The 72089-nt window shown below is 47.0% G+C and overlaps 1 protein-coding gene across 1 annotated transcript; it reads left to right on the forward strand.

The window, feature by feature from the left end:
• Positions 1-253: 253 nt before the first annotated feature.
• LOC119975620 (heterogeneous nuclear ribonucleoprotein D0-like) lies at positions 254-31806 on the forward strand. Its single transcript, XM_038815410.1, has 3 exons — positions 254-317; positions 19310-19774; positions 31766-31806. Exons 1-3 carry the CDS (start codon positions 254-256, stop codon positions 31804-31806), a joined length of 570 nt encoding a protein of 189 aa, XP_038671338.1.
• Positions 31807-72089: the final 40283 nt, after the last annotated feature.

Raw genomic sequence — 72089 nt, forward strand, 5'->3', positions numbered from 1 at the left:
AGTGATGGAAGTGTCATCAACAGTGCTATCAAGCGGCACTTAGCAATAAGCTGCTCATGGAGGCTCAGTTTGGGTTTCGCCAGGGTCAGTCAGCTCCTGACCTCATTACAGCCTTGGACAAGAGAACTGAATGCCAGAGGTGAGCTGAGTGTGACTGCCCTTGACATCAAGTATGGCATCAAGGAGCTCTCGCTAAACTGGAGTCAATAGGATTCAGGGGGAAAACTCTCCGCTGGTTGGAGCACAAAAGAAGATGGCTGTAGTGGTTGGAAGTTCATCATCTCAGCTCCAGGACGTCACTGCAGTAGTTCTTCAAGGTAGTGTCCTAGGCCTACCCATCTTCAGCTGCTTCTTCAATAACCTCCCTTCCATCATAAAGTCACTTACCATCCTGACTTGGAAATATAGTACCATTCCTTCACTGTCGCTGGGACAACACCCTGGAACTCCCTCCCTAACAGCACTGTAGGTATACCTACACCTCAAGGATTGCAGTAGTTCAAGGATGCTCATCACCACCTTCTGAAGGGCAACTAGGAATGGTCAATAATGCTGGTCTAACCAGTAATGCCCATATTCTAGAAAATTAATTTTAAAAAGAAGTATGGTTGTAATAAAAGAGAATTTGCAACAATAAGCAATTTTTCACTGAAATTGGTATCCTTAAACTCTGCTAGCATCTCTTTCAGAAACCTAACTACAGAAGGACACCCTTTCAAATATTTTGTTTTTCAAAGCTTATTCAATTCTCAAATTGTTAAACATGCTGCTCTTACGGTAAATATTAAGTTAAATTAAATTAAAATCCACCATAAAATTGTTGATTGCAATGCTCAATCTAATGCACTACATAATTAGTATGGAACTACCCCTGTGTACGGAAATACTATGTCATAAATTGACAGTTTTGATCTGATTATTTTAAGTCAAAGGAGGAGAAATGGAATTCAGAAATAGATCAGTCATGATTGAATTGAATGGCAACGCAGTTGCGTGCAGTATGATGACCTACCCTGTTCTTAACATTCCCAATGCTGCAGGGTATTGATAATGCAATGACGATCGCTTTAGTAATGTAGTCATTTGCTGAGAAGTCACAACAAATTGAATTCTCACTGACAGGCTATTGACAAAGTCAGACTGAGTTTCATATAACTGACAATTGTCTGTAATAAAAACAAATTTTATTCTGAGGCTGTGGATAGGTGTTCTTTTTAATTTTGTTGAGATTAGTTTACTTTCATCTTTAACTGATGTTTCCAATTGTCATATCACCGGTTGTTGTTCAAAGAAGCACTTCTTTGTCCTGGGTTGACAAAGCCATCAATATCTAATATGTTATATTGTCATCTGGTTAGTCAGATTTGAATAGGATATCTGATCTTGGAGAGCACCGAAATGCTGTATCACTGACTTTACATAATGCAATCAATGAGGTACATAACATAGTTCATTGACATAACTAGGCTGAGTTTAGGGATTGCAAGACTGCCACTGCACTTCCCCCTTTACCAGGTAGACTGTTTTCATTTGGATTTGCCACTACACAAATCTCACCAACTCAATTTTGATCTTCCACCACTTTCCTGAATGCAGTGACCTTCACCTATACATTTTCTTTCATAAAGCCACCATTTCAATTCCCTTCTTATTTGGTGCTCTTTTATTGGGTTTACATTAATGGATGTCTGTTTGGTTGCTTTTCCCAGTCAAACATCTATATGAAAAATATCCGAATTAGCATAGTCACAGAATGTTGCCAGCATCGTAAACCAACTAGTGTCCACAGTTTTAGCCTTTTGGTAGTGCAGCAAGGCACATGGGAAAAGCAGAGCATTTAAAAGCAATGTATGAACTAGGTAGCACAGCAGTGCAGTAAAGCAAAGGCCAAGATAGTGGAGGAAGCACATTCAAGAAGTGATGGCATACCTAAATCAACACAAAAAGAGAAGCAGCAGAATCGGACGGTCTTAGCACAAGTATATAGGCTAAGTTACTACATATACTATTGTTACAGACTGGGAGGGTGCGCAGGGGAGTGGAATCCATTCAAACAGTATTACATTTTACCCTTACCAGCACGTCCAACAGAAAGGTGCATTGAATTGTTTCTCTTTAATAAGTGGTGAAGTATTTCCCAGCCCCTTGTTTTTTTTTCTGTGAACTCATTTCTATTGATAACCCCACAAACTGAGGCAGGATGAACTCAGAGGGTTAGTTTAATGCAGACATTTAAAATGCAAAAAGGTGGGTTTGCACCTAGATATTTAAATAGAGGCAGTTATTTATACCATCTTAGCATTGCGTTCAACTAAATATGTCAAAAAAGAAAAAGAAAATTACAATATGTTCCAGGGTGCCACGTTCAATTCCGGCCTCGGGTGACTGTCAATGTGGTTTGCATTTTCTCTCCGTTCTCCGTTCTCTCCGGGTGCTCCGGTTTCCTCCCACAGTCCAAAGATGTGCAGGTTTGGTGGATTAGCCATGCTAAATTGTCCCTTAGTGTCCAAAAGGTTAGGTGGGGTTACTGGTGTAGACTCGATGGACCGAATGGTCTCCTTCTGCACTGTAAATTATATGATCTTATGATTCTAATAAACTAAAAGGAAGATCTTGTTATCATCCCCATGGAGGCAAACAAACAAAATGAATTAAATTTACCGAATAACTCCAATGAGAAAATTAATGGATAAGATTTCACTTTTTAAAATTTCGACTTAATCAAATCAAAATCTGCATAAACATGAATTAACAGGTGAACTTCAGTCAATTTAACCAAAAATTACATTTAAATTGCGAACACTACAAAGAATTCTCACAGATTTACTAGGCTGTCCCCTCGACATATATGCCAATTACAGCCATAAAATCCTTCAAAGCCTTCAACTTCCTCAGGTGAAATTGAAGCTCCCTTTCCTTGAGGATTTAACCATTGAGTCTCATCCAACAGCAGTTCCCAGAGTTCCACCAGCACGACCTTCACCACAATGGCTCACTTTTCCAGAACCTCCTCAGTCCTGCTCATGACAACCCTGATGGCATGGATCAACCAGTAGCACCCTGATCTCAACCCTATGCACCGTATGGCTGGTGCTGGCAAATCAGTTCCTTTAAAGTAACTGAAGCAATGGCAGTAACCTTTTTGTTTTTCCTTTGTCTCCATTCCTGAATCCAGCATTCTACTTCATCTTTTTGCAATCTTAAGTTACCGTTACCGTTTCAGTTTTATTTTTCATTTTAGTTTCCTAGAAACATAAAGCTTTTGCTTCTCTTTCAGCTAGGGTGTGATCCAAAAAAACCCCACAAGCTTTGAAACCATGGATTCGATCATAATATACAATATTAAACAAATCTAGACTAACAAATGGCAGAGCAGGTCATGTAGACAATGGAATTTTGTGGATAATGAAATTGTACCATGTGAACAAATCTGCACCCTGATCATCTCTCCAGCTCAGAGTCCTTGTGCTCCAGTGTGAATTAGAAACTCTGACATACACTGAAGGGAGAACAGTATCTGGACAGTTTGCTCCAGAGCTCAATCACATATCATGGAAAGGTTTAGTTTCTGGATGGGGTTGATGTGTCGAACAAGAAGAACCCAGTTGAGTTAAAGAATGAGGACTCACAGAAATCTACCTTATTCAACAGGTAAGACATACTGGTTATCTGTGAGGTATGCGGGCATAATGTGGGCCCTTGGAGTGGGTATATACCAAAAAAGGTAATGTGTACAAATGTAATGTGGTAGTTGTGGGGAATTCAATAATTACTTGACCTCACACTTACATTTCTACCAATGCTGCCAGACTTATATGTACTTCTCACTGCCTCCGCATGGACTCTGAACTGGTGGCATCAAATTGGAGATATATACTGCAGATGTGTTCCCATGGTACAATCCAACTAATTGGTATGGCAGACACACCACCAAACTAACAATCCAACAATCTAACTAACAATCACTGGCACTCTGGGCTCCTTCTTGTACAATGGACAATGTGGCACACGGTAGAAGGGTGCAGAAAAGGTTCAGTAAGGACAAGATACCGAGGTTTCAAGTGCCGACATCTCCTGAATTCCACAGTGAAATAGCTCTTAGCATCGTAGGGCTGATTGCATTGGAACCCGTGGCATCCAGTGTCATTGGGAATGTTGAGGATGAGGAATCTGTATATTATGCTCATTCTCAACTCCTAGTTCACCCACATTCTCTTAACTATACTGTGGTAGACTATGGACCTCTTGCTTTCCACCAAACCCCTTCCCTCACACCAACATTCACTTTCTAATTTCCTTTCTTTGAGACCCAACAACTGCAGCAGCTATAACCACCATCCTGACTTGGAAACATATCACTGTTCCTTCGTTGATGTTGGGTTAACATTCTGGAATTTCCTTCCTAAGAGCATTAAGGGTGTACCCACACCAGATGGACCACAGCAAAGGCTCACCATTACCTCCAACAGCAATTAGAGATGAGAACCTAATGGCCTTTCCAGCAATGATCACATCCCATGAAAGAATAAAAAAGAAAGATAGCACAGCACCGATAAAGATATCCTGTCACTTTTACTGCCAATTGCATTCATCAACTCAGATATTGGCACTGCACTTACTTTGGAGGCAAATATTGAATTGCAATCAGTGCATGGTGAGGTATTTGGTACAACTGGGCAGCAGCAATGCCCAAGGGGTAAAGCACAGTTCCTTTGCAAGCTCCTCAGAAGGCTCAATGGGCTAGATTTTTGCAGCATCAAGGAGACCCCATGGACCATTAAAAACAAAAGGCAGGACACGATTCTGAATTCCTATCCCCATTCCCTGCACCCCCCAATTTTCACCAGCATGGGATACGAATGCAGGCTTGTTGAGTCAGGCCAACTTTTCAAGGGGTTGTATTAAAGGCCCCTTAGAGGTATCATGTACCATAATTTGAATGAGGGAATCTTCTGAAATTTAAATTCAAAAGGTCTTAACTATGCCCCCTTGCTAATCCCCCATGCTGGACCTATGGCACTTCCATATACATTCACCCGGTATACACTTTGTACAGAACCACTGACCCATTAAGTCACAATAGCATGTGGCAAATGTCTTTTAACAAAACATTTGTTTCATTCATAAAATTTGCTTTTACTACAGCCCTGTTAAAATGTCAATACTCAAACCTTTTAAAGTATCAATAACAGACACTGGAAAGAGGCAGAATGAGGCTTGGCTGGGAGCCCAGGCATCCATTACACTGTTGAAAAAGCTGCGTCCCAGCGAAAACATTGCTTGAATGACAGCTCTTTTTCTCCGATTTATTCTACCAATTGTTTATTGACACAAGATACAGAGGTTTCAAGTGCTTGAAATTTCTGTTGTTGATATTTTAAAGATGAAAATTCAGCTCAATATGCCTGGTACTTCTTTGGTATCTTCTCCAAGTGACCCTTCTTCCTGTCTGACTCTGGATAGGTAGGCTATTGAGCCATAGAAGGAGGGCATTACAGCTAACAACAATTATGCTCTCAACTAACATCTGAAGGGATACTTCAATAAGGAGTCAATTAATAACAATCAGAATATTAGAAAAAACTGATATTTCTAATTCTGTCTTTGGAAGCAATGCAGCCAAAACCTGTTCTATGAGGGCCCTAAAAACTCTCCGAGGTGGATGTTAACCGTCCCATGTACTATTTAAAGGATTGTTGGGAAGTTATCCCCGGTATCCTGGTCAAAATTTTGCTCCGCAATGAACAAAAAAAGATTATCTGGTCATTATCACATTGCTGTAAGTGGGATCTTGATATGCGCTGATTGGCTGCCACATTTCCTACCTTACAATAGTGACTAAACTTGCAATTGATTTTTGTCTGCAAAGCACTTTGGGAGGTCCTGATGTCATGTTAAGACACTATACAAATCTTTCTTTCAAACTCATTGTCATCCAATGATAGCTGTGGACACAGAACTAGGTGATTCTAGTAAATGGAGTGACTTGAGAAACAGAGTGAAGATGGGAACTTGGTCAGAGGCAATTCATGATAATATATTGGAGGGAATCTGCTAAAGCATTGATCAGTGTGCACAGAGCTGGGTTAATATGCTACCAGATTGGGTGTGTTTTAACTGATATTTAACCTAGATTTCTTAATTTTAAAATGTAAATCAGTAGCAGTTAATAGTCAATCTGTAGGAGAGTTCCTGACTAAGTATTTGTGTCTGGCATTAAACTGCCCGAATAAATTTATTGTGCTTACAAAAGTTATATAGTTGTAGGATATCTGTTCATGAACATGGCAAACAAAACTGGGCAAATCTATTAAACTAAACAAAGTGGCAATGGGAATTTGTTGCGAGTGGGAATTTGTTGTAGAGGGCAAAGGAGCTTCAAAGTATTTTAAATTAAGAGAGAACAGTAAATAAATAAGCAATCAGAGGAATTTCTTTGATTTACAAAGAAAGTTAACGTTATCCACGTAAAAGATACTGATATTAGAGGGATCTGAATTGCTTTCAATACAAATCTATTATACCCAAATAGTTTAATAATAAATAGGTGCAAGGGGATATACCGATATCTTACAATTCTTGTGCTGGTAACTCCAAGATACTTCAACCTGGATAATCATTGTATGAAGATGCGCTTCCAGTTACTTTGTGCTCAGGAATTCTAGCTTGTGGAGTGGTTAAAATTACTGTTGGGTATATGGAAGGCTGAAAATTTCCTGGGGGTAGAGATAGGCTCCCAATAATAATAGTAATAATAATCATCATCATCATCACTTATTGTCACAAGTAAGCTTTCAATGAAGTTACTGTGAAAAGCCCTAAGCAACCTTTACAACTTGGAAAGCCAAGGGTAGTAGATGCATGAAACACTCCACCTTCAAGTCATACACCATGCTAACTTGGAAACAAAATGTTGTTCCTTAATTGACACCAGGTTAAAATCCTGGAACTTTCTCCCCAACAACATTATGGAAGGACCTTCAGCACACAGGCTGCTGCGGCTTAAGAAGGCAATGCACCACCACCTTCTCAAGAGCGATTGTAGGCAGACAATACATGCTGACCTCGCCAGTGACTCCCACAAGCTGCGAATGAATAGAAAAGAGACTTTTCACTGCATCTCTTCACACTCCTAAAAGCTTTGTCACACATGAAAGCAAAACTTAAAATTAAAACACCAAAATCCAGTGGGAGTTGTTGCTGAGACTGACAAGGTTAAGAGCACCTTTGGAGGTTAATGGCCAGAATTGCCATGGCAATATTTGAACCACTGTATTTGCCAATAATGCTGTTATGATTTGAAAAGATAATCACGTTCCACCATTTTTCTTTCTCCTCAATCTCTGCGTGGTAGCGAGTTAGTGTTACATGACAAACCAGCTAAAGGAGCAGATTTTGGCTGTGCATCAAGTCAGCAATCCACTATAGAGAATGGTCATCAATTATGTGATTTCTAAAGAAATTTTGAGGCAATATTTCGGCCTTTGCAGTCACGGCTTTGGAACTATTGTTTAACTATTTCGGTACATAATGGATCGAATGTGGGTAAGTTTGAAACGTGCTAAAAATAAAGCTTGTTTTAAGATCACCGAGAAAGCAGGATGGGCAGATATGTGTACAGTTTAGAGTCACAACATAACATCCTGCAGCTAATAGAAGATGGTTTTACATTTGTATGACAGTTCACACTAATTGCTTCAGCAAAACAGGCTGGAGAACTCTGCTGCGGGGATTTGGGAGGAGATGGAGAGGCAGGCAGTAGTCAGTTTAGATTAAAAGCTGACAATCACAGTTAGCAAAAGGGAAGTTCGGATTCAAAATATGTGTCAGGTAACAAAGAAAGGAGGCTGCAGGAAGATAGTTTTTCTCCTGGGCTGTAGATCAGGTGGATGCATTGAATGTTGTTCAAGTCTCTGGCGGTGTAGTAGCATCCCATGATCTTCTTTTTACTGCGGTATGAATATATTTGTATCAATTAAACTAAGCTCTGATCTTACCTTTGCACTGAGTATATCACTTTTCTGTGTTCTCAGCAGTTTAATAATTCAAGTCAAGCTTCACCTTCTTAAACTTTCAGAAAGGCTGAGGAAATGTATTCGCAAAAGACATGGATATCAAGATCTGTCCACAAACGAGTTAGTTCTGTTGTTACTCCGCGGGCCTCATTGTCGCACATGGAGAACCCAGACAGAACCGAAACCAATAGCAATCCACATACTAATGAGCAATCCCCAGGAACAATTAGAAATATTGAAGCGATCGGGACCAAGATAGACTCCCCGGCGCCAGCGGGAGCCAGGACAAAGGAAGGCCAACGGACACATAGGAACCGCCCAGCGATCAGGAAACAGCACCAGTATTGGAGAAATTGATTGAAACGATCGGGACATGGTCCAATTAATTGGGACCAGGTCCGGGGACCGCCCACAAGGGCGCAAAATCCCTGGGGACTATAAAGTAGAGTCCCCAAGTTCAGTTCGCTCTCTTGGCAGTTCTCTCTTGGCAGTTCTCTCTTGGCAGCTCTCAAAGAACTCTTGACCGTGACTTTCAACAAGGAGAGACCTGCCTAGCAGCTGCATCAACCAAGTAAGTCTCCAGTCAACGCACGCTACGAGATAGATGCTCCTAGGTACTATTCCATACCAGCTTGAAGCCATCAGATTCAGAACCGGACAAAGGCCATTGTTCCTCTGACCTGGTGGGCCATTTGAAAGCTAAGTATAGGCTTTTAGTTGTAGTGATAGTCTAGTAAGTAGAGTTTTATGCATGAGTAGTGATTGACTGTGTGTATAATAAATGTGTTTTGATTTGAAACTTACTAACTGGTGTATTGAGTTATTGATCAGCTTTGAACCTCGTGGTGGTATCAGAAAGATACCTGGCGACTCTAGAGCAAAGGTTATTAAACAGAGCAATTAAATAAAAGCAACACCTAGCAACACCCCCAAGAAAAAACAATAAATCATCAACTTCAACATGGTTTCAGTTTTCTCATTTTCACCATCCTTTAAGAAATGCACACAGTAAATATACTTTTTTGCTTAAAAAAAACAAAACACGAAAACAGGTTCAATAATATAGTCCATTTTTGTTTATTTTCCTCCAACTGAAATCATTCCTGATTGACAGTCTCTTTGAAGAAGAAGGTACACCGTTTTGGATACTGTTGGGGGAGATGACTCATCAGGGGAAGGCAGTAGTAGTCAGGCTTATGGCACCGTGGCTAGCTCTGCTGCACAGAAAGGCGGGAAAAAGACTGGCAGGGCTATAGTCATAGGGGATTCAATCGTAAGGGGAGTAGACAGGCGTTTCTGTGGTCAAAAACGAGACTCCCGAATGGTATGTTGCCTCTCGTGTGTACGGGTCAGGGATGTCTCAGATTGGCTGCAGGACATACTGAAGGGAGAGGGTGAACAGCCAGTTGTCGTGGTGCATATAGGCACCAACGGCATTGGTAAAAAACGGGATGAGGTCCTACAATCAGAATTTAGGGAGTTAGGAGATAAGTTAAAAAATCTCAGGATTGCTACCAGTGCCACGATACAGTCAGAGTAGAAATTCAAGAATAGCCAGAATGAATACGTGGCTTGAGAGATGGTGCAGGAGGGAAGGATTCAGACTTTTGGGACATTGGAACTGGTTCTGGGGGCGGTGGGACAATTATAAATCGGATGGTCTACACCTGGGCAGACCTGGAACCAATGTCCTCGGGGGTGCTTTTGCTAACACTATTGGGGAGGTTTTAAACTAATGTGGCAGGGCAATGGAAACCAGATTAGGAAGTTAGAGGCCAGTAAAGAGGCAGCAACTAAAGCCAGTAAGGCACTAGATAATAAACTAATTGTGACTAAGGGGAAGAGTAGACAGGTAAGAGATGTTGAAGGCAAAGGGACAGGTGGTCTGAGGTGCATTTGTTTTAATGCGAGAAGTGTAGCAGGTAAGGTAGATGAACCTAGGGCTTGGATTAGTGCCTGGGAATATGATGTTATTGGTATTACTGAGACTTAATTGAGGGAAGGGCAAGATTGGCAACTAAATATCACAGGGTATAGATGCTTCAGGAGGGATAGAGAGGGAGGTAAAAGGGGTGGAGGAGTGCATTACTGGTTATAGATGATATCACAGCTATGATTAAGGAGGGCACTATGGAGGATTCGAGCACTGAGGCAATATGGGTAGAGCTAAGAAATAGGAAGGGTGCAGTAACATTGTAGAGACTTTACTACAGGCCTCCCAAAAGCGAGCATGAACTAGAGGTACAAATATGTAGACAGATTATCGAAAAATGTAGGAGCAATAGGGTGATTGTGAAGGCAGATTTTAACTTCCCCAACATTGAATGGGACTCATGTAGTATTGGAGGCGTAGATGGAGCAGAGTTTGTACGGAGTATCCAAGAGAGTTTTTTAGAGCAGTATGTAAATAGTCCAACTCGGGGTCATACTGGACCTGGTATTGGGGAATGATCCTGGCTAGGTGGTTGAAGTTTCAGTCAGTGATAACTTTGGGAATAGCGATCACAATTCCTTAAGTTTTAGAATACTGATGGACAAAGATGAGAGTGGTCCTAAAGGAAGAGTGCTAAATTGGGGAAAGAACATGTATAACAAAATTCGGTAGGAGCTAGGGAATGTGGATTGGGAGCAGCTGTTTAAGGGTAAATCCACATTTAAAATGTGGGAGTCTTTTAAGGAAAGGTTGATTAGAGTGCAGGACAGACATGTCCCTGTGAAAATGAAGGATAGAAATGGCAAGATGAGGGATCCATAGATGACGGGTGGAATTGTGAGACTAGCTAAGATGAAAAAGAAAGCATACAGAAGATCAAGGCGACTTAAAACTCATGAAGCTTTGGAGGAATATCGGGAAAGTAGGACAAATCTCAAACGCGCAATAAAGAGGGCTAAAAGAGGTCATGAAATATCTTTGGCTAACAGGGTTAAGGAAAATCCCAAAGCCTTTTATTCATATATAAGGAGCAAGAGGGTAACTAGAGAAAGGATTGGCCCACTCAAAGACAAAAGAGGGAATTTATGCGTGGGGTCAGAGGAAATGGGTGAGATTCTTAATGAGTACTTTGCATTGGTATTCACCAAGGAGAGGGACATGACGGATGTTGAGGTTAGGGATGGATGTTTGAATACTCTAGGTCATGTCGGCATAAGGGGGAAGTTTTGGGTTATCTAAAAGGCATTAAGGTAAACAAGTCCCCAGGTCCGGAAGGGATCTATCCCAGGTTACTGAGGGAAGCGAGGGACGAAATAGCAGGGGCCTTAACAGATATCTTTGCAGCATCCTTGAGCACGGGTGAGGTCCCGGAGGACTGGAAAATTGCTAATGTTGTCCCTTTGTTTAAGAAGGGTAGCAGGGATAATCCAGGGAATTATAGACCTGTGAGCTTGACGTCAGTGGTAGGCCAACTGTTGGAGAAGATACTGAGGGATAGGATCTATTCACATTTGGAAGAAAATAGACTTATCAGTGATAGGCAGCATGGTTTTGTCCAGGGAAGGTCATGTCTTACAAACCTAATAGAATTCTTTGAGGAAGTGACAAAGTTAATTGATGAGGGAAGGGCAGTCGATGTCATATACATGGACTTCAGTAAGGCGTTTGATAAAGTTTCCCATGGCAGGTTGCTGGAAAAAGTGAAGTTGCAAGTGAAGTTGCATGTCTACACTTCCCCTTAGCTAGATGGATAAAGAACTGGCTGGGCAACAGGAGACAGAGAGTAGTGGTGGTAGGGAGTGTCTCAAAATAGAGAAGGGTGACTAGTGGTGTTCCACAGGGATCCGTACTCGGACCACTGTTGTTTGTGATATACATAAATGATCTGGAGGAAGGTACAGGTGGTCTGATTAGCAAGTTTGCAGATGATACTAAGATTGGTGGAGTTGCAGATAGCGAGGGGGACTGTCGGAGAATACAGCAAAATATAGATAGATTGGAGAGTTGGGCAGAGAAATGGCAGATGGAGTTCAATCCAGGTAAATGCGAGGTGATGCATTTTTGAAGATCCAATTCAAGAGCGGACTATACGGTCAATGGAAGAGTCCTGGGGAAAATTGATGTACAGAGAGATCTGGGAGTTCAGGTCCATTGTACCTTGAAGGTGGTAACGCAGGTCGATAGAATGGTCAAGAAGGCATACAGCATGCTTGCCTTCATCGGACGGAGTATTGAGTACAAAAGTCGGCAGGTCATATTACAGCTGTATAGGACTTTGGTCAGGCCGCATTTGGAATACTGCATGCAGTTCTGGTCGCCACATTACCAGAAGGATGTGGATGCTTTAGAGAGGGTGCAGAGGAGGTTCGCCAGGATGTTGCCTGGTATGGAGGGTGCTAGCTATGAAGAAAGGTTGAGCAGATTAGGATTGTTTTCATTGGAAAGATGGAGGTTGAAGGGGGCCTTGATTGACGTCTACAAGATTATGAGAGGTATGGACAGGACGGATAACAACAACCTTTTTCCAAGAGTGGCGGTCTCAATTACAAGGGGTCACGATTTCAAGGTGAAAGGGGGAAAGTTTAAGGAAGATGTGCGTGGAAAGTTTTTTATGCGGGGGTGGTGGGTGCCTAGGATGCTTTGCCAGCGGAGGTGGTAGAGACGGGCATGATAGCATCATTTAAGATGGATCTAGACAGATATATGAACGGGTGGGGAACAGAGGGAAGTAGATCCTTGGAAAATAGGCGACAGGTTTAGATAAAGGATCTGGATCGGCGCAGGCTGGGAGGGCCGATTTGCTGTGTTCTTCTGTTTTGTCCTTTGAAGTTGATCAAATAACTCCATCAGATGTTTTACATGTTCTTTCCATATCTGGCTGAAAATTACCAGATCGTTGATGTATACCGCACAATTGGGTAATCCTGAAACGACTTTGTTAGTTAACCGTCGAAATGTGGCTGGGGCGTTTTGCCTGCCAAATGGCATAACCCTGAATTGGTATGTATTATCTGGAGTCACAAAAGCTGAAATATCTTTTGTCCTTTCGGATAAATGTACCTGCCAGTAACCTTTAAGTAAATCCAGTTTGGAAATAATAGCTGATCGTCCCACTTTCTCAATGCAATCCTGCAATCCTGCAAACGTGGGATAGGATAAGAGTCCTTCTTGTAACAGCATTAACCTTTCTATAGTCCACACACAACCGTTGGGTACCATCTGGTTTTGGTACCATCACTATGGGTGAACTCCATTGGCTGTAACACACTTCAATTATGCCTTTTTTAATCATAATCTCAATCTCTTTGTTAACCTGTGCCAATTTTAAAGGGTTAAGTCTAAATGGATGTTGTTTGATCGGAACAGCCTTTCCCACATCTACATCATGTGCAGCCATTTTAGTTCTTCCCAATTCATCACCACAAAATTGCCCATGTGATATGAATAACTTTCAGGTCAATCCTTTTTCCTCTGGAAGGTAACTCAACAACTTAGCCCAATTTTTAAGAACTCCTCGTTTTCCAATTTAATTTGAGGTATGTCAAATTCACAGTCATCTGGATTTGCTTTGTCACTTTGAGTTAGAATCATTAAAACCTCCTCTCTTTTTTGCTCCTTCTCTTTCAAAGTACATTTAAAGCATATTCACATGACACACTCAGTGAGTCTTCCTTCTATCTGGTGTTTTTACCACATAATTCACCTCACTTAATTTCTTTTCAATCTGACAAGGTCCACAAACCTTGCTTTTAAAGGTTCACCTACCACTGGTAACAATACTAAAACTTTATCTCCACTGGCAAAACTACAAACTTTAGATTTCTTGTCCACTACCTGTTTCACCACATTTTGCGCAACTTTTAAATGTTGTCTAGCCAATTCACCTGCTCTATTTAATTGTTCCCTAAAATTTGACACGTAATCCAATAATGTAATTTCCGATTTCTCACTCATCAATTTAAGTGGTCCTCTTACCTCATGACCAAAAATTAGTTCAAATGGACTAAATTTGGTTGACTCATTAGGAGCATCCCTAATTGCAAACAGTATGAATGGAATTCCTTTATCCCAATCCTCTGATAATAAGCCCTCAACATTTCCTTTAATGTCTGATGGAACCTTTCCAATGCTCCCTGTGATTCTAGATGGCATGCAGTTGATTTAAATTGTTTTATTCCTAAGCTATCCATAACTTCATTGAATAACCTTGAGGTAAAATTTGATTCTTGATCCGATTGTATTTCTGTGGGTAATCCACATCTAGTAAAGAACTTAATAATTCCTCCACAATCGTTTTAGCTGTAATATTACATACTGGAATGGCCTCTGGAAACCTGGTAGACACATCTATTATAGTTAAAAGATATTGATTCCCACTTTTTGTATTAGGAAGCGGTGCTACGCAATCAATTAGGACCCTTGTAAAAGGTTCTTCAAATGCTGGAATGAAATGAAATGAAAATGAAAATCGCTTTATTGTCACGAGTAGGCTTCAATGAAGTTACTGCGAAAAGCCCCTAGTCGCCACATTTTGGCGCCTGTCTGGGGAGGCTGGTACGGGAATGGGTATTAAAGGCGCTGGTTTTATCACTGCTTGAGCTTTCCCTATCACTTAACATGTGTGACATGATTGACAAAATGTAACTACATCTTTATGTAGTCCAGGCCAATAACATGTTTCTGGATTTTAGCTTGAGTTTTCCTTATTCCCAAATGACCTCCCACTGGTACCTCATGTGCAACTCGCAAAACCTTCTTTCTATACCCTACCGGCAATACTCCTTGATGAACTTCTGCCCACTTTTCATCCGCCTGCATATGTAAAGGTCCCCATTTTCTCATCAAGACATTACTTTTATGGTAATAACACTCTGGTATACACTCAGATTCCTCTTCCGTATATGCTTTCTGATACATCCGTTTTATGTTTACATCTTTCTGTTGTAACTCTGCCAATTTTCCTGAACTAAAAATATCCACCTCATCCTCCACCTGTTCTTGTTCTTTTTCAACCATCTGATCAAAAATCGTTTCTGATAATTGCACTTCATTGGGCAGCACGGTAGCATAGTGGTTCGCACAATTGCCTCACAGCTCCAGGGTCCCAGGTTCGATTCCTGGCTTGGGTCACTGTCTGTGCGGAGTCTGCACATTCTCCCCATGTGTGCGTGGGTTTCCTCTGGGTGCTCTGGTTTCCTCCCACAGTCTCTGTCCGTAAGGTACTGCATGTGACCGTCTCCATCCCCAAAAACGTCTGAGCCTCTGAAAGAGCCATTGTCCACAACACACTCCCTACTTAAACTAAAATGCTCCACCTGAAAAGCACCCACAATATGCTCACCCCTCACTGTCTTTAGGTTCACAAAGCCAATACAATAGATAGACTTTTATCCTGGACGAGCCCCGAATTTGTTATGTGCCAGGGATTAGAGAACCCCAAAGTGTATCATGGATTCACCTGACCCACAACTTTTAATAGGTTGTGGTATAGGGAGCACACAGCCCACTCTAGAGGTGTGGTACGGCAGAAATGGAAAAGTAGTTTTTAAAAGCAAAACAATGTTTCTTCTATGAACTCAAGTTAACCTTTTTAAAACATACAGTGAACATCTTAGCAACCATCAATTCAAATACAACCTCTAAAGACTACGACCAACCCTAAGAATCCATAATACACTTTGGGGTTCTCTAAACCCTGGCCCATAACAATATCAAAAATGATTTGATGTATTTACTGGTTGAAAAACACTAACTAAGTTTTTGAAAGACACAAGCAGCATCCCAGTGACTTCAAACAGCAGTTTCTAAGATGGCTGACCATTTATATGACCATGGCTGGATTCTCCGTCGCCTGCCGCTGGTAGCGGATTTGCCGATCCGGCAGAGCCGGGCGCCGAGGGCTGATCCCGTTCTGATGCTCCGGTCCCCAGCTGTGGCGCCAGTGAGCTGCACACCCCATGCCAGTGGAAGGATGCAAATGGGTCATTTGAACTCATTTGTATTTAATTAATTCTTCAGTTCCCTGTGATGCCCCAGTCCTCTCAGCTGAGATTCACGTAGGTATTTTCAGGCGTGGCCCTGCTTAATCTACCCTCCCACTATATAACTTGCATGGGTGTGTGTGTGTGTGAGAAAAACCTCCTCCTTCCGCATCTGCCACACAATTCCATGTAGATTTTTGCAACTTCAAACAACCATACAAAGGACATAATCCCAGTGGTCACACAAATGCCATCACCAATATGGCAACCGTGCAGTTTGCCCCAAAGGTGTACGCATGTACCATGGACACCATCTTGGAGCATGGGCAAACATAGCATTCATGTAATGAGCACAGTCAATCCAACTATTTCACACAGCTTTTAAAATATAGTCAACCATAATGTTCAGGTGTATTTTACTAATATAGACGAAAGCGAAAAAATAAATTACGAGATCCAGTAAAAGTGCATGCAGTCTTAATACTATTAACTGCAGTCATCTATGTTTGCCGTTATTTCTCCACTCTGAACTCTTTCCTGTCTGAAGCTCCCCAGGAAGTGATTATGGATCATTCTCATTCTTTGTTGTCTATCATATTAGTTAATGTAGCATGATGTCGTTCATGAAGAATAGTGGCGAAAATGCAGCATCTCTCCTTCTGGCTTTTCTGCATCTCTCCCACTCCTTTACTGATTTGCTCTTTGTCTTTCACAGCTCCCACACCTATTCATTCTCATCATTATTTCTTTGCCTCCAATGTTTCTTCTGTCAGTCTCTTCTTTCCTGTGCCTCAGTTATCTGCTGTTTATGTTTTTCACACATACTTGTATGCTGTTTTACTGTATCTGTCCCCTTTTTCCTGCATTGGCTAAGATGGTGCCAACATGTAGTAGGTCTGAAGTTGATTGTCAGATTGAACAGGCAGTGAGTGTAGGTTGGGTGGCTGAGACAGTCTTGGAGATCTGTAACGTGCATTGGTGAAATAGCCAATTAGTGCTGAAAGGGAGAGGGAGACACTGAAAAGCGATATATTCGATAATTAAAGATAAACTCAAGAGTACCGGCAATAATGAAAAGGGCATCCATCAATGACTTTTATTTTTTTCAAAAAGTTTTGGAAGAAGCAACATTAATAAATCAATAAATTAATTAAAAATGGCACATCAACTTATTCACCTTTGACTTTTCAATAAACTGGACTACTGATTGAATCCACCTGACTGGATTCTATTTATCTTACTGGAATTACATTATTTAATATTATTGTGCATTGGTCACAAATAGCGTTCTCTGTGATTATGATTGTGGTGCATTATCTCTTCTAATCCTCCTCAACCTCTCTGCCAGCTCCTCCATTATCTAGCTCGGTGGGACTTTCCTTGCTGCTTTCCACTCTTACCTATCTAATTGCATTTCATGCAAAGGTGTCCACAGCCAGTTCTTTGACCATGAGTATTTACAACGGAGCTGAACCTTTCTCCCATCTTCGGCGTTCTGGTTCCACCTGAGCACCTCTCCCTGGCATTTATACCCTCGCTAGATATTTTCATTGGGATATGCCAGTGTTCCAACAGACAAATCAATTTTCCTCTCCACTCACTGACTTTGACCTACCTCTCTCTGAACTTGCAGCTCTCCATTCTCTCAGGTCTGGCCTCAATAATATCATTGAACTACTGCTGTTGTTTCGTGAACAGAACCAATCTCTACCTTATGGGAATCAAATACTGAACCTCCAACACTTTTTCCTACTTTCCCCTGTGAGGTAGCCCGGCCCCTTTAAGGGAGTGGAATCTACGGACCATGTGACCTGCTTGGAGCCAATCATACGAGAGCATGTGAACCCCAGCCAATCAGGAGTTTGCGTGGTGCCCTGGGAACAGAAACCTGGGCAGTGTGGACTCTGGAGCCAAACTGTTAAGACTTGTTACATTGTGTCCTGTGCCTGTTAATTTACTAACCTTCCCTTTGTTCCATAAATCACTTTGTTAGCTTGTGGAAGCTATGTCTTGACCCACCACACCCTGGGATTCTGGGCGGCACAATAACACAGTGATTAGCACAGTTGCTTCACAACTCCAGGGTCCCAGGTTCGATTCCCGGCTTGCGTCTCTGTCTGTGTGGATTCTGTACGTTCTCCCCGTGTCTGCGTGGGTTTCCTCCGGGTGCTCCAGTTTCCTCCCACAGTCCAAAGATCTGCAGGTCACGCAAAATTGCCCTTACTGTCCAATACGGTTAGGTGGGGTTTCTGGGTTATGGGGATGGAGGTGTGAGCTTAAGTGGGGTGGTCTTTCCAAAGGCCGGTGCAGACTCGTTGGGTCGAATGGCCTTCTTCTGCACTGTAAATTCTATGATTTACATTCTATGATTCTGCACTAAACATAAAGACATTGCTTCTCAGATTGTCACTGACATCTTCTCCTTTAGAGATATTCTCTTCATCGCTTTAGACCTTAAAGAACCCCAAACCCTAACAGTTCACTTGTACCTCTGGTACCCAAGATCCACAAACATGGCTACCTTGATAGATCCATTGTTTCATCCTATACTTGCTCTATCGAACCTAGTTCTTCCAATCGTGGCTCAATTTTTTCTCCCTTGCCCAACCTCTTCTACATTTGTGACTTTTCCAGCACCATTCACCACTTCAACAGTTTCCTAGTCTTACCATCTCCTTTATTCGCCATGAGCGCCCAATCCTTCTAACTCTCTTCATCCCCCACCAGGATCTGAGGATCCTTTGCTTTCGCCTTTAGTGGAGGACCAACCAGCTCCTATTCACCCACCAATCTCTTCTACCTGTTTGAACTTATTCTCACATTGACTAACTTCTCATTTGTGTCCACTCACCTCTCTCTCAATTAAAAGCTTATGTTACAGGAATTCTTAAGGGCCTTAGCTATGTCTGCCTTTCTATGGGTTTTATTGGTACATTGATGACTATAGCAGTGCTATTTCCAGCTTCATTTCAAATTCCCATTCTTCTCTCACCTTCACATGTTACATCTTTGACTCTTCCCTTCTATCTCAATTTCTGGCAATAGGCAATTGAACAATATTCACTATAAACCCATTGACTCTTCCAATAATATTGACTACACTTCCCCTGAACGCATTTCTGAAAGGACTCAATCCTATGGATCATCCTCTGACATTCCCAACACCTTCAATGTCACTCCACTGCACTAGCATCACTATCAAACACAGGTTCCCCTCACCTTTCATTATTCCAAAGTGACCATTCTCTCTGCTGCACCCTGCTCCACTCATTAACCGCCCCCAACACCCTCTCCACTTCCCATGGCACATTCACATTCATGGGGAATCTCATAGAGACATATAACATTCTAACACGACTAGACAGGGTAGATACAGTGAGTACTGGACAGAGTACTGGAACTAAAGGAACACAAGTTAGATGGTAGAGTAGTGGATCCTAAAAGAGCAATTGCCATGAAGAAAGAACCTGTAAAGAAAATCTTTGTTGGAGGTCTTCATCCAGATACTCCAGAAGATAAGATCAGAGAGTACTTTGGAACCTTTGGTGAGGTGGAATCAATTGAACTTCCAATGGATAGCAAGACCAACAAAAGAAGAGGATTTTGTTTCATCTCTTTTAAAGAAGAAGAGACGGTGAAAAAGGTTTTGGAGAAGAAGTACCACGATGTTGGAAGTAGCAAGTGTGAAATTAAAGTGGCTCAGCCTAAAGAAGCTTACCAACAGCAACAGCAGTGGGGAGGCAGAGGAAGCTTGACAGGATGGGGTAGAGGTGGTGGCCGTGGAACTGGTCAAAGCCAGAACTGGAGACAAGGATACAGCAATAATTACTGGATTATTCCCGATGGTGCGTGGGTCCAGAACCAGGGGTCACAGTCTGAGGATTCAGGGGAACCATTTTAGACAGAGATGAGGAGACATTTCTTCACCCAAAGAGTGGTGAGCCTGTGGAATTCATTACCACAGTAAGTAGTTGATGCTAAAGCATTGAATATATTCAAGAGGTGGCTAGGTATATCACTTGGGTAGAAGGGAATCAAAGGTTATGGGGAGAAAGCAGTATTAGGCTATTGAGTTGGATGATCAGCCATGATCGTGATAAATAGTGGAGCAAGCTCGAAGGGCCAAAAGGCCTCCTCCTGCTCCTATCTTCTATGTATTTATCTATGTATCTATAAGTGCAGGAGATGAAACACCTACCATTTTATATCTGTCCTTCCTACCATCCAAGGCTTCAAACAATCTTTCCAGATGAAATTTGTACTTGTACTTCTTTCAATACAGTGTACTGAGTGTTCATTGTGCATGGAGAGGTGGCGGGGTAGTGGCATTGTCACTGGATTAGTAATCCAGAGACCCTCGGTAATGCTTTGGGGTCCTGGGTTGGAATCTCACCATAGCAGATAGTGATATTTGAATTCAATTAAACGTCACACCAACTTTGTCTAGTTTGAATGAAAGGTTATTGACGTGAAACATTGGGCGGGATTTTCTGGTCGTTCCCGCTGGCTGAGTCTTTCAGTCGTGCTGACAGGAAACCATGTCCCCCCTCCCCCGCCTCAACCCACACCGCATGCTCGTTGGTGGCGGAGGATGCGAATAACGGAAAACCCTGTTGACAGCGGCTTCTCCTTCTTGGCTGAGGAACTTAACGTTTGTTCAAGAGACATTTTGCCGAAGCTTGAAGAAGTGCCAGGGACTGCATGAGGGGTCGTTGCCGTGCATCCAGCACCAGCAGTTGCAGGTGGAGGAGTCCAATCGCATGCAGGAGCAGGAGGTTGACCATGTTGACCATGCGTGCCACCTATGCCAACATCGCATGTGTGGCGTCCGCATGAGGGCCTTGGGGGTAAAGGTTGCAGCAATGGAGCAGCATGTCCAAGGCCTGAGCATTCTGTGTAGGCATTGGCCGAGGCCGAGGACAGGGTTGCCGTCTCACAGGCGTCTAGGTGCCAGAATTTGCAGTAGCGCTCCTGAGCGTGGCCCAGTCACAGCAGACAATGGTTGGGAATATCGGCGGCATTGCCCAGGCACTGGTCGGCATGCCACACACACAGTGGCTCAGTCCCAGAGAGAGATGGTGCAGTCGCTGGCTGATGTAACACAGACCCAGAAAATGGTGGCACAGTCGCAGCATAATGTGGCGCAGTGCATGAGAGTGCTGAGCCACTCCCTATGCTCCATGACTGCGAGAAAGCAGACCCTGGTTGAGACTACAGAGGGCCAACAGGACTGGCAGCACCAATTGGGGGCCTCAGGGAATAGCCGGAGGCCATTGGCACCCCGAGGGAGGAGGAGGTGGTGGGTCCATGCCAGTGATTCCTGCAGTGGAGATGCTGGAACACTGCAGCACATTGGACACACCTCTCCAGCCCCCCCCCCCCCCCCCCCTGTACCTGGCGCATCTGGGGGCTGCGGGCAGAACAGAGTGGCACCACACCACCTGGGACACCCCTGGTCGTTGCGGTAGGTCTCGCCATCAGTCTGTGGCCTCCGGATAGGCGTCATCACCACGGCCACAGTGGTTAACTCCTGTCGCCCAGGTGCCAACCCCAACCAGGGGGGGGCATCTCGAACCTGCCAGGAATCGTCGAGTATGCCAGCATGAAGGCGTCGTGCACACAGACGTGAATGATGCGCATTTGATAGTCACATATCAGATGCACATTCTTCGAATGGAGCCCCTTTTGGTTTGTGTAGAGTGGCTTGTCATTTGCAGGTGCTCGTAGGGGGGCATGCCCCCTCGACCCGGGGCATGTCGGCAAAGGCAGCAAACCCCATTGCCCAGGCATCCTGGTGGGTTCGGTCCACATTGAAATAGATGTATTGTGCCAAATGGGCACACAGGGCCTCCATGATGGCATGGATGCACCCGTGTACCGAGGTCTGTGAGATACCAGACACGTCTCCACTCAGCGTCTGGAAGGACCCGCGGCGTAAATGTTCAGGGCAATGGTCACCTTGACGACCACCAGGCGCGGGTGTCCTCCACCATTCCTCCCACGATGCCATGATCTGGGAGATAATTCGCATTGTCTCCCTGCTCAGCCGGAGACTTCGATAGTATGCCCGTTCTGGCAGGTCCTCGAAGGACAGGGAAGGTCTCATCCACAGTGTCCTTTGCACCTCCTCCCCCTCGGCCTGTTAGGCAGCCAGTGGTCCATCCTGGGTGGCCACCTCCTGTTCTTCTGGGGCATGCTCACTGCTGCACGCTCCCCTGCTGCACGCTCCCCTGCTGCTCGCTCCCCTGCTTCACGCTCCCCTGCTGCACGCTCCCTCCCCTGCTGCACGCTCCCCCGCTGCACGCTCCCTCCCCTGCTGCACGCTCCCTCCCCTGCTGCACGCTCCCCTGCTGCACGCTCCCTCCCCTGCTGCACGCTCCCCTGCTGCATGCTCCTGTGCTGCACGCTCCCCCGCTGCACGCTCCCTCCCCTGCTGCACGCTCCCTCCCCTGCTGCACGCTCCCCTGCTGCACGCTCCCTCCCCTGCTGCACGCTCCCCTGCTGCACGCTCCCCTGCTGCACGCTCCGTCCTCTGCTGCACGCTCCCTCCCCTGCTGCACGCTCCCCTGCTGCACGCTCCCCTGCTGCACGCTCCCTCCCCTGCTGCACACTCCTGTGCTGCACGCTCCCCTGCTGCATGCTCCCTCCCCTGCTGCACGCTCCCTCCCCTGCTGCACGCTCCCTCCCCTGCTGCACGCTCCCTCCCCTGCTGCACGCTCCCTCCCCTGCTGCACGCTCCCCTGCTGCACGCTCCCCCGCTGCACGCTCCCCCGCTGCACGTTCCCCAGCTGCATGCTCCCCTGCTGCACGCTCCCCTGCTGCATGCTCCCCTGCTGCACGCTCCCTCCCCTGCTGCACGCTCCCCTGCTGCACGCTCCCCTGCTGCATGCTCCCCTGCTGCACGCTCCCTCCCCTGCTGCACGCTCCCTCCCCTGCTGCACGCTCCCCTGCTGCACGCTCCCACCCCTGCTGCACGCTCCCCCGCTGCACGTTCCCCAGCTGCATGCTCCCCTGCTGCACGCTCCCTCCCCTGCTGCACGCTCCCTCCCCTGCTGCACGCTCCCCTGCTGCACGCTCCCACCCCTGCTGCACGCTCCCCTGCTGCACGCTCCCTCCCCTGCTGCACGCTCCCTCCCCTGCTGCACGCTCCCCTGCTGCACGCTCCCACCCCTGCTGCACGCTCCCCTGCTGCACGCTCCCCCGCTGCACGCTCCCTCCCCTGCTGCACGCTCCCCTGCTGCAAGCTCCTGTGCTGCACGCTCCCCTGCTGCACGCTCCCCTGCTGCACTCTCCCTCCCCTGCTGCACGCTCCCCTGCTGCACGCTCCCCTGCTGCACTCTCCCTCCCCTGCTGCACGCTCCCCTGCTGCACGCTCCCCTGCTGCACGCTCCCTCCCCTGCTGCACGCTCCCCTGCTGCACGCTCCCTCCCCTGCTGCACGCTCCCCTGCTGCACGCTCCCTCCCCTGCTGCACGCTCCCCTGCTGCACGCTCCCCTGCTGCACGCTCCCTCCCCTGCTGCACGCTCCCCTGCTGCACGCTCCTGTGCTGCAGTTTCCTACTCGTAGTATATATAAATGATTTGGAGGAAAATGTAACTGGTCCGATTAGTAAGTTTGCTGACGTCACAAAGGTTGGTGGAATTGCGGATAGCGATAAGGACTGTCAGGCACCATGGGGAATCTGAGACCGATGCCATTCCTACTGCCAGGGGTATCGTCGGGTGGTGCTGCCCTTGCCAGCAGTATGCTCCGTGGCCCCTGTCCAGTACCACCGTAGGGGCTACTGTGGGTTTTGCCACATGATGCCCCGTTGGTGGGTGGCAGCCGTGGATGGGGAGGGTGGTATGGCAGAGGGTGGGGTGCGGTGTGATGGGGTGGGGCACACATACGGCCGGTGTCATTCTGCAGAACCAGGGACCAAGATGGGTGGTCAGTGGGGTGCGCAACAAAATGGCTGCATTGCATGAAACAGCAAAGGTGGTCCGTGCCTGGACACTACCCCAGTCTGTAGCCACCTGAGTTGGCCACTTCCCCACACAAAATGGAGAATCGCAAAGACAGCAGGGAAAAATGGACAGTCTAACAAAACAAGCAGTTTTGCAGAGTTCTTTAGTGTATTCGGTCTGCAGAAAGCAGACAGCACTGAAACCAGCAGCCATGCATATTGATGAGCGATCCCCGGGAACAATTAGCTGCAACAATTAGCTACATTTGAGACACTCAATAGCAAGTCAAACTCCTCGGCGCCAACGGGAGTCAGAAACAAAGGAGACAAACAAGCCAGAAAGAACCGCCCAGCGATCGAGAAACAGCCCCAGTATTGGGGAATTCAAACCAATCGATTGGTATGGGATCCAATCGATTGGAAATAAACTCGGGGTCCGCCCAAAAGGGCCGAAGCCCCTGGGACCTATAAAAGACAGATCCCAAGTTCAGTTTGCTCTCTTAGCCGGCCCTCCCAGCAGAACATCTTAGCAGCTCTCGAAGAACTTGACCGTAAGAAGGAGAGGCATGGCCAACTGCTACACCATCAAGTAAGTGTCTAGTCAACGCACGCTACGAGATAGATGCTCCTGACCCCTTAGTCCATACCAGCTGGAAGCCTGCAGAATCAGGATCGAGCAAGAGGCCATTGTTCCCTGAGCCAGCGGATTCCCTTATCCAGATAGGTATTGGCCTGTTAGTGGTAGGAATAGCCTAATCTTTTAGTATTGTATGCATGAGTAGCATGAGTAGCGATTAACTGTGTATTAATAAACGTGTTTTGATTTGAACCTTACTAATTGGTGTATTGTGTCATTGAACTTGAACTTCTTCACCAGAACGAGCAACATTTAGTGGCGACTACGCCGGGACTCAACTAGAAGTGGCACCCCCAACTCCGAGAGAACCCAGCAATTTGAAATTAGAAATCCAATTGGGAACAGAAACAATCACAAGTGTTCAAGCAGTTCTAATAAATCCTCATAATTCGGAAGTGTGTTTTTGCATGCGTAAACTGTTGGGAGTTTATATTCCGGAAAATAGCGAAAGCCGTACCCGTGTCTAGAGCACCGCCTTTGTACCCCTTATTCTAAATTTAAAGAGAGCACAGATAGGAAAGATGGCCATGCAGGCAATGGAACGCCTCATGAACCCTCAAGAGTTCGTGGTCACAGCGACCAGCAGCAGAGTAGGACAGTGTCCCGTTTGGGAAGTCGAGATCAGAAAGTACCTCAAAGGGAAGGGATGGCCCCTTTGGAGCGAACTCTGTTCAAATGAGGAAACAGGTCCCGGGAGTATAGGACATACTTGGTGGGAGAACCTGAGCGAAATACACAAGAAGAGTTTAGTGAAAGCTCATAAGCCGATGACAATCGTGTCCTGTTTGGCACAATTGCGAGGCACAGAGGAGGTTGTTCGGACGCTCCGTGCAGATTTAGAGGAAAGAAATAGGATGAGTAAGGTTGACGTCAGCGATGTAGAGAGAGAGAATATCGAATTGAGATGGAGACTTGCAGCAAAAGATGTAGAGGTGGATGATGCCAAGAGGGCACACCAGTCTTGTCTGGCGCACTTAAGCAGCTCCCAAACCCAGTATGAAAAGACCGATCAGGATATGCAACGCACAGTCTTGATAAGAGAAGAATCCGAGAAGCAGGTAGAGACATTGCAGAAGCAATGCAGCGACTTAAAGGCAGCCTTAAGAGCACTCCATGCTGCCACCACAGAGCAGAGGCAAAGCTGAGTGGACCACGCGAAATGCCGGAATCAGATTGCAGAACTGCAGTCTCTGCTTTCCGTACAAAATGGGTTCCAAAGCACCTTTTGGACTCAATTAGATGAGGAAAACGGCCCCGATTGGCAGAAATTAAATGAAACAGCACAGAGATACGTTCAGGGAACATGTGCGCAAGAGAAACCGCAGAAGAGGAAAGGACCCCTACCCACCACAGAGCAGATAGCACCAGCACCCATGAATCCAGTCACCACCCAACGCAAAGCATCCGCAGACGGCGCACCAGATTTCACTTATACCACCCCCTTAACCGTGACCTAATTACGGGACGCGTGCGACAAAATCACACCGTTCCTCCCCACCTCAGACTCCCACCAATTCTTCGCGAGAGTAAAGCAACAGGCGACCATGTACGGCCTGGATGAGCGAGAGCAGGTGAAGCTCACCGTTTTACGTTTAGACACTTCAGTAGTAGCAGCCCTTCCAGACCCACAGAACGTTGGAGGAGGCACCCTAGAAGAGATGCACACATCGATCCTCGATGCGATCGGATATAATAGAGGTGACCCCGTAGAAGGCCTCAACAAGTGCAGGCAAAAGAAAACCGAGCACCCCACAGCTTTTGCAGGAAGGCTGTGGATCCATTTCACAGCAGTGTTTGGAAACTTAGATCGCGCCCATTTGACCCCAGACAACATGGCCAAATGGACCCGTACCCTTATCTCCCATGCCACAGAGGCAGGACAGAAAGCGTGCGCGAATTATGACCCATAAGAAGACGCTCACAATGAGAAATGGGTACTAAAAAGGTTGTCCCGCGCTTGGGAGCAATCTGTCGATAGTAAACCCGCAGTTAGGAAACCCGAAGATCAGCAGGCAGAGGCTGGTATTCAGGCAGTCAGAGTGCACCAAAACCCCACCTGGGTGAATGAAGGAAAGAACAACCCCCCACAGAAACCACAGGAATGTGGTTAGTTAGGACATTTTGCACGAGAGTGCAACGCCCCACAGAAATCACAGAGAGGCCAACAGACAGGCACTCTGAACAGAAATTGGACAAAGCCTATTCATAGTGTCAGCACCTGTTCAGACCAAGGAGACATGAACAGTACGGACTGACAGTGTTCCGGCTCCCCCACTTGGGTCTGTGACACCCTTTGGGATACGTCCGGACGACTGGTAGTTGTAGCAAAGATACGGGGACAGCCCATTGAATTACTCTGGGACACAGGAGGGTCCCGCACCACAATTAATTCCTCCAATATGTATCAAAAGGACACGTGGCCCACTACAGCCACAATCACCCTCAGCGGCTTCACAGGCCACTCACAGCAGGGACACATCACAGCCCCTGTACCCATTCAGCTAGGGACCATTACCACCAAACACCCCATTGTTTTAGTAGATCTGCCCCACACAGCCGAGCACATTCTCGGCATAGATTTTATGAACACACACAACCTGTCAATTGATCCAGTGAATTAATGTGTCTGGCGGATGGCAAGGTCAGAAAGAGTCCCCGCAACGCTCACAGTAGGTGAGTACGCAAACAGGATTAGCGCAGTCAGAGAGTATTGTTTTGATCCGACCACGCTCAGCACGGACAAACAGGTTAGGGCAGTTATGCAAAAGAATGCATCAGCATTTGCCAGTCACAGGCACGACTGCGGCAGAATGTCTGGACCGGTTCAAATTACAGGACCTGACCCTAGACCCCAAAGGCAATATGGATTTCCCCAAGAGGCAGAGAGAGAAATTGCAAAAGTTATCGACAGCTTATTAGAGCAGGGCGTACTTAGATCAGTAGCCTCTACTAATAATGCCCTGATTTGGCCAGTGAGAAAGCCTGATGGATCATGGCGACTGACCATCGATTATCGGGAACTGAATAAAGTCACCCCCGCAGTAGCCCCCATGGTAGCCACAAGTCCCGAGACCATGCTCAAACAGGGACTCAACTCAAAGTACTTTACGGTTTTGGATATCAGTAATGGCTTCTGGTCCATTCCATTGGCAAAGGCGTGCCAGTACAAATTTGCCTTCACATTTAAAGGACAGCAGAACACGTAGACATGCCTTCCACAAGGATTCCACAACTCCCCCTCCATTTTCCACCGACAGCTGGCAAATGGTTTGTCTAAATTCTCTCGCCCCGAATGTCTGGTCCAGTATGTGGACGACCTATTACTGCAGACAGACACCAAGGCAGAGCACATCATGCTTCTGTCTGAACTTCTGGAACTCCTACAGACAATTGGCTGTAAACCCCAAGAAGGCCCAAATTTTGGACAAAAAGGTGATATATTTGGAAACAATTATCACACGTGGTAAACGCGAGATCGAGCATAAAAGGATTGACTTCATTGCTAAATTGCCCCTTCCCCAGAATGTTCCAGCCCTCCAGTCGTTTTTAGGACTGGTTGGCCACTGTCGGAACCACATTGATGGTTTCGCGACCAAAGCAGCCCCCCTCTCAGACCTCCTAAAGAAAGGAGCCCCTTGGGAATGGCTTCCACAGCATACGGATGCTGTGGACGATTTAAAAAGAGCCCTTATCGCAGCCCCCACACTACAAGTTCCAGACCCACTCTCCCCTATGCTATTGAGGTAGCTAGTACGGATCACACCCTTTCGGCCATGCTCCTTCAGGAACGGCACGAGCAGCTACGACCAGTGGCTAATGCCTCCAGAATCTTAGATCCTGTGGAGCAAGGATTTTCAGCCTGTGATTAGCACCTGCTCGCAGTTTTCTGGGCAGTGCAATATTTTTCCTACATAACCGGACCGAACCCCATCACAATTCTGACCGAACACACCCCCACGCAGCTTTTGTTAGATGGACGACTGAAGGACGGCACAGTTAGTCAAATTAGAGCAGCTAGATGGACCTTTCTTTTGCAGGGGCGGGACATCACTGTGAAACGGACAAAGACACACACTTTTTTGGCAGATAACCTCCAGTACTCAGGAACACCCCATGAATGTGAGATCATATCCCCACTTCACAATACAGGACCCTTTATTGCAAGGACACCCCCCAAAAAGATAGGAAGTTCAACCCAAAGCCCCCAGCACACAGACACGTGTGCACCCTTGAGGATTTATGTGGATGGTTCATCCACTGTTTTAAATGGTAAGCGCATTACAGGATGCGGCATCTACGTTGAGGACGCGCAGGGACGTGCACTAGATGAGATGGCATTGAAATTACCAGGTCACTTAGGCGCGGCCATTGCGTACATTGTTGAGCACCCAGACTCCTTCCCCGGCCCGGCAGACATCTATTCAGATAGCCTTTATGTCTGCAACAGTTTAACAGATTTCCTACCCATGTGGAAGACAAGAGGACTTGTTTCCGCAGATGGGAAGCCCCTCCCATCAGCCCCATTGCTTCGCCATATTCTAGAGAAAGCAAAGGATAGGATTTTTGGCATAATTAAGGTTAGAAGTCACCACCGTTCATCCCCCCCTGGAAATGTGAAAGCCGACGCACTGGCTAAGGCAGGTTCCAGGCATGGACATTTTTGGAATCCCCCCGAAAGCGCCCCTGTGAGTGCAGTTCAGGTCTCACAGACCAACATTGAAGATTTAGCACAGGCTCAAAAGCAGGACAGCAATCTCAGGGAGATTTTAAAAGGAAAGTTTGCAGCCCCGTACGACAAGTTTAAAAACGCCCTGACCACACATGATGGTGTGGTTCTCAAAGACAACCTTTATGTGGTTCCTGAACAGGACAGAAATCAATTGATTCGCTTGTTCCATGACAGTCATGGACACCAGGGAATAGACCCCACCACAGCCCACCTGAGACAGCTCTGTTGGTGGCCAAATTTAAAAGACGATGTTACACATTACATAGAGAATTGCCTTATCTGTGCCCAAAATAATCCGGACAGATATTCAAAGAAAGCACAGCTTAGCCACACTCGCCCCGTTAATGGCCCCTGGACTAACCTCCAGATTGATTTTATAGGACCATTGCCCCCTTGCAGGAATGGTTATAAATATGTTTTAGTTGTCATCGACACATTCACTAAATGGGTTGAAGCATTCCCATCTAGAACCAATACGGCAAAAACCACGGCAAAGATTTTGACACGCCACGGCCGCGAGGCTCCGCAACCACGATGGGTGGGAGAATAGAGGGAGGTCCGCTCCCACACCTCCCGCTATTCTCTCACCCCCTCAAAATGGCGTGTTCGGTTTTCCGACACGCCGCTCGGAGAAACGCGGGCCGCCATTCTCCGACCCGGATGGGCCGAGTGGTCTGCTGTTCCCGACCTGTTCACGACGGCGGAAACCACACCTGGTCGCTGCCGTCGTGAACATGGCGCACCAGGTAAGTGTGGGGTCTAGGCGGGGGCAGATCGGGGATCGAGCACCATGACCGTGCTCGAGAGGGGACTGGCCCACGATTGGTGCCCACCGATCGTCGGGCCGGCGTCTCAAGGGGACGCACTCTTTCCCCTCCGCCGCGGCGCAAGATCAAGCTGCCACGTCTTGCGGGGCGGCTGAGGGGAAAGACGGCAACTGCGCATGCGCGGGTTTGAGCTGTCCAACCCGCGCATGCGTGGCTGACATCATTAGACGCCGCCGCGCCATCGTTCTTGGCGCGCTGGGCCTTGAAGCCAGGGACAAGGCCCGGCCGCCGAGTTTCCTGGTACGGCCTGCCTATCCCCCTGGGGTAGGGGAGAATACGTGTCCGGGAGAGGCGTCCAACGCCGTTGTGAACCTCTCCAGGTTTCACAACGGCGTCAGGCCTTGCGGAGAATTCCGCCCCACATCTTTACGAGATGGGGACTCCCCCGAAGCATTGAATCGGACCAAGGTTCCCATTTTACGGGACGTGTCATGAAGAACGTCCTCACGATATTTGGCATAACACAAAAATTCCACATCGCATACCACCCCCAGTCGAGTGGTATCGTGGAGCGCATGAATCGGACTCTAAAATCTACCCTCAGGAAAATGGTGCAAGAGAATAACACGACTTGGGATTCAGTCCTCTCATTCGCGCTAATGTTTTTAAGAAACACTGTTTCGACTTCTACAGGTTTCACCCCACACACGCTCATGACCGGACGGCCCATGAAAGGTACAGAATTCCTTTTTGGACTTGACTTGACCAGCCCCGAAGTGACGGCCCTCACCCACGAGACTGCAGTAAAACAATCGGTAGACAATGTAAAATCGGCTCAGTTAGCAGCCGCGGTAAAATTAGGCACAAAAAGGAAACAGAGCAAGGCCTGTTTCGATAGGACAGTACATGCGACTGAGTTTCAGGTAGGTCAGCAGGTCATGCTGTCTGTCTACAACCCCAGCACATTTCTGTCACCAAAGTATTCGGTCCGTATTCCATTGCGGACAATGTTAGCCCCTCGGTTCATAAAATAAAGTATCCAAACGGGAAGAGTGCGTGGTTTCATATAAACCAGCTCAAGGCATTTGGCTCGCAGTCTAACCACGGACACCACGTCATGCTTGACGCAGCACACCCCGCCCACAAGATACGCATTTCCACCCTCCCCCTCCCAGACCAGCACTTCCACAGACTAGACCTCGACTCCGCCCATTTACTTTAGACTCCTCCCCAACACGCCCACAAGCAGCTACAGCGGCGACAGCGACTGTGACTCTGATGAAAGCCACAGCACTCCTCGCTACTGCGCTGATACTACAGACCACACACACAGCGACAATGAACCTGACTCGAGTGACCCCTCTGAGATCACATACATTAAGGCCCCAGACCCAGAACCACCGCCGCACAATAAAGACCCCGACTTCATTCACACAAACTTAGACATGACTGTTTGGCACCGTGACAACTCGCACAGGCTCGTCCAGAATGACGAGATGCACCCAAGGTCACACCATGCAGCCCTAGCAGCCATTATTCATTTGCGAGTATGGCATCCGGGAGAAGAGGATGACAATGAGTCTGACTCCCAAAACCAGAACCCCTTTGCGACCCTGTTCACAGAAGATGATAATTGAAGTGTCCAGATGATGTAAAAGGAGGAACCGCTTCAGAGTGAAACGGTGTCCTTTTCTGATGGAACCTGCACGTTTTGTATTGCATGTTTGTTTGCTTGTGTTTGTTTGTTTCTTTTTCCAGGAACAGCTGCTCTGCGGACACATGCCCCATTTGTCCGCTGATACCTTTGAGAACTTGCCAGCATGCCTGTCAGCTGAGACCGCTGAGAGCTTGCCCGACCCACGTTCATAATTGCTCTTCTGGCTCGAAGGTAGAACCATTACAGCAACCCCCACGATGAATACACTCTTGCCTGTTCTTGTCAGGTTACTCAGGCAGTGGAGTAACGGCAAGACCCCCCCTCCGGTCAGCTAAGCTCGGGTACAGCACAGCACGCCCTACCCGGGGATTCCATCCAAATCTTACCCGTCACGGCCCATATGCAACTCATTTCGGCACTCTTGGCTTAAAAGTTTGATTTTGTTTTGTTTTGTTTTCAGGTAACCCTTTGGTTGCCAACTCCCCATGTTATTTACATTCACGAACATTGGGATGGTAATATACACAGCCTGCAAGACGGCTCGCAGTGGTACAGTATTTGAGAGTATGTCTGGTCCTAAAATTCATTTTTGAAGAAGAAAAAATAAAAATGAGGGAGCCACAGAGAGTGACCAATCATAAAGAGAAACTTGGCACAAGAGGACAGACATGCTAACGTTCAAGATATTAAGCAAGATACTAACAGACACTATGCTTGATCCCATAGATTTTCAGATGCTCCAAGGAGGGATCAAAGGAACAGAAGAGAAGAGAAGATGAAGATGACATCTTCTACCCTTGTGATATGGATCATAGGATCCATGTGGTTGCACGCGGACGCAAACCCCCTTGCCCCCACTCCACCAGCCGTAATGTTTCACTTCCACAGAACACAGAGAGCCCAGTAACAAGTAGCAACACGCCGACCTGGTGTGACCAGTTCATCACCTGATATTCACTTTCCTATGTGGTAGAATCACTGTTAGCATTGGCAATAATCTGCAGCATTGTACAGACTCTTTGTATGAAGAAATGGCGAAGGAGAGCCTACCGCTCTCGCACCCCGGTTTACAGGATGAGATCCCCTATTTTCGGGTTCCACCAGGCCCCTGAACCCCTCGAAATGTAATAAAGAACTTTTCGTTTGTCGTTCATTTGTAAATAAAGAAATGTGTTTTCTGAAAGATTGTATAACTCTGAGCTTGACTGCCAAGCCAGAGAAACGAAATATGAATGCTGCTATTGTTTTGTAATGTTAGGAAGTTAGTATGCTTGGATGTTTGAGTGAGTGTAGTTTATGAAATGAAATGAATGAAATGAAAATTGCTTATTGTCATGAGTAGGCTTCATTGAAGTTACTGTGAAAAGCCCCAAGTCGCCACATTCCGGCGCCTGTCCGGAGAGGCTGGTACGGGAATCGAACCGTGCTGCTGGCCTGCTTGGTCTGCTTTAAAAGCCAGCGATTTAGCCCAGTGAGCTAAAATTGAGGCTAGTTACAGGTTCCAGTTGTTGTTTGGTAATGCATGTCCCCTTGTAACATAGCGCCACCTAGAAATTGTTAGGTAAAATTTTCCTGCATAGTTGAGGACAGTGTAGAGGCCATGGAACTCACTGAGTGTAGCCACCTGAGTTGGCCACTTCCCCAAACAAAATGGAGAATCGCAAAGACAGCAGGGAAAAAAGGACAGTCTAACAAAACAAGCAGTTTTGCAGAGTTCTTTAGTGTATTCGGTCTGCAGAAAGCAGACAGCACTGAAACCAGCAGCCATGCATATTGATGAGCGATCCCCGGGAACAATTAGCTACAACAATTAGCTACATTTGAGACACTCAATAGCAAGTCAGACTCCTCGGCGCCAACGGGAGTCCGAAACAAAGGAGACAAACAAGCCAGAAAGAACCGCCCAGCGATTGAGAAACAGCCCCAGTATTGGGGAATTCAAACCAATCGATTGGTATGGGATCCAATCGATTGGAAGTAAGCTCGGGGTCCGCCCAAAAGGGTGCAAAGCCCCGGGACCTATGAAAGATAGGTCCCAAGTTCAGTTCGCTCTCTTAGCCGGCCCTCCCAGCAGAACATCTTAGCAGCTCTCGAAGAACTTGACCATAAGAAGGAGAGGCCTGGCCAACTGGCAGTCAATGCACGCTATGGGATAGATGCTCCTGACCCCTTAGTCCATACCAGCTGGAAGCCTGCAGACTCAGGATCGAGCAAGAGGCCATTGTTCCCTGACCCAGCGGGTTGCCTTATCCAGATAAGTATTGGCCTGTTAGTGGTAGGAATAGCCTAGTCTTTTAGTATTGTATGCATGAGTAGCGATTAACTGTGTATTAATAAACGTGTTTTGATTTGACCCTTACTAACTGGTGTATTGAGTCATTGATCTGAACTTGAACTTGAACCTCGTGGTGGTATCATAAAGATACCTGGCGACTCTAGAGCAAGGTAATAAAACAGAGCCAATTGAGTGTAAAGCACACTCACCAGAACAAGCAACAAGTCCATGTGTGGAGGGGGGGTATGTCACCCCGGGGTGGGGAGGGAGGGTGGGTCACCCCGGCCACACGGCACTTTACCCCATTAGCACCACTCCCCCCACCCCAGGCAGCCCGGCCAGTGTCCGGCCTGGAAGCCCATAGTCGCCCCTCTCCGTGTCCTACTTCCTCTCTCCACCTTTGGCCATGACGCCGGTTTCAAGTCACCGTTGTCGAGGCGATAGAGAATTCCGATTTGGCAAGAAATTGGCACCCGCCACGATTTCGGTCCCGGAACCAATTCTCCGCCCAATCGTGATTCCCAATTTCAGTGTCGGCCGATATAGAATCCTGCCCAATGGGTTGAAATCTTACTCAATCACTGTATCTCTTTGGTTGCATCTCAGATATAATTGAGTGCAATTCCCTCTCCCATAGTCATCTTACCTAGCATGAATAAAGATTAAATTGATTTTTATGTGTAGTCATGCCCAATTTGACAGGGAAGCCTGTACTTAGAGGAAAAACTGATCAATAACCTTCAACCCCCAGAAAAGAGAAATGATTGGTGCTTAAGGCTCATCATCTGGTGAAAGGTTATCAGCCTAAAATGTGATCTCCTCCCTCCAAAGGTGTTGCCTGACCTGCTGAGTATTTCCAGCATTTTCTGTTTTGATTCAGTTATCTGACATTCAGAAAGTGGCACGGTGGCACAGTGGTTAGCACTGCTGCCTCACGGTGCTAGGGACTCGAGTTCAATTCCAGCCTCACGTGACTGTCTGTGTGGAGTCTGCACTTTCTCCTCTTGTCTGAGTGGGTTTCCTACTGGTGCTCTGGGTTCCTCCCATAGTCCAAAGATGTGCAGTTTAGGTGATTGGCCATGCTACAATTGCTCCTTTGTATCCAAAGATATGCAGGTTAGGTTGGGTTATGAGGATAGGGCAGGAGAGTGGGCCTAGGTACGGTGCTCTTTGGAAGGGTTGGTACAGGCTCAGTGGGCCGAAGGGCCTCTTTCTGCACTGTGGGGGGGGGGGGGGGGGGGGGGTGTAGGGATTCTATGGTGGTATTTTGCTTTTGTGTTGTTGGAGGGCCTTAAGTTTGATTTCTCTGGGATAATTGATTCCAATTTGATCCCAAGGCTCGAAAAGCTAACAAATATAGAGCATCTTTATCACCTGAAAACATAGGGTTATTTCTGTTCTCAATGGCACAGAAACAATAGATTTGCCTCCACCCAAATTTCAGATTTATTTTCCGAACGTTTACATTGCAATTCTCTGCTGTTCAATTCTTTTTTTTTCATGTATTTTATTCCAAACATATTCAAAAGTACAAAAACATAAATAAGTTAAAAAATCATTCTCCACACTTCACTGTTCACAGTTTGCGCAAGTTTTTCCTCTCCCCCCCACCCCACCCCCACCCCCACCCCCACCCATGACAGAAAATTGCTCCAACATGGTAATGAACAGTCCCCACCGTGTCTCAAAGGCCTCCTGTATCACCCTCAATTCGAACTTGATCTTTTCCAACCGGAGAAAGTTGTACTGGTCCCCAGACAAGATGACAGTCCCAGTGGTGTTATCGACCGCCATTCCAACTGAATCCTTCATCGAGCAACAAGAGAGGCAAAGGTCACATTGGCTTCCTCCCCTCCACCAGCTCCGGCATTTCCGATACCCCAAAAATCATCACGATAGGGTTTGGCGCGGCCTCTACCCCCACAATCTTTGATAACGCCCCAAACACCCCCTCCCAGTATCTCTCCACTTCTCTGCCCCAGAACATATATGTCCATGATTTACTGTCCCTCGCCCACACTTCTTACACTCGTCTGCCACCCCCTGGAAGAACCCACTCATCCTCGCCCGAGTCATACGCACCACCTTAAACTGAACAAACTCATCCTCGCACAGGAGGAGGTCGAATTCACCCTACGCATTGCCTCACTCCATACTCCCCATCCTATCTCCCCCTCCAGCTCCTCCTCCCATTTCCCCTTAATCCACACCACTTACGCTCCCCCCTGCTGGGCCCTCTACAGAACTCCTCCATCCTAATCCATTCTAACCCCTCTCCTTCCCATCACTGCTTCACCTTCTCTGCCCAATAATAATGCAACAGATTTGCTAGAGCCAGCCCTCCTTTCTGCCTCAGCCTCTGTAACAGTGCCCTCTTCATCCTATGTACCTTCCCTGCCCATATAAACTCCAAAATCGCTGCGTCTAGTCTCCGGAAAAAGTCTTCGGAATGAAAATCGGGAGGGTCTGGAATACAAACAGGAACCTTGGCAGAACATTCATTTTTACCACCTGGACCCTCCCCGCCAGTGTCAGGTGTAATGTATCCCATCTCCTAAAGTCCTCCCTTACCTCCTCCACCAACTCTGTTATGTTCCATTTGTGCATCAATGCCACTCCCTCGTCACCTGAACTCCCAAGTACCTCAATCTGTCCTTGGCTACCCTAATGGCAAAGCTCCCAGATTGGCTCCCTGACCCGCCACATTCACCGGAAACACCTCACTCTTTCCGACATTCAGCTTATAAACTGAGAAGACACCAAACCTCTCCAATATGGCCATTATTCTTCCCATACTCCTAATGGGTCTGAGAGAAACAACAGCAGGCCGTCTGCATACAGCAAAGCCCAGGATTCCTACTCCCCCTCACAATCCCCTGCCACTCTACTAACGCCCTAAGTGCCATCGCCAAGCACTCTATTGCCAGCACGAACAGCAACGGCGACATCGGACACCCCTGCCTCGTTCCCCTATGCTACCTGAAGCTTCGTGACCTCATCTTGTTTATCTGTACACTTGCCACCGCAGTCACGTATAACAAATGCACTCATGTCACAAATTTCAGCCACCTCACGTTTAATAATAGTCTAATGCTGCTGAAAAGCTGCCTACCATTTACAATACATGTTTGGTCCTCTGCGACCACTCCCGGAACTCATTTTTCCATCCTCCCCGCCACAAACATAGCCAAAACTTTCACATATGAGTTTAACAGTGATATGGGCCTGTATGGCCCACACTCCCAATGAGTCTGTTATGTTGTGTAATTTGGAATAACACGAGCTGCCACTTGATGCAGTTTTGAGCAAAAGATGCTCCAGACTTTGAAGTGAGTTCAATGTGTTTTATTGAACTATTAGTACAGTTCTCAATGAGTTTGACTCTCTGCTAATCTAAATGTAGTAAATCAGTCTAACTGAACCAGCCTTGCTCTAAGCCACGTGCTGGGATGTGATGCTGAGGACACACCCTGTCTCACTCGGTAGATGTTGGTCTGTGGAAAGAGGCGGGGTGTGAGTGCCTCATCCCTTTTATAGTGAGATACGACCCCTGAGTGTTCTGACTGCTCATTGGTCGTGTCCTATTCTAAGTGTTCATTAGCTGCATGTTTGCATATCATGACATATCCTTCCCCTTCTTCAGGATGAAAGTGATCGACACTGGGTCATTGTCTCTGGTAGCTCCCCCTTCTCCAGCGCCTTGCTAAACACCTCATTGTTACCACCTGAGGCAGGGGTGTCCGATGTCGCCTGTTTGTGCTGGCAATAGAGCGCTTGGCGATGGCCCTTAGGGGGTTAGTAGAGTGGCAGGAGATTGAGGGGGGTAGGGAATCCTGGGTTTTGCTGTATGCAGACGACTTGCTGTTGTTTCTCTCAGTAATGGTGTTGTCATAGTGGTGCCAACTCCATCGCAAACTCCTCAGAGAACTCTGCCGGATAACCATCTGGAGGCCTTCCTGACTTCATCCCTTTTATGCTAACCATCACCTCTCTCAGCCCTAACGGCTCATTCAGCACCTGCCTTGTTTCCTCATCCAGCCACGGGAGCTTATCCATAAACCGTCCCCATAATCCCTTTCCCGCCACCCGGATCGGCCCCATATAACCTCTCATAGTATTCCCTAAATGCCTTGTTAATCTTCCCCGGCTCCAAAATCTACCTCCCCCTTCCCTGTCCACGCTCTCAGGATTTTCCTATACAAGGCCTACCTCCGTAGCTGATGGACTAGCAAACGGTTTGCCTTCTCTTCATATTCATACTGCACCCTATGTTGTTCCAATTTGGCATATGAACATTCACTAGCATCACCGGCGTCCCGTCCAAAACCCCGCTCACTATCATGTATCTCCCACTCCCACCCCACACTTCCTTAGCCCCTCAAACCCCCTCCTTTTGCTCAGAAGGATGGCCACCCACCATACCTGACCCACCCTTCCCTTTCTGAACCTAATGTGATCCTTCACACGGAGGTGTATCTCCTGCGGATAGATCACCCTGACTTCAAGTTCCTCAAGAGCACAAAGACCTGGGCCTTCATAACGGCCCATTCAGTCCCCGTACATTGCCCCCACCCCCCTCTACTGTCCTTCCCTTCCAATTCTCCCTTAATTTCACCTTGAACCAGGCTCATCCAGAAGGCCCCCTTTTCCACCCATGACCCTGCTCCTCCCTTACAAATTTGTTTTCCCTTGGGAAACAATCACACTGGCAAAATCACCCCATCCCAGAAAAATCCCCCCACCCTTTGGCCCCCACAATACCTGCATCTTCCCATATCCGTTATTCCAACTCCTCCATCTCCCATCAACATTCAGTTTCCCCCCAGTTTATGGTATCTGATGAAGTGATTGGCCTCCACTGGAGTTTGAAAATAGGACTCCCAGCCTTCAAAGGTCTCCCACAGTTTTGCCAGGTACAGCATTCCAAATCAGATGTGCTTTGGCCTTGGTGAGCCCGGCACATCTTTTTGTCAGCTCCGCTCCAATGTCCTGTTAGATTGGAACCCTGTTCCCCTCCCATTCACAGTTCCACTTCTCCATGACCCACCGCAAGGTCTTCTCCTTCTCCACAAACCTATGGAGCCTTATGATCACCACCTGTGGCGGCTGTTCCACTCACGGCATCTGCCTGAGGGACCTGTCTGCCTGAGGGACCTGTGTGCCTTGTCCACCTCCGGAGTCTTGTTCAGCACCCGCTCCACTAGCCCTGATAACGTGCTTTAGATATATCTTGTAACACTCGTCCCTTCCACACCCTCCGGCAAGCCAGCGATATGCAGGTTCTGCCTTCTGGATCTTTTCTCCTGTTCCTCTACCTTTGCCCTTAGCGACTTGTAAAGATCCCACAAGGGCCCCACCTCCACCTCCAGTACCACCACCTGATCACTGTGATCGGATATCCTTCTCCATCCTCCGGATCTGCGACGCCTGTGCCTTCAGGCATTTCTCGGCTCTCTCCTTTTGGGGGTGCTACCACTCCCTCGATGGCCTTCAACCAAACTTGCTGCATCTCCTTTCGTTGCTGGCGGAACTCTTCTCTAATAACCTTCATCAGCTGCTCCATCTGGGGTTTCCCAACGTGCGACAATCCTTCCTCCTCCGCCATGTTCATAATTGCTACTGTGCCACAGGTCTCCTCTAGTTCCTTGGCCGGGTCTTTCACCTCCTTCTACCGGGTCTGATAACCAGCAGACATGCCACTCCCAGGGGGAACTTCTCCTCCACACCTTCAGCTACTCTTTCCTGTTGAAATTCTTCCGCTTTTGGGTAAAAACAACTCAATCCATCGCCTTCGAGCTAGAGCTGCCACTCCATGGCCGCAACTGGAAGTCCTTCAATTCTTTTTTAATATCATGGAAAAGCAGTAGTCTCGTGAACAGTTACATAACTTGGTGATTTCATCAAAATATTATTTTCCTGTAGTGTTTACTTTGTTTTCTTAGGAGGGAGCCAAAGTATAATATGTTGCAGTGTTGAGGTTTGCAATGTATTAAGGTTAAATGGAGAGCAGTATCTGCATGTGTATGCATACAATATATCTCTTACACATCCTCTCTTAATCCCTTTACCGCTCTATTGCTGCATGTGCCTTCGGCAGTCTTGATTGTAAGCTCGGGAATTCCTTCCCTAAATCTCCCCACCTTTTCACCTCTTCCTTAAAACCCCTCCTTAAACCCTACCCCTTTGACCAACAATTTACTTACCCCTTCCAATATCTTGTTCTTTGGTTCAATTTCAGTTTTTGTCTGTTTGTGTTTCTGTGAAACATTTAAGGACATTTGCCAATATTAAAGATGCTTCAAAAACATGACTTGTTGTAATCTATAATATACACCAGCCAATCTTAGTGGCACTGCTAATGGGGTAGTTAAGATTGAGTGTGGAAAATTAATAATATATATGTTAAAATATAAACATTAGTATGGACTTTCACCTAAAATCTGTTCATGGACTTTTTAATGTAAAGATTGTAAACAATCACATTACTAATTTCCTGTGATATATTAGGTCGCATCCTAATAGTGTTTCCCACTTAAAATGTTACCTGACGTTACACAGCTATTTCTAACCAGTGAGAGTTCAATACTGTTGGAGTACATTCACCACACAGTTGTTCAAGAAGGTGCCTCACCATCACCCTTTCAAAGGCAATTGGTGATGGGCAATAAATGCTCACCTTCCCTGCGATGCTCACACCCTGTGCATGAATGAAAGGTTTTCCCATTGAAAGGTTGCATTTAATTTTTGCTGCAGTTCCCTGCCCTGACCACCAAGTGGAATAACATCTCCTGGACGTGTCAAAGTTCTGAGAGCCAGGCATTTTGGGAAATATGGATCTTTGAGTCTATTTTGTCTTTACTCTTCGACACAAAACCAAAACCATGGAATATTTTACCATGCACAGATTTTCCTTCCTTTTACAATCCAATGTTTTCAAAAGCCAAGGTTGGTATCATCTAAATGTAGCTACTAGATCTGTCTTGTTCCCTCTTCTGCCCTCATTGATCATCGTGAACTATCATCCATTCAGATAAATTCTTCCAATATCCTCATGGCATTGGAGTTCTGCACTGGCGAGTAATATAATTCATCGTGACTTTATTTAATGATGAGCGGCAGACTATTTTTAACATAGTATATTAGTTCAAGGAAGCAGAAAGAATGTTAACTATTAAACATTTGATACTAAAGGTACACTGATAGTTGCCTACTAGCTACAATCTCAGAGAAAGTTCTATCCAATGTTCAATCCTCATGGAAGGATTGACCATTACTGAATGAGTGCTGATTAATGGGACCTGGATGGAATATAACCGTGGAGTGTCTTCTGACCAGTTTGAAATATTCTGACTGGTGGGCTACGTCGCTGTTACCCTGGCCTGTGATGGATTCAAATTTACAAAGTGTCATTTAGATCCATATTTTTTATTTGGTATTGTCTCCCCTCAAAATGAGCATCTACAGTATTTTGCATTTTTAGTAGTTTTTAATTTGGGAAGCCTGCCTACCTTTAGCTGTGGTGCTTTCATTCTCGGTGATAGGTTCAGTGAGGGCAATGCTCAATGCCACCCTGTTGGTCTGAACAAAGCAGGACACCACCTTATGTAAGTGAACACTGAAAAGTAGGACATGTTGCTGAAGCTTTTTGGCTTGCACGCATCAGGAAAAAGGCAAGATCAAATTTCAAATTTTGAACGATCACAACAATTTATATCACAGGAGAAAACATGCCTGTTAATAACTTACCTGTGAATTGAACTATATTGTTGATATCTCAAATGTTATCCTTGTGTCACCACTGTCTCAGGTATAGTCACTTGGTAGTACTGAAATTGCAAGTATAAATTGTCGTGATGATTTGAAATTTGGCATTCTTGCATTTGTCCTGATGAGTCCAAGATTAAAAGCTTTGACAACATCTCTCTTTTCAACAGTATTCCAGTTCTGAACTACTTGTAGTAGCTGTAAGTGAACTCCACAAATGCTCAGATTTTATCATGACCTTGATATCCTCTTCAGCTTCATCCCGCTTACAGACTCCAGTAAAATTCTAATCCAACTGTAATACTAAAGAAAACACAATGGGCTGGATTCTCCATCAGCGGGATCCTCCATTTCACTGGCAGCACACTCACGCCCGCGGATTTCCCGACAGCGTGCTGGTGCCCACAATGGGAAACCCCATTGGCCAGCTGCTGGGACGGAGAATCCCGCTGCCAGCGGGGCGCGCGCATCAGACCACGGGTGCGGCGGGACGGAGAATTCCACCCAGTGCATGTGTGTTTTCAGTCAATGGCCAGAATTCTGCCTTTGGGAGATTATGTTGTCCCGCCGGCGATTAATTGATTCTGCTTTGCGCTCCCACTGGGACCCAAATCAGAGACAATTCACCATCTCTTGTCATGCAAATTTATACATGGCGAGGGATTCCCCCATGAATCCATGTTATCCCATGTTCCCCCATGTTATCAGGCGGCTATTTTGAGGCATCAGTCCGAAAGCGAGGTCCAGAAACTGGGCCCTCTCCTTCAGGCAACGCAATTCCGGCCCTCCCCTGTCACAGGAATTTCTAGGTCGCACTCCCCCCACAGTCTGAGGGTGCTAACGCTGGCATGGCAATGCACTGAGATCACCACTGGCAGAATGACAGCATTGGTCCTGCACTGTTTCAGGAACAGCATTACATCGCTGTCACCCTTGGTGGCATCCATCAGTGGCAACGTGAAAAGTGGGGGAGTGGGGAGCTCCTTGATTTCACTCCAGCTGCACCTTCTCCTCCAGAAATGCGGCAGATACCCAGGAAGCTGCCACAACTCAGACATCTTGAGGAGTGTTCAGATTCCGGATATATTTGAGGAGCCTCACATGATAGTTTGGATACTTGAAGACAAAGGATTACTTTCAAACAACATGGCTGATAATACCCGTGTGATGGCCACAAAATACAACAGAGAGAAGCAGAATGAAGTGTACACTGCTACCCGCACACTGCTGGAGAAGGCCATAGGAGGTTCAAGGATGCAATTCTGATGCCTGGACAGATCTGGTGGAGCAATGCTGTACACTCTGCAGAGGGTCCCACAGATCATCATTGTTTGCTGCATGCTGCATAACCTGGCAGTGCAAATGGGAGAAGTGTTGACGGATGACTCCATGGAGGAACTACATGCCTCCTCTGATGAGGAGGAAATGTAAAGGATGAGGGTGATGTTTTTGAGGAAGCTGAGGGTGCAGGGGAAGGCACCATTGCATGGGCCAGATGAGGCAAACATGCACACGAGGCCTTCGTAGCCACCAGGTATCACGAGGTGGATGCTGAGCAGGAATGATTCTACTCTGGGACTAATGTTATCCATCATGGGCCCGCAGTTACATCAGTCTGTCTCTCTCCTCACTTCCACCACTTACTTTGGGCAGCACGGTGACACAGTGGTTATCACTGCTGCCTCAGAGCGCCAGGGACCTGGTTCAATTCTGACCTCAGGTGACTGCCTGTGTGGATTTTGCACATTCTCCCCATGTTTGTGTGGGTTTCATCTGGGTGCTTTGGTTTCCTCTCAGAGTCCAAAGATGCTCAGGTTAGGTGGATTGGCCATGCTAAATTGTCCTTAAGTGACCAGAAGTTTGATGGAGTTACGAGGAGATTGAAGGGTGGGTGATTGGACCCTGGTCGGGTGCTCTTTCAGAGGATGGGTGCAGACTCAATGGGCCGAATGACCTCCTTCTGCATGTGGGGATGCTATGATTCCATACTTGAGGCCTTACAGTTCGACATTTAGTTCATCTCCCCCCCCCCCCCCCCCCCCAGAACCCTCCAACACCTCCCACTGCCATCATGTTCCTGATTCGAAGCTCTATCAACCAGTGTTTCTGCCTGCTGAAGTCATAGAACCATATAATTTACAGTGCAGAAGGAAGCCATTTGGCCCATCGAGTCTGCACCGGCCCTTGGAAAGAGCACCTTTACTTAAGCCCACACCTCCACCCTATCCCCATAACCCAGTAACTCCACGTAACCATTTTTGGACACTCAGGGCAATTTAGCATGGCTAACCCACCTAACCTGCACATCTTTCTAATGTGGGAGGAAACCGGAGCACCCGAAGGAAACCCACGCAGGCACCGGAGAATATGCAGACTCTGCACCGACAGTAACCGAAGTCGGGAATCAAACCTGGGACCCTGGAGCTGTGAAACAACAGGACTAACCACAGTGATACCGTGCCACCTACATAGTCCTTGATTGTGGTCCACAGCATTTCCGCCTTACAGCTGGCCTGATAGATAGATCCTTGCTGTGATATGCCCCTGAGAATGATGTGGTGGTGCCTGCGAGGCTTGACGCTGAGTTAAGATGCCAGGGACACTGCGCGTTCAAAAGTAGGCCAACAAACATCAAAGTCACAAAGGAAGTGCATGGAACATATATGCAGTTGTGAAACAGCTTGATCTAACTTGATGATAACGTGACCTCTTGATCCAGTATGTGGGAGGATGACACCAGCATTCAGGCTTTTTAATAATTATTAGTGTCATTTAATTCTATGTAAATGGTATTGCTGCATCAGGAAAGGTGGTCCGTCATTGATGTGCTGAACTGACGATAGGACACCTTGTTCCCACAACGTGAATCTTCTTTTTTCATCTCAGGGTATTTTTCACTCCCTCCCAGCTGTTGTCATGACGGCCAGAAGGAGTAATCTTGGCCATGGTATTTTTCACAAACACCAGACGTCTCAAAGCACTTTGCACCAGTGAAGTACCCTTTGAAGTGTAATCACTATTGTGTTGTGGGAAACATGGCAGCCAAATTGCACCCAGCAAACCTCTGCAAGCAACAAAGGGGTAAATATTGGCCAGGACAACCAGGACAACAGATAATTTTCTGTTCTTCTTTGAGACAATGCCAAAGTATCTTTACATCCACTTTTTAATTAATGTCTCATCTGAAAGATGGCACCTGCCACAGTCCAGGTCTCCTTTAGTACTTCATCAGAGTGTCAGCCTTGATTTTTGTGCTTAAACCCTGGAGTAGGACTTGGATCTAGGCCAGCGTTTTTCAAAGTGGGGGTCGCGGTCCACCCGACCCATTGATGTAAAATGGGTCGGCAAAAGGTCTGCAAAAATGACCCTCGAGGGTCACCTGACCTTGTTCCCATTTTCTCTCTGGGTAAATTCTTGCTGCAGTACAGTGTATTACCACATGAGGCTGATGTAGAGGCCAATGCTGTGCACTTTTTGCCTCCCTGGATCACTGTTATAGTCATCGCCACTGACACAGCCTCCAGCAGCCACTCCTGCTTCTGCTGCAGCTGATCAGCCAGGTTAGTCTGCACTTGCACCCGAGGGGGGGGCGCACCCGAGGGGGGGGGCGGGGGGGTGGACCCGAGGGGGGGGGGGGACCCGAGGGGGGGCGGATCCGAGGGGGGGGGGGCGGGGGGGGCGGACCCGAGGGGGGGGCGGGGGGCGGACCCGAGGGGGGGGGTGGGGGGGCGGACCCGAGGGGGGGTTGGGGGGAGCGGACCGAGCGGGGGGGCCGCCCTGGGGGAGGGCGGCCACCGCGCATGCGCTGGTTGGCACCTGCCCAACTGCGCATGCACGGGACCCAAGTCTCTGGCGCCCCCTAGCACATGGCGCCCCGGGCGACTGCCCGAGTTGCCGGTGCCTTGAGCCGGCCCTGGTCCCTTCCACACCCTCCGGCAAGCCAGCGATATGCAGGTTCTGCCTTCTGGATCTTTTCTACTGTTCCTCTACCTTTGCCCTTAGCGACTTGTAAAGATCCCACAAGGGCCCCACCTCCACCTCCAGTACCACCACCTGATCACTGTGATCGGATATCCTTCTCCATCCTCCGGATCTGCGACGCCTGTGCCTTCAGGCATTTCTCGGCTCTCTCCTTTTGGGGGTGCTACCACTCCCTCGATGGCCTTCAACCGAACTTGCTGCATCTCCTTTTGTTGCTGGCGGAACTCTTCTCTAATAACCTTCATCAGCTGCTCCATCTGGGGTTTCCCAACATGCGACAATCCTTCCTCCTCCGCCATGTTCATAATTGCTACTGTGCCACAGGTCTCCTCCAGTTCCTTGGCCGGGTCTTTCACCTCCTTCTACCGGGTCTGATAACCAGCAGACATGCCACTCCCAGGGGGAACTTCTCCTCCACACCTTCAGCTACTCTTTCCTGTTGAAATTCTTCCGCTTTTGTGTAAAAACAACTCAATCCATCGCCTTCGAGCTAGAGCTGCCACTCACTCCATGGCCGCAACTGGAAGTCCTTCAATTCTTTTTTAATATCATGGAAAAGCAGTAGTCTCGTGAACAGTTACATAACTTGGTGATTTCATCAAAATATTATTTTCCTGTAGTGTTTACTTTGTTTTCTTAGGAGGGGGCCAAAGTATAATATGTTGCAGTGTTGAGGTTTGCAATGTATTAAGGTTAAATGGAGAGCAGTATCTGCATGTGTATGCATACAATATATCTCTTACACATCCTCTCTTAATCCCTTTACCGCTCTATTGCTGCATGTGCCTTCGGCAGTCTTGATTGTAAGCTCGGGAATTCCTTCCCTAAATCTCCCCACCTTTTCACCTCTTCCTTAAAACCTCTCCTTAAACCCTACCCCTTTGACCAACAATTTACTTACCCCTTCCAATATTTTGTTCTTTGGTTCAATTTCAGTTTTTATCTGTTTGTGTTTCTGTGAAACATCTAAGGACATTTGCCAATATTAAAGATGCTTCAAAAACATGACTTGTTGTAATCTATAATATACACCAGCCAATCTAAGTGGCACTGCTAATGGGGTAGTTAAGATTGAGTGTGGAAAATTAATAATATATATGTTAAACTATAAACATTAGTATGGACTTTCACCTAAAATCTGTTCATGGACTTTTTAATGTAAAGATTGTAAACAATCACATTACTAATTTCCTGTGATATATTAGGTCGCATCCTAATAGTTTTTCCCACTTAAAATGTTACCTGACGTTACACAGCTATTTCTAACCAGTGAGAGTTCAATACTGTTGGAGTACATTCACCACACAGTTGTTCAAGAAGGTGCCTCACCATCACCCTTTCAAAGGCAATTGGTGATGGGCAATAAATGCTCACCTTCCCTGCGATGCTCACCACCCAGTGCATGAATGAAAGGTTTTCCCATTGAAAGGTTGCATTTAATTTTTGCTGCAGTTCCCTGCCCTGACCACCAAGTGGAATAACATCTCCTGGACGTGTCAAAGTTCTGAGAGCCAGGCATTTTGGGAAATATGGATCTTTGAGTCTATTTTGTCTTTACTCTTCGACACAAAACCAAAACCATGGAATATTTTACCATGCACAGATTTTCCTTCCTTTTACAATCCAATGTTTTCAAAAGCCAAGGTTGGTATCATCTAAATGTAGCTACTAGATCTGTCTTGTTCCCTCTTCTGCCCTCAATGATCATCGTGAACTATCATCCATTCAGATAAATTCTTCCAATATCCTCATGGCATTGGAGTTCTGCACTGGCGAGTAATATAATTCATCGTGACTTTATTCAATGATGAGCGGCAGACTATTTTTAACATAGTATATTAGTTCAAGGAAGCAGAAAGAATGTTAACTATTAAACATTTGATACTAAAGGTACACTGATAGTTGCCTACTAGCTACAATCTCAGAGAAAGTTCTATCCAATGTTCAATCCCCATGGAAGGATTGACCATTACTGAATGAGTGCTGATTAATGGGACCTGGATGGAATATAACCGTGGAGTGTCTTCTGACCAGTTTGAAATATTCTGACTGGTGGGCTACGTCGCTGTTACCCTGGCCTGTGATGGATTCAAATTTACAAAGTGTCATTTAGATCCATATTTTTTATTTGGTATTGTCTCCCCTCAAAATGAGCATCTACAGTATTTTGCATTTGTAGTAGTTTTTAATTTGGGAAGCCTGCCTACCTTTAGCTGTGGTGCTTTCATTCTCGGTGATAGGTTCAGTGAGGGCAATGCTCAATGCCACCCTGTTGGTCTGAACAAAGCAGGACACCACCTTATGTAAGTGAACACTGAAAAGTAGGACATGTTGCTGAAGCTTTTTGGCTTGCACGCATCAGGAAAAAGGCAAGATCAAATTTCAAATTTTGAACGATCACAACAATTTATATCACAGGAGAAAACATGCCTGTTAATAACTTACCTGTGAATTGAACTATATTGTTGATATCTCAAATGTTATCCTTGTGTCACCACTGTCTCAGGTATAGTCACTTGGTAGTACTGAAATTGCAAGTATAAATTGTCGTGATGATTTGAAATTTGGCATTCTTGCATTTGTCCTGATGAGTCCAAGATTAAAAGCTTTGACAACATCTCTCTTTTCAACAGTATTCCAGTTCTGAACTACTTGTAGTAGCTGTAAGTGAACTCCACAAATGCTCAGATTTTATCATGACCTTGATATCCTCTTCAGCTTCATCCCGCTTACAGACTCCAGTAAAATTCTAATCCAACTGTAATACTAAAGAAAACACAATGGGCTGGATTCTCCATCAGCGGGATCCTCCATTTCACTGGCAGCACACTCACGCCCGCGGATTTCCCGACAGCGTGCTGGTGCCCACAATGGGAAACCCCATTGGCCAGCTGCTGGGACGGAGAATCCCGCTGCCAGCGGGGCGCGCGCATCAGACCACGGGTGCGGCGGGACGGAGAATTCCACCCAGTGCATGTGTGTTTTCAGTCAATGGCCAGAATTCTGCCTTTGGGAGATTATGTTGTCCCGCCGGCGATTAATTGATTCTGCTTTGCGCTCCCACTGGGACCCAAATCAGAGACAATTCACCATCTCTTGTCATGCAAATTTATACATGGCGAGGGATTCCCCCATGAATCCATGTTATCCCATGTTCCCCCATGTTATCAGGCGGCTATTTTGAGGCATCAGTCCGAAAGCGAGGTCCAGAAACTGGGCCCTCTCCTTCAGGCAACGCAATTCCGGCCCTCCCCTGTCACAGGAATTTCTAGGTCGCACTCCCCCCACAGTCTGAGGGTGCTAACGCTGGCATGGCAATGCACTGAGATCACCACTGGCAGAATGACAGCATTGGTCCTGCACTGTTTCAGGAACAGCATTACATCGCTGTCACCCTTGGTGGCATCCATCAGTGGCAACGTGAAAAGTGGGGGAGTGGGGAGCTCCTTGATTTCACTCCAGCTGCACCTTCTCCTCCAGAAATGCGGCAGATACCCAGGAAGCTGCCACAACTCAGACATCTTGAGGAGTGTTCAGATTCCGGATATATTTGAGGAGCCTCACATGATAGTTTGGATACTTGAAGACAAAGGATTACTTTCAAACAACATGGCTGATAATACCCGTGTGATGGCCACAAAATACAACAGAGAGAAGCAGAATGAAGTGTACACTGCTACCCGCACACTGCTGGAGAAGGCCATAGGAGGTTCAAGGATGCAATTCTGATGCCTGGACAGATCTGGTGGAGCAATGCTGTACACTCTGCAGAGGGTCCCACAGATCATCATTGTTTGCTGCATGCTGCATAACCTGGCAGTGCAAATGGGAGAAGTGTTGACGGATGACTCCATGGAGGAACTACATGCCTCCTCTGATGAGGAGGAAATGTAAAGGATGAGGGTGATGTTTTTGAGGAAGCTGAGGGTGCAGGGGAAGGCACCATTGCATGGGCCAGATGAGGCAAACATGCACACGAGGCCTTCGTAGCCACCAGGTATCACGAGGTGGATGCTGAGCAGGAATGATTCTACTCTGGGACTAATGTTATCCATCATGGGCCCGCAGTTACATCAGTCTGTCTCTCTCCTCACTTCCACCACTTACTTTGGGCAGCACGGTGACACAGTGGTTATCACTGCTGCCTCAGAGCGCCAGGGACCTGGTTCAATTCTGACCTCAGGTGACTGCCTGTGTGGATTTTGCACATTCTCCCCATGTTTGTGTGGGTTTCATCTGGGTGCTTTGGTTTCCTCTCAGAGTCCAAAGATGCTCAGGTTAGGTGGATTGGCCATGCTAAATTGTCCTTAAGTGACCAGAAGTTTGATGGAGTTACGAGGAGATTGAAGGGTGGGTGATTGGACCCTGGTCGGGTGCTCTTTCAGAGGATGGGTGCAGACTCAATGGGCCGAATGACCTCCTTCTGCATGTGGGGATGCTATGATTCCATACTTGAGGCCTTACAGTTCGACATTTAGTTCATCTCCCCCCCCCCCCCCCCCCCCCCCAGAACCCTCCAACACCTCCCACTGCCATCATGTTCCTGATTCGAAGCTCTATCAACCAGTGTTTCTGCCTGCTGAAGTCATAGAACCATATAATTTACAGTGCAGAAGGAAGCCATTTGGCCCATCGAGTCTGCACCGGCCCTTGGAAAGAGCACCTTTACTTAAGCCCACACCTCCACCCTATCCCCATAACCCAGTAACTCCACGTAACCATTTTTGGACACTCAGGGCAATTTAGCATGGCTAACCCACCTAACCTGCACATCTTTCTAATGTGGGAGGAAACCGGAGCACCCGAAGGAAACCCACGCAGGCACCGGAGAATATGCAGACTCTGCACCGACAGTAACCGAAGTCGGGAATCAAACCTGGGACCCTGGAGCTGTGAAACAACAGGACTAACCACAGTGATACCGTGCCACCTACATAGTCCTTGATTGTGGTCCACAGCATTTCCGCCTTACAGCTGGCCTGATAGATAGATCCTTGCTGTGATATGCCCCTGAGAATGATGTGGTGGTGCCTGCGAGGCTTGACGCTGAGTTAAGATGCCAGGGACACTGCGCGTTCAAAAGTAGGCCAACAAACATCAAAGTCACAAAGGAAGTGCATGGAACATATATGCAGTTGTGAAACAGCTTGATCTAACTTGATGATAACGTGACCTCTTGATCCAGTATGTGGGAGGATGACACCAGCATTCAGGCTTTTTAATAATTATTAGTGTCATTTAATTCTATGTAAATGGTATTGCTGCATCAGGAAAGGTGGTCCGTCATTGATGTGCTGAACTGACGATAGGACACCTTGTTCCCACAACGTGAATCTTCTTTTTTCATCTCAGGGTATTTTTCACTCCCTCCCAGCTGTTGTCATGACGGCCAGAAGGAGTAATCTTGGCCATGGTATTTTTCACAAACACCAGACGTCTCAAAGCACTTTGCACCAGTGAAGTACCCTTTGAAGTGTAATCACTATTGTGTTGTGGGAAACATGGCAGCCAAATTGCACCCAGCAAACCTCTGCAAGCAACAAAGGGGTAAATATTGGCCAGGACAACCAGGACAACAGATAATTTTCTGTTCTTCTTTGAGACAATGCCAAAGTATCTTTACATCCACTTTTTAATTAATGTCTCATCTGAAAGATGGCACCTGCCACAGTCCAGGTCTCCTTTAGTACTTCATCAGAGTGTCAGCCTTGATTTTTGTGCTTAAACCCTGGAGTAGGACTTGGATCTAGGCCAGCGTTTTTCAAAGTGGGGGTCGCGGTCCACCCGACCCATTGATGTAAAATGGGTCGGCAAAAGGTCTGCAAAAATGACCCTCGAGGGTCACCTGACCTTGTTCCCATTTTCTCTCTGGGTAAATTCTTGCTGCAGTACAGTGTATTACCACATGAGGCTGATGTAGAGGCCAATGCTGTGCACTTTTTGCCTCCCTGGATCACTGTTATAGTCATCGCCACTGACACAGCCTCCAGCAGCCACTCCTGCTTCTGCTGCAGCTGATCAGCCAGGTTAGTCTGCACTTGCACCCGAGGGGGGGGCGCACCCGAGGGGGGGGGCGGGGGGGTGGACCCGAGGGGGGGGGGGGACCCGAGGGGGGGCGGATCCGAGGGGGGGGGGCGGGGGGGGCGGACCCGAGGGGGGGGCGGGGGGCGGACCCGAGGGGGGGGGTGGGGGGGCGGACCCGAGGGGGGGTTGGGGGGAGCGGACCGAGCGGGGGGGCCGCCCTGGGGGAGGGCGGCCACCGCGCATGCGCTGGTTGGCACCTGCCCAACTGCGCATGCACGGGACCCAAGTCTCTGGCGCCCCCTAGCACATGGCGCCCCGGGCGACTGCCCGAGTTGCCGGTGCCTTGAGCCGGCCCTGGTCCCTTCCACACCCTCCGGCAAGCCAGCGATATGCAGGTTCTGCCTTCTGGATCTTTTCTACTGTTCCTCTACCTTTGCCCTTAGCGACTTGTAAAGATCCCACAAGGGCCCCACCTCCACCTCCAGTACCACCACCTGATCACTGTGATCGGATATCCTTCTCCATCCTCCGGATCTGCGACGCCTGTGCCTTCAGGCATTTCTCGGCTCTCTCCTTTTGGGGGTGCTACCACTCCCTCGATGGCCTTCAACCGAACTTGCTGCATCTCCTTTTGTTGCTGGCGGAACTCTTCTCTAATAACCTTCATCAGCTGCTCCATCTGGGGTTTCCCAACATGCGACAATCCTTCCTCCTCCGCCATGTTCATAATTGCTACTGTGCCACAGGTCTCCTCCAGTTCCTTGGCCGGGTCTTTCACCTCCTTCTACCGGGTCTGATAACCAGCAGACATGCCACTCCCAGGGGGAACTTCTCCTCCACACCTTCAGCTACTCTTTCCTGTTGAAATTCTTCCGCTTTTGTGTAAAAACAACTCAATCCATCGCCTTCGAGCTAGAGCTGCCACTCACTCCATGGCCGCAACTGGAAGTCCTTCAATTCTTTTTTAATATCATGGAAAAGCAGTAGTCTCGTGAACAGTTACATAACTTGGTGATTTCATCAAAATATTATTTTCCTGTAGTGTTTACTTTGTTTTCTTAGGAGGGGGCCAAAGTATAATATGTTGCAGTGTTGAGGTTTGCAATGTATTAAGGTTAAATGGAGAGCAGTATCTGCATGTGTATGCATACAATATATCTCTTACACATCCTCTCTTAATCCCTTTACCGCTCTATTGCTGCATGTGCCTTCGGCAGTCTTGATTGTAAGCTCGGGAATTCCTTCCCTAAATCTCCCCACCTTTTCACCTCTTCCTTAAAACCTCTCCTTAAACCCTACCCCTTTGACCAACAATTTACTTACCCCTTCCAATATTTTGTTCTTTGGTTCAATTTCAGTTTTTATCTGTTTGTGTTTCTGTGAAACATCTAAGGACATTTGCCAATATTAAAGATGCTTCAAAAACATGACTTGTTGTAATCTATAATATACACCAGCCAATCTAAGTGGCACTGCTAATGGGGTAGTTAAGATTGAGTGTGGAAAATTAATAATATATATGTTAAACTATAAACATTAGTATGGACTTTCACCTAAAATCTGTTCATGGACTTTTTAATGTAAAGATTGTAAACAATCACATTACTAATTTCCTGTGATATATTAGGTCGCATCCTAATAGTTTTTCCCACTTAAAATGTTACCTGACGTTACACAGCTATTTCTAACCAGTGAGAGTTCAATACTGTTGGAGTACATTCACCACACAGTTGTTCAAGAAGGTGCCTCACCATCACCCTTTCAAAGGCAATTGGTGATGGGCAATAAATGCTCACCTTCCCTGCGATGCTCACCACCCAGTGCATGAATGAAAGGTTTTCCCATTGAAAGGTTGCATTTAATTTTTGCTGCAGTTCCCTGCCCTGACCACCAAGTGGAATAACATCTCCTGGACGTGTCAAAGTTCTGAGAGCCAGGCATTTTGGGAAATATGGATCTTTGAGTCTATTTTGTCTTTACTCTTCGACACAAAACCAAAACCATGGAATATTTTACCATGCACAGATTTTCCTTCCTTTTACAATCCAATGTTTTCAAAAGCCAAGGTTGGTATCATCTAAATGTAGCTACTAGATCTGTCTTGTTCCCTCTTCTGCCCTCAATGATCATCGTGAACTATCATCCATTCAGATAAATTCTTCCAATATCCTCATGGCATTGGAGTTCTGCACTGGCGAGTAATATAATTCATCGTGACTTTATTCAATGATGAGCGGCAGACTATTTTTAACATAGTATATTAGTTCAAGGAAGCAGAAAGAATGTTAACTATTAAACATTTGATACTAAAGGTACACTGATAGTTGCCTACTAGCTACAATCTCAGAGAAAGTTCTATCCAATGTTCAATCCCCATGGAAGGATTGACCATTACTGAATGAGTGCTGATTAATGGGACCTGGATGGAATATAACCGTGGAGTGTCTTCTGACCAGTTTGAAATATTCTGACTGGTGGGCTACGTCGCTGTTACCCTGGCCTGTGATGGATTCAAATTTACAAAGTGTCATTTAGATCCATATTTTTTATTTGGTATTGTCTCCCCTCAAAATGAGCATCTACAGTATTTTGCATTTGTAGTAGTTTTTAATTTGGGAAGCCTGCCTACCTTTAGCTGTGGTGCTTTCATTCTCGGTGATAGGTTCAGTGAGGGCAATGCTCAATGCCACCCTGTTGGTCTGAACAAAGCAGGACACCACCTTATGTAAGTGAACACTGAAAAGTAGGACATGTTGCTGAAGCTTTTTGGCTTGCACGCATCAGGAAAAAGGCAAGATCAAATTTCAAATTTTGAACGATCACAACAATTTATATCACAGGAGAAAACATGCCTGTTAATAACTTACCTGTGAATTGAACTATATTGTTGATATCTCAAATGTTATCCTTGTATCACCACTGTCTCAGGTATAGTCACTTGGTAGTACTGAAATTGCAAGTATAAATTGTCGTGATAATTTGAAATTTGGCATTCTTGCATTTGTCCTGATGAGTCCAAGATTAAAAGCTTTGACAACATCTCTCTTTTCAACAGTATTCCAGTTCTGAACTACTTGTAGTAGCTGTAAGTGAACTCCACAAATGCTCAGAATTTATCATGACCTTGATATCCTCTTCAGCTTCATCCCGCTTACAGACTCCAGTAAAATTCTAATCCAACTGTAATACTAAAGAAAACACAATGGGCTGGATTCTCCATCAGCGGGATCCTCCATTTCACTGGCAGCACACTCACGCCCGCGGATGTCCCGACAGCGTGCTGGTGCCCACAATGGGAAACCCCATTGGCCAGCTGCTGGGACGGAGAATCCCGCTGCCAGCGGGGCGCGCGCATCAGACCACGGGTGCGGCGGGACGGAGAATTCCGCCCAGTGCATGTGTGTTTTCAGTCAATGGCCAGAATTCTGCCTTTGGGAGATTATGTTGTCCCGCCGGAGATTAATTGATTCTGCTTTGCGCTCCCACTGGGACCCAAATCAGAGACAATTCACCATCTCTTGTCATGTAAATTTATACATGGCGAGGGATTCCCCCATGAATCCATGTTATCCCATGTTCCCCCATGTTATCAGGCGGCTATTTTGAGGCATCAGTCCGAAAGTGAGGTCCAGAAACTGGGCCCTCTCCTTCAGGCAACGCAATTCCAGCCCTCCCCTGTCACAGGAATTTCTAGGTCGCACTCCCCCCACAGTCTGAGGGTGCTAACGCTGGCATGGCAATGCACTGAGATCACCACTGGCAGAATGACAGCTGCCATGGAGAATTGGGTCTCGAGCATTGGTTCTGCACTGTTTCAGGAACAGCATTACATCGCTGTCACCCTTGGTGGCATCCATCAGTGGCAACGTGAAAAGTGGGGGAGTGGGGAGCTCCTTGATTTCACTCCAGCTGCACCTTCTCCTCCAGAAATGCGGCAGATACCCAGGAAGCTGCCACAACTCAGACATCTTGAGGAGTGTTCAGATTCCGGATATATTTGAGGAGCCTCACATGATAGTTTGGATACTTGAAGACAAAGGATTACTTTCAAACAACATGGCTGATAATACCCGTGTGATGGCCACAAAATACAACAGAGAGAAGCAGAATGAAGTGTACACTGCTACCCGCACACTGCTGGAGAAGGCCATAGGAGGTTCAAGGATGCAATTCTGATGCCTGGACAGATCTGGTGGAGCAATGCTGTACACTCTGCAGAGGGTCCCACAGATCATCATTGTTTGCTGCATGCTGCATAACCTGGCAGTGCAAATGGGAGAAGTGTTGACGGATGACTCCATGGAGGAACTACATGCCTCCTCTGATGAGGAGGAAATTTAAAAGGATGAGGGTGAAGTTTTTGAGGAAGCTGAGGGTGCAGGGGAAGACACCATTGCATGGGCCAGATGAGGCAAACATGCACACGAGGCCTTCGTAGCCACCAGGTGTCATGAGTGGATGCTGAGCAGGAATGATTCTACTCTGGGACTAATGTTATCCATCATGGGCCCGCAGTTACATCAGTCTGTCTCTCTCCTCACTTCCACCACTTACTTTGGGCAGCACGGTGACACAGTGGTTATCACTGCTGCCTCAGAGCGCCAGGGACCTGGTTCAATTCTGACCTCAGGTGACTGCCTGTGTGGATTTTGCACATTCTCCCCATGTTTGCGTGGGTTTCCTCTGGGTGCTTTGGTTTCCTCTCAGAGTCCAAAGATGCTCAGGTTAGGTGGATTGGCCATGCTAAATTGTCCTTAAGTGACCAGAAGGAGATACGAGGAGATTGAAGGGTGGGTGATTGGACCCTGGTCGGGTGCTCTTTCAGAGGATGGGTGCAGACTCAATGGGCCGAATGACCTCCTTCTGCATGTGGGGATGCTATGATTCCATACTTGAGGCCTTACAGTTCGACATTTAGTTCATCTCCCCCCCCCCCCCCCCCCCCCCCAGAACCCTCCAACACCTCCCACTGCCATCATGTTCCTGATTCGAAGCTCTATCAACCAGTGTTTCTGCCTGCTGAAGTCATAGAACCATATAATTTACAGTGCAGAAGGAGGCCATTTGGCCCATCGAGTCTGCACCGGCCCTTGGAAAGAGCACCTTTACTTAAGCCCACACCTCCACCCTATCCCCATAACCCAGTAACTCCACGTAACCATTTTTGGACACTCAGGGCAATTTAGCATGGCTAACCCACCTAACCTGCACATCTTTCTAATGTGGGAGGAAACCGGAGCACCCGAAGGAAACCCACGCAGGCACCGGAGAATATGCAGACTCTCCACCGACCGTAACCGAAGTCGGGAATCAAACCTGGGACCCTGGAGCTGTGAAACAACAGGACTAACCACAGTGATACCGTGCCACCTACATAGTCCTTGATTGTGGTCCACAGCATTTCCGCCTTACAGCTGGCCTGATAGATAGATCCTTGCTGTGATATGCCCCTGAGAATGATGTGGTGGTGCCTGCGAGGCTTGACGCTGAGTTAAGATGCCAGGGACACTGCGCGTTCAAAAGTAGGCCAACAAACATCAAAGTCACAAAGGAAGTGCATGGAACATATATGCAGTTGTGAAACAGCTTGATCTAACTTGATGATAACGTGACCTCTTGATCCAGTATGTGGGAGGATGACACCAGCATTCAGGCTTTTTAATAATTATTAGTGTCATTTAATTCTATGTAAATGGTATTGCTGCATCAGGAAAGGCGGTCCGTCATTGATGTGCTGAACTGACGATAGGACACCTTGTTCCCACAACGTGAATCTTCTTTTATCATCTCAGGGTATTTTTCACTCCCTCCCAGCTGTTGTCATGACGGCCAGAAGGAGTAATCTTGGCCATGGTATTTTTCACAAACACCAGACGTCTCAAAGCACTTTGCACCAGTGAAGTACCCTTTGAAGTGTAATCACTATTGTGTTGTTGGAAACATGGCAGCCAAATTGCACCCAGCAAACCTCTGCAAGCAACAAAGGGGTAAATATTGGCCAGGACAACCAGGACAACAGATAATTTTCTGTTCTTCTTTGAGACAATGCCAAAGTATCTTTACATCCACTTTTTAATTAATGTCTCATCTGAAAGATGGCACCTGCCACAGTCCAGGTCTCCTTTAGTACTTCATCAGAGTGTCAGCCTTGATTTTTGTGCTTAAACCCTGGAGTAGGACTTGGATCTAGACCAGCGTTTTTCAAAGTGGGGGTCGCGGTCCACCCGACCCATTGATGTAAAATGGGTCGGCAAAAGGTCTGCAAAAATGACCCTCGAGGGTCACCTGACCTTGTTCCCATTTTCTCTCTGGGTAAATTCTTGCTGCAGTACAGTGTATTACCACATGAGGCTGATGTAGAGGCCAATGCTGTGCATTTTTTGCCTCCCTGGATCACTGTTATAGTCATCGCCACTGACATAGCCTCCAGCAGCCACTCCTGCTTCTGCTGCAGCTGATCAACCAGGTTAGTCTGCACTTGCACCTACAACTGAGGAGTTTAAAAGGAAAAAAAATCAATTATCTTTATATTTATTTCCTGCAGATACTCCTGCACAAAGTTTGTTTCCAGCAGTACTTTGCGCTCTTTTTTCCAGGCTTCCATCTCCCACTCAAAACCAAGTGACTGCCGACTGGAATATGTATCCACAATTACCCCAGTCAGTAACCCATAGCCACAGTACTCCCTTATACAGGATCTAGCAGATAATTCCTGTGTGTCCTGTGGGGATCTCTCCACCTTTCAATTGGTCCATTGTCACAAAGCTGATTCACGTTTGCCCCATTCTGAACTCGGCCCTGGGGCGACGGGTGTGGGTTTGGGAAGTTCATCCATCCCAGTCAGGGGGAAATGCATCTGTTCAAGCACAGCTCATGAAAAGCACAGAGTCAATGATCACACGAAGAAACCGGCTTCGGGGTTAATGTTCTGAATCGGATGCATCTTTAGTATCAGTCACCATTGTCAATTAATCCTGATTTTCCATTACCATTAACATTGTCAACGTTGGTTGAATTTCTGCGACAGTTAATCTCGTTGATGTCTGTTGTGTTTCAGTTACTCTTAACCTTGTCAATCAGATCTATGTTTAAAGTTGTGCTGTGTGTGCAAAAGATGCAAAGGTGATGTGGGAAAGACTTTTCCACAAAGCACGTGATTGAGATCTGTAATACACTGCTTAGAGCTTTATTTCAGAATTCAAATATCTACTGTAGCACCTAGTCGCCACATTCCGGCGCCTGTTCAGGGAGGCTGGTACGGGAATCGAACCGTGCTGCTGGCCTGCTTGGTCTGCTTTAAAAGCCAGCGATTTAGAAGAAAAAGAAAAGAAAAGAAAAGAAAAAGAAATAAGCATAAAACCATGAGAACAAACCCACATAACGAACCACCCCCCCCCCCAACCCCCCGGCTACCTTCCCCCGATTCCCGACCATTTTCCCCTGATTCTTGGCCACCCGGCTATTCTTCCTCTTGTTCGTTGGCCACAAACAGGTCCCGGAACAAGTGCATGAATGGCTCCCACGTTCTGTGGAAGCCGTCGTCTGACCCTCGGATGGCGAATTTGATTTTCTCCATTTGGAGAGATTCCGAGAGGTTGGACAGCCAGTCTGCAGCTCTGGGCGGTGCTGCTGACCGCCAGCCAAACAGGATTCTACGGCGGGCGATCAGGGAGGCAAAGGCAAGGGCGTCCGCCCTCCTCCCCAGGAATAGATCTGGCTGGTCCGAGACCCCGAAGACCACCACTTTCGGGCATGGCTCCACCCTCACCCCCACCACTTTGGACATGGCCTTGAAGAAGGCTGTCCAATACCGAGCAAGTCTGGGACAAGACCAGAACATGTGGGCGTGGTTGGCCGGGCCTCTTTGGCACCGTTCACATCTGTCCTCCACCTCCGGGAAGAACCTACTCATACGGGTTCTTGTTAAGTGGGCTCTATGTACCACTTTTAGTTGCGTCAGGCGGAACCTTGCGCACGTGGAGGTGGAGTTGACCCTACGCAGTGCTTCGCTCCAGAGTCCCCACCCTATCTCAATCCCCAGGTCATCCTCCCATTTCTTTCTTGTTGCGTGTTGACCCTTTCTACCAGTTTGCCATACATGTCGCTACAGTTCCCTTTATCTAGGATACCTGCGTCCAGTAGGTCTTCCAGTAGTGTCTGTCGTGGCGGTTGTGGGTACGTCCTTGTCTCCTTTCGTAAGAAGTTTTTGAGCTGCAGATACCTTAGTTCATTCCCCCTGGCTAGCCGAAATTTCTCTGTCAGTTCGTCCAGTGTTGCGATCCTGCCGTCCGTATATAGGTCCCTGACTTTCAGTGTCCCTCCGTCCTGCCTCCACCTTTTGAAGGTGGCATCAGTCAGTGCTGGTGTGAACCTATGGTTGTTGCAGATGGGAGCTTTGTCCGACATTTTGGTCAGGCCAAATTGCTGCCGCAGTTGGTTCCAGGATTGGAGAGTGGCTGTCACCACCGGGCTGCTGGTGTGTTTTTTGGGTGGGGATGGGAGTGCTGCCGTGGCGAGGGCCCGGAGGGAGGTCCCCATGCAGGAGGCCTCCTCCGCACGCACCCACTCGGCCTCTGGCTCCTGGATCCATCCCCTTACTCGCTCGGCTGTTGCCGCCCAGTGGTAGAATTGTAGGTTTGGGAGGGCTAGCCCCCCCCCGGATTTTGTTTTTTGTAGGACCTTCTTTGGGATCCTCGCATTTTTACCCCCCCCCCCACATACGAACGCCATGATTAGTTTGTCCAGCGCTTTGAAAAAGGCCTTGGGGATGTAGATCGGAATGGATCTAAACAGGAAGAGGAACCTGGGCAGTACGTTCATTTTGATCGTCCGGACTCTCCCCGCGAGGGAGAGTGGGAGTGGGGTCCATCTTTGCAGGTCCTTTTATACTTCCTCCGTCAGGCTGGTGAGGTTACATTTGTGGATCCCTTTCCAGTCATGGGCTATTTGGATCCCCAGGTAGCGGAATTTGTGTCGGGCTTGTTTGAACAGCAGCCCCATTAGTGCTGCCCCACCCCCCCCACCTTGCGGGTGTACTGGGAAGATCTCGCTTTTGCTCATGTTGAGTTTGTAGCCCGAGAAGGCTCCAAACTCTTTCAGGAGCGCAATGATTCCGTCCATGCTGCTCTGTGGGTCCGAGATGTAGAGGAGCAGGTCATCTGCACAGAGTGAGACTCTGTGCTCTCATCCTCCCCTTCAGATCCCCCTCCAACTTTTTGCTGCCCTGAGTGCGATAGCTAGCGGTTCGATCGCTAGGGCGAACAGCAGCGGGGACAGTGGGCATCCTTGTCTGATGCCCCTGTGCAGCTGGAAGTATTGGGAGTTGGTATTGTTGGTCTGTACGCTCGCCATGGGAGCATTGTATAGGAGCTTTACCCAAGAGGTGAACCCTGTTCCATGCCCGAACCGCTCCAGTACCTCTATGATGTATTTCCATTCGACTCAGTCGAAGGCCTTTTCTGCGTCCAGGGAGACGATCACCTCTTGTGTTCTCTCCCCGGAGGGGGTCATTATCACGTTCAGCAGGTGCCTGATGTTTGAGGTAAGCTGCCTACCTTTGACAAAGCCCGTCTGGTCCTCTGTGACCACCTCAGGTACACAGTACTCTAGCCTTTTGGCTGGATTTTGGCGTCTGCGTTCAGCAGTGAGATGGGTCTGTATGACCCACATTCCATTGGGTCTTTATCTTTCTTAGGTATCAGCGAGATAGAGGCCTGTGCTAACGTGGGTGGCAGTGGGCCCCTAGCTAGCGAGTCTGTGAACATCTCCCGCAGGTGCGGGGCCAGCGCTGTCGCAAATTTTTTGTAGAAGTCCGCTGGGAATCCATCCGGTTCCAGCACCTTCCCTGTCTGCATGGAGCTGATACTGTCCATGATCTCTCCCAGTGCTAGTGGTGCTTCCAGGCCCCGTTTTCTGCCCTCCCCCAATAACCCTGATACTTAACACCTCAATCCCACAGAGGGTGTTAGAGGTTTGGACACATTTATTTAATGTGCCACCTTACCAAAGACACTCCAGCAATCTCTGATCTGGTACACTGATTAAAGTCAATTTTTACTTCAGCAATGATTGGATGTTCTTTGGCCAGTAATCCATGGCAATTGGAAAAAGTACATTCGGAGCTTCTATTGATGATCTGGCAGATATGCAGCAGCTCTACTTCCTTAATGGCTGTCTGCATTTTCCATTCTCAAATTCCTCTCTGTTAATGATCAAATGGAGCAACTTCTGTGAAGCCAATGACTCCTTCAGTGTCTTGTTAAAGCAAACCAAAATACAATGGGACGATTGTCTGGCCCTGACCGGCATGGACAAAATCTCGTTTTCGCCACTAATTCTCGGGAAAGGGCTATATTGGGAATGGTGGCAGGGAGATTTCAGGGTGGTCAGGAACATGGAAGGCCGGGCACCATGGCATTTCCAAACTGGAACTGCCGGGTTGACACTGCCATAGGGTGGGGCCAAGAGAGCAGGGTCAAGAGGACATGAGGGCGACGGGAGGGGGGGGGGGGGGGCGACCGGGGGGGGGGGGGGGGGGGGGGGGGCGACCGGGGGGGGGGGGGGGGGGGGATTGCCAGTGGTGATTAATAGGGGAGTTGCCGGTGATTGTGGACAGGCGGGGAGATTGCTGGTGGTGATGGATGGCGGGGCGGGAGCGGCAACGGGTGGTGCCTGTCTCTTAAATTTGAGAGCAAGGCACCCCATTTTCTGTGGAAGACACGGTGGCCCAGTGATTAGCACTGCTGCCTCACAGTACCAGGGACCCGGGTTCAATACCGGCCTTGGGTCACTGTCTGTGTGGAGTTTGCACTTTCTCACCGTGTCTGCGTGGGTTTCCTCCGGGTGCTCCAGCTTCCTCCCACAGTCCAATGATGTGCGGGTTAGGTGGATTGGTCATGCTAAATTACCCGTTAGTGTCCAGGGATGTGTAGGTTAGGTTACCAGAATATGGTGTGGTGAATAGGGGAGTGGACATGGGTAGAGTGCACATTTGAAGGGTCAGTGCGGACTTGATGGGCTGAATGGCCTCCTTTTGCATTGTAGGGATTCAATGCATTCTATGAGCCGAGCTTGCTGGTATCTTTAGGCTCATTTCCCCAAGAGTGACGGTGCAAAACACGTTCCCATACTTTGTTTCGACAAAGAGTCAGAAGATCTGGAGAGAAAAACCTCACAGCTTCTCCGGAGAGGAACGCATCGCCTTTCAGTCATAACCTGATACTTTGCCATTTTTTGGGAATGTCTCCAATTGTACTTTCTGAAGGAAATCTTCCTCTTTCCCTCAGCTCTGATTCGATTTCAATGTTGTGACTAAGCAATTCGAGGTTGATATTTGAAGGGCCTCAGTATCCAGCCTCAGATCCCTCCTGTGCAGGTTCTTTACCAGTTTTGATATTAAACTGCGCAATTACTTTGGGTCTTCAATATGGTGGTATTGCATTTTTACTTTGAAACCAGCTTGACCCTCCCCACATCAGTATTTAGTTGCTCCAATCTTCCTGGAATCCGAGGTGCAAATCAAACTCCCGCCAGTTATTCTCCAACCTCCCCTAGTAACCCTGGGTCCCATTATCATTGTGGTGGACATTCCAGCCCTCCCCACTGAACCCATCACTTTTGATGTCCCTATGCCCCTTGTGGAGCTCGCCTCCCCATTTAGGCTGTTTGCATGATCACACACAGAGGAGAACCCATCCAAGACAGCTTCAAGTATCCTCCCCCACCCCCACTTTATTACCACATATCTACAGGCTGCAGCAGATCCCTCACATAACAATGACAACCCCATCACCATCGACTCTAAGACAATTCTGGCCCAATGTGTATATAATTGTCTTGCATACCAAGCTGTGCCTTATCCCAAATGAGCATACATCCTTTGGACTTCCTTGGAGAAAAGGACTGCCATTAATCTCCCACCCTAACTATGAGGTCCACAAAACCCCAGGGCTGCCTTTAATCTCTCACTCCGATCTCTTGGCTCCAGCCGGGGACTATGGGTGGCATTTTCCGGCCTCCTAGCCGAGTGTTTCTTTCTGCAGGGAGACAGCACTCCATTCACTGGTGACAGATTTCTCCTGCTGCTGTCAATGGGCATTCCCATTATAGTCATTCCATGCCCCAGGAAACCCATGGCAGGGGGTGCGCTGCCGGCAGGATCAGGAAATCCCACCGGCGTGAACGGCCAGAGAATTCCGGCCTATCACTGTCTTTCAATGAGCTCTCCATTCTTTTATGATGAGTCGCAACACAGCCTCCTTTCCCACCACCGCCCTCCCCACCATGAGTCTCTGGACACCCCATCCCTCTTGTGCCACACAAACACAGGCGCTCTCTCGTGCCGGAGTCTGCATGCACTCCCTCCCATTCATACAATCGATTCTCATCCACTCACTTCTGTGACTGCATTCTAGCCTCCCATATTGGGCACCAGCTTTTTCACCCTCGAACTGTTACCCCCTTCCACAATCCAAACATGTCCATTGACACCCATGTCTCTCATCCTCCCTTCCCGGTCGCAATGCTGGTCTCTGTTTCAGAGTGCAGCCCCACTTGAGACATCTCAGCACACACTGAGAGTGTCCTCCAGGAGTAGGGAGGCAGCCACCCTGAGCAGGCCAACCGCACACCCCTAGCATGTGGTGCTCATAGAGACTTATAAAATTCTATCAGGACTAGATAGCATGGGAATGCCCGGGGCAGCACGGTAGCATGGTGGTTAGCATAAATGCTTAACAGCTCCAGGGTCCCAGGTTCTGTTCCCGGCTGGGTCACTGGGTCACTGTCTGTGCAGAGTCTGCACGTCCTCCCCGTGTGTGCGTGGGTTTCCTCCGGGTGCTCCGGTTTCCTCCCACAGTCCAAAGATGTGCGGGTTAGGTGGATTGGCCATGCTAAATTGCCCGTAGTGTCCTAAAAGTAAGGTTGGAGGGGGGGGGGGGGGGTTGTTGGGTTACGGGTATAGGGTGGATACGTGGGTTTGAGTAGGGTGATCATTGCTCGGCACAACATCGAGGGCCGAAGGGCCTGTTCTGTGCTGTACTGTTCTATGTTCTATAGATAGGGTGGATGCAGGGAGGATGTTCCCGACAGTGGGCGTGTCCAGAACCAAGGGTCACAGTCTGAGGATTCAGGGTACCCCATTTAGGACAGCAATGTGGAGACATTGCTTCACCCAAAGAGTGGTGAGCATGCGGAATTCATTACCACACAAAGTGGTTGAGGCTAAGACATTGAATACATTCAAGCGGCGGCTAGATATGGCACTTGAGGTGAATGGGGAGAAAGCAGGATTAGGCTATTAAGGTGGACAATGAGCCATGATCGTGATGAATGGCAGAGCAGACTCGAAGGGCCTCCTCTTGCTCCTATATTCTCGGTTGCTATGTTACACTGCCATTGCTGAGAAACCAGAGCAGCGCTGCTGCAGGGATGCACTCATATAGAAGTCGCGAGCAAAGTGCGGACAGATAGCTGCACACAATTTATACCCCGCTGTGATTCAAATTGGTCTAATTTCCCACTGCCATAGCATGTAACTGGTGAGTAGAATTTGTAAGAGAATTCATAACATGGTAATTCATGCAAATTACATTCCTGATATGGTAAGAAGTTTTACAACACCAGGTTAAAATCCAACAGGTTTATTTGGAATCACTGGCTTTCGGAGCGCAGCTCCTTCATCCGGTGAGTGAAGAGGTGGGTTACACAAACACGTATGTAGATAAAGTTAATGATGCATGACATGAACCTGACCCGCCATCAGCCCATGGAAAAATTCCAGTTTGATTTCCCGCCGGTGAGGGTCCGACATCTGTCTCTGAAATCTCCTCTCCCACCCAGCACGAAACCCATTGCGGGCAGGACGAGAAATCTCCACCCAAAACCTCAGCTATTTTGAAGTCATTCAATGTCATGTGCATGTCGGCAGGATTTTAAAACATCTTCTAAAAGTCAGATCAATCTTGATAAAATGTCATATATATTTAAAGTCGCTTCAACCTTGTTAGAGCCTTTTACATTAAAACATCAAAGAAATCATATTCTTCATAATCATACACATTTTAAGCTCATTTAAAAGTCACTTCAATCTTGCAAAAGTGTCTTTCATAATGAAACATTAAAGTCAAATAAACATTAAAAAGTCACGTACATTTAAAGATCTGTGAATAGTGACTTCAACCTTGTTTTTTTAAAGAAACTAGAAGTCTGATAAGCCGTACTGAAAAGTTTAGCTCACTGGGCTAAATCGCTGGCTTTTAAAGCAGACCAAGCAGGCCAGCAGCACGGTTCGATTCCCGTACCAGCCTCCCTGGACAGGCGCCGGAATGTGGCGACTAGGGGCTTTTCACAGTAACTTCATTGAAGCCTACTCGTGACAATAAGCAATTTTCATTTCATACAAAACTTAACTCTTGAAATGTCTGAACTTGGAAAGTTCCCTCAAGAAATACAGCATTGACCGTGAGGGCTCAGCTCAAATTCTTACAACGGTTCCCTGACACTTTATGAAGGTGATCAGCAGGACCACAGCGCAGGCTCCTCAGGAGTGTGTTTCAACCCTTGAGTTTCAATACAAGGTCATGTGCAAGGTGGATATTGCAATGGCATTCCGGTCTTCAGCTGCAAATTCGGGCCCAATGTGTATATAAATGATCTACCCTTGGGTCCAGGGCAATGATATTACAATTTTCAACAACACACATTTGCGTAGATGTACAGAAAACGGTAAGCAGCTTCAGGAAAGCATAAGCGGGCTAAAACATTGACTAAGTAAATGCCAGATAAAGTTTAATGCCGAAAACTATGAGAAGATACTGTTTTAGAAGGATATCTGGGGAGAGTATATGTACACAACATGGCAAATCTTTACATGGAATGTCTGTTATTGTTGTTCTTAGATCTGTTGGTTATGGACTTGCAGATATGCTGTTATTTATCTATCTTTTATTGAGCATTGCTTAAAAAAAGAGACATTATTTGGCGAAGTTTTTTGTCTTGCACATATCAGGACATATCACAAGAAGACAAATCCAAGGGAGGCAACACATTTACACTACATAGGAAGAGATGCTGATTGGTTGGCAAGTGGACTCTGATTGGTGGAGGAGGTACCATGAAGAATGCACCATTTGATGATGACTGACAGTTAACTGCTAAGCATTGATTTAAATGTGCTCTTCAGAATTGACTTTCCTACTTATCTTTGTGCCATCAGCAAATTCATCAAACGTACCTTCATTCAAGTCATTTATACAAATTGTAAATGTTGAGGCCACTGTGCTTTGAGTTTTGCAACCATCGTTTGGTTGGGTACGGGCAGCGCCTTGCTTGTTGTGAACAGCCAGAGGGATGTTCTGTTAGGTATGATCCATCAGTACAGCTTGATCATACATCCCAAAGACTGGGAGATTGTATCAAACAGATACAAGGCCAGTATTTGCTGCCCTTGAACTGAATAGCTTGTTAGGCCATTTCAGAGACAACCACATTGCTGTCAATCTGTCAATCTGGAGCCACATGTAGGCCAGACCAGGTAAGAATGGTGCATTTCATTCTCAAAAGGACATTAGTGGGTGGGTTTTTATAACAAATCAATGATAGATTTATGGCACCACTGTTAAGACTAGCTGTCAATTCCAGATTTATTAATTTGAGTTTGGTGTGGTGAGATTTGAACCTGTGTCCACAGAGTATTAGCTGGGCTGCTGGGTTACAAATCCAGTGACAATACCTCTGTCTCTTCAACCACCGGTGCATATTGTCTACCATCAACAAGGTGCACTGCATCAACTTGCCAAGGCTTCTTCGATGGCACCTTTCACATCTGCAAACTCTACCATTGAGAAGGACAAAGGCTGCAGGCCCATTGGAACAGCACTGCTTCCAGGCTCTCCTCCAATTCCCACACCATCATCTTGGACATTTATCGCCATGCATTCAGCAAAAAACTAGAGTTCCCTTTGGAACAACAATGTGGGAATAACTGCACTACATGGATGGGCTGTAGTGCTTCAGGAAAATTGCTCACCACTACCCTCTCATGGGCAACTTGGGATAAGCAAAAAGCAATAAATGCTGGCCTTGCTAATGACATTTTATTCCATGAATGAATAAAAAAATTCTTTCAACTGCAAATATAAGCAGATTTAATTAATTTAAGGATCCAAAATTCATTTGAGCTGATATCCAAGCTTCATTTGCAAATGTGAGGATTCAATACTCTGTAGACTTATTTTTAATTTAATGATTCAAGGATTAGCTTTGTGTAAAAATCATCACTTAGACTTGTTAAAATTAGGTTGTCTTGACGCAGAGTAGCTGGATTGGTTTTAATAACAACTGGGTTGATAGAACAAGAGCCTGACTTGGCAAACAAAAATGCTCATACCGCAGAGTGCAGAATCATAGAATCTGTACAGTGCAGAAGGGGGCCTTTGACACCCTAATCTGCACTAACTCTCCAAAAGAGCACTCTACCTAGGCCCACCCATGCCCTATCCCCATAGCCCCACCTAACCTTTGGACACTAAGGGGCAATTTAGCGCGGCCAATCCACCTAACTTGCACATCTTTGGACTGGGGGAGGAAACCGGAGCACCCGGTGGAAACCCACCCTGGGTCCCTGGCGCTGTAAGGCAGCAATGCTAACCCTGTGCCATTGTGCCACCCACTGTACCATTTGGCTGTAGCGGTTCAAGAACGCGACTCAAGGATGCTCATTTACCATGAAATACATTTTTAAAAAGTTTAACATGGTGGTGGGGTGCTGATCAAATGGATGCGTGGAATGTTGTTGAGCTTTCTGACTATTGTTAGGACTGTCGCCTCCATGCAAATGAAAAATATTCCATCACACTTCTGACTTGTGCCTTGCAGTTGCAAAAAGACCTTTTAAATTAGGAGGTGAATTTTTAGCCTTTTGCTTTCTCCTGTAGCTAAATTATGTGTAGCCTGTCCAGATAAGTTTCAGATCAACAGAATAGAGGCAGAGAGTTGTGATGATATGTGCCTGCATTGTAATGCAAATTGCTCAGCAGAGCAAAGGTTAACATGGGACTGGAGAGTGGCACCGTCTACCGTGTGATATGTGTAGTCATATGGTCAGAAAACAGTCCAGAACTGAACTCAGTAAGCACCATGCCTGCATCGAGCAGCTCCATGCACAACCATACTTGGAACTGTAAATAGTTAAAGCCTACCAATGAAGGTGTTTATGTTTAAACACACAATCCTCAAGATCTCCTCAATGAACCACCGCCATCACATGGTGGTGAGGGGGTGTGGGGGGCTGGGCCAGGGCAGGAGTGGGGTGATGGGGCGGATGGGATGTGGGGCCGGGATGACCATCCACGGGACAGAGAAGCTGTCCGGGCATGGACCGTCATTGCCATGACCTGCAAGGCAGCCATTTTGTTGCGCACACCACTGACCATCCACCATGGCACGTGGTGCTTCAGAGTGGTACCGGCCGCATGGGCACTCCCATCTCACTGCTCCTGCACCCCAGCCCCCATCCTCCAAACTATCACGATTGAACCCCAGCCCCCACCCCTGAACCCCACCCTCACCATACCATCCCACCTCAACCGGCTGCCACCTGCTGGCGGGGCATCACGCAGCATGGATACAGCAGCCCCAACATGGGGGTCACCAGTTGGGACCGTGGAGTGTACCGCTGGCATGAACAGTGCCAGCCAACAGTATGCCTGGCAGCAGGAACATGTGGGGGCAGGGCCCGGAGCACCAATCCGGGTAACCATGTAGCCCATTGGACCTGGTTGGGCACGAGGGTATGCACCATGCTAACCTGTCGGCCTTTCATACCCTGCAGACAGTGGTCACGTAAATTCAACCTTCCTCCTAGTCACCGCAGTCCTGGGGGATGCACTGCGCAGTGGCTGACTGGCCAGGGTGTCAGCTTGCCCGATGACAAGTGGGCCCCTGATGAAGTGGGCCCCCTATATCAAATACAAATGCAATAAAGAAACAAACACAGACAACTGTTTTAGTAATAAAAAGGAATAAGAAAAAAAAGAGAACAGGACACAAATAAGCAGTGCATGAAAAGGAACGAAGCAGGGGAGGTAGTGGAAGGGTGTGGAATAGGGGGGGGGGGGCCCGGGTCAGGCATAATTAAGGAAATTCCATGTTTTCAGCAAGAGTGTGTGAATTTAAAGATAAAGTTACAATTCGTGATTTGAGATGGTCGGCAACTTCAAAGGATATCAAGCAGTAGTCTTGGTTCAGCCGGTACATCGGTCCGGGGCCCGGAGAGTTGCTTGCTGGTGTGAACACTGGACAGTGGATTGTCTCCTCTTCTGAAGCTGCATAGGCCACAGTAATATTGACTAATGAACATAGCCTATTGAAGTGTAAGTAAGTTATTTAATATTTTTTATCAAGTAGGGGTTTATCTGGTTTTCCTTCAAGTTATTCTTGCAATCATCAATATTCATTTTTCCCAATGTGGGCTATTTTTAATTAAGTTTTATTTCAGGAATATTACCTCTCCCAGCATGGAAAAGAAAAAGCATAAATCTGGGTCACTAAAACACAAAGAACAAAAAGAAGCAGAAAGGAAGGAATCAGCCAAGCGATGCAGGCCTATTACAGAGTTTATAATACCACAAGCACAATCCACATCAATATCCAGTTCTGCAACAAATAATCAAGAAGCAAGAAACAATGCTCATGATGATGATGCAATGACATGCGAGTTACAAGAACAGAGAAGAGCTACTTTGAATGTAGAGACAAATACAAGTGCATCCATTACTAATCAACCCAGGCCCAATATTTCTTCTAGCTTCCTTGTTCAGGTATCTGTACTGCCTGTAGTTGCAACATCTGAACACATAGCTTCAACTAGTGACAGGGAATCAGATATTCCTTCAAGCATAAATGACTAGGTTTCTGAAGCACATCCTGTAAATGAACCTACGCAAGAAAATGAAAGATCAATTATTGGAATCTTCCAATATCCATCACGAGAAAAGCTAAAACAGTTTTTAGCTTTCACTTCAGCCACTTGATGATCTGCCATTTGGTGCTTGTTTGTATGAGAGGAAAATTATGAATGACTCAGTCCCAAGAAAATGGCTAACATATAACAAAGAAAATAGATGCTTATATTGTTCATACTGCTTAGCCTTTGAGTTTCCCAACACTTGTAATCCATCACCATTTGTACGTGGCTTTAGTGACTACAGGCGTATTAGCCAGAGCTTGACTTTACATGAATCGACAACAACACATGTCAGAAATGCTCAGCAATATATCAGTGTGGTTAATGATGGCACCTTAGATAAATTTTTTGCAGCATCACTGATTAAAAAGAAAGAAGAAGTATTGAAGCAGAGACGTATTGTCATGAGGATTATAGACATCATAAAGATGTTAGGCAAGCAAGCACTTCCTTTTCGAGGTCACAGAAATGAATCGGCCTACACTCTAGATAATGAGGTTCTGAATCATGGCAATTTTTTAGCTACAGTGCAGGTGATGGCAAAATATGACCCCATTATGGCAGCTCACGTTTCTGCAGTGCAAAACAAGTCTAAACAAAGAATCAAACGATTAGAGCAACAAGGAAAGGCTCAAAGTAAAGGCCGTGGTGGAATTATTACATACCTGAGTAAAACAACTATAAACATGTTAATCAAAATTATGAAGAATATGATACAAGAAAGAATTAGTCATGAAGTTTCTCAAGCAAAATATTATTCTATACAGGTTGATTCAACACAAGATAATTCATCCATCGATCAGTTTAGCATTATTATTCGGTATGTGCTTAAAGGTATTATCTGTGAGCGACTACTTTCAGTTGTGCCAAGTAATGATGGTACAGGACAGGGACTTTTTGATCTATTAATTGAAACATTACAGCATCTTAAAATTGACCCCAAAAATGTTTATCTGATAGCACAGATGGTGCTGCAAGCTACCATGGCAAGTATAATGGTTTACAAAGTAAAATTGCTGATGTGGCTGATCAACATGTTCATATATGGTGCCATGCCCATGTCTTGAATTTGGTGATAACTGAAACAACAAAATGTTGTGTGCCTGCAGTTTCTTCTTTCAATTTGCTCCAGAATATAGCACCTTTTGTGAAAGCATCATACAAGAGAATGGCTGTATGGATAGAAGTTGTTGGAAAACATCTAGGACATTGTAGTTGTGGGTGGGCCCCCTTTGTCTCCTGGCAACCAGTATTTTTAGACCCAGTCCGCCACTGGGTGTATCCACACCGTCAGGCAAGCCCTGTGTGCCCAGTCAGCACAATACATCCATTTCAATATGGATCGAGCCCACCAGCCTGTCCAGGCTGCAAGGTTCGCTGCCATTGCCCATCTGCAATGGGTTCAGGAGGTGATCGA

Source organism: Scyliorhinus canicula, chromosome 13 (genome assembly GCF_902713615.1).
Source record: "Scyliorhinus canicula chromosome 13, sScyCan1.1, whole genome shotgun sequence".
Taxonomy (NCBI): Eukaryota; Metazoa; Chordata; class Chondrichthyes; order Carcharhiniformes; family Scyliorhinidae; genus Scyliorhinus; species Scyliorhinus canicula.

Coding starts and splice junctions, on each gene's coding strand:
- LOC119975620 (XM_038815410.1), top strand. CDS start 254: ATGGCTGTAGTGGTTGGAAGTTCATCATCTCAGCTCCAGGACGTCACT. Junction 318..19,309: donor CACTGCAGTAGTTCTTCAAG/GTAGTGTCCTAG, acceptor AGATACAGTGAG/TACTGGACAGAGTACTGGAA. Junction 19,775..31,765: donor TTACTGGATTATTCCCGATG/GTGCGTGGGTCC, acceptor TTCTTTTTCCAG/GAACAGCTGCTCTGCGGACA.